This window comes from Lucilia sericata, unplaced genomic scaffold, assembly GCF_015586225.1.
Source record: "Lucilia sericata isolate MDLA Ls3-8-SP2 unplaced genomic scaffold, ASM1558622v1 Contig001444F_arrow, whole genome shotgun sequence".
In the NCBI taxonomy this organism is placed as follows: domain Eukaryota; kingdom Metazoa; phylum Arthropoda; class Insecta; order Diptera; family Calliphoridae; genus Lucilia; species Lucilia sericata.
The window spans coordinates 1-72,089 of record NW_023995376.1 but is presented as its reverse complement, the minus strand read 5'-3'; the positions used below and the strand labels follow the sequence as shown (position 1 = coordinate 72,089).

General features: G+C 34.9%; 7 protein-coding genes and 2 pseudogenes across 8 annotated transcripts; 2 read left to right on the top strand and 7 right to left on the bottom strand.

Annotated features, from left to right (window-relative positions):
• Positions 1-2,285: 2,285 nt before the first annotated feature.
• LOC119611415 lies at positions 2,286-17,787 on the bottom strand. The gene is given in 16 exon segments (XM_037966987.1): positions 2,286-2,572; positions 2,575-2,584; positions 2,646-2,864; positions 4,169-4,350; positions 4,353-5,676; positions 5,678-6,438; positions 6,441-6,735; positions 8,927-9,517; positions 9,597-9,764; positions 10,419-10,901; positions 10,968-11,144; positions 11,214-11,390; positions 11,452-11,604; positions 12,159-14,102; positions 15,280-16,223; positions 17,657-17,787. Coding segments are annotated over 16 exon segments (7,596 nt in total). The 5' UTR covers positions 17,664-17,787; the 3' UTR covers positions 2,286-2,411.
• Positions 17,788-20,852: 3,065 nt separating this feature from the next.
• LOC119611422 (probable serine/threonine-protein kinase MARK-A) lies at positions 20,853-23,149 on the bottom strand. Its single transcript, XM_037966993.1, has one exon. The coding sequence runs from the start codon at positions 23,085-23,087 to the stop codon at positions 20,871-20,873; it is 2,217 nt and encodes a 738-aa protein (XP_037822921.1). The 5' UTR covers positions 23,088-23,149; the 3' UTR covers positions 20,853-20,870.
• Positions 23,150-24,092: 943 nt separating this feature from the next.
• LOC119611424 lies at positions 24,093-24,845 on the bottom strand. Of its 2 annotated transcripts, none has more exons than XM_037966995.1 (2): positions 24,805-24,845; positions 24,093-24,748 (listed from the first exon to the last, which is right to left on the bottom strand). In XM_037966995.1, the coding sequence occupies exons 1-2, from the start codon at positions 24,809-24,811 to the stop codon at positions 24,108-24,110; spliced, it is 648 nt and encodes a 215-aa protein (XP_037822923.1). In that variant the 5' UTR covers positions 24,812-24,845; the 3' UTR covers positions 24,093-24,107. The 2 variants fall into 2 exon arrangements, with proteins under 2 accessions (XP_037822923.1, XP_037822922.1); XM_037966994.1 differs by having other exon boundaries at positions 24,093-24,763; positions 24,805-24,832.
• Positions 24,846-31,031: 6,186 nt separating this feature from the next.
• Positions 31,032-33,374, top strand: LOC119611418 (cell wall protein IFF6-like). Its single transcript, XM_037966991.1, has 5 exons — positions 31,032-31,226; positions 31,280-31,559; positions 31,604-31,781; positions 31,824-32,114; positions 32,247-33,374. The coding sequence occupies exons 1-5, from the start codon at positions 31,032-31,034 to the stop codon at positions 32,995-32,997; spliced, it is 1,695 nt and encodes a 564-aa protein (XP_037822919.1). The 3' UTR covers positions 32,998-33,374.
• A 1,746-nt stretch (positions 33,375-35,120) lies between these two features.
• On the top strand, positions 35,121-36,064 carry LOC119611421 (annotated as a pseudogene).
• Positions 36,065-39,310: 3,246 nt separating this feature from the next.
• On the bottom strand, positions 39,311-39,934 carry LOC119611417 (the record flags this gene model as incomplete). The annotated part of the gene is made up of 1 exon (XM_037966990.1): positions 39,311-39,934. A coding segment is annotated over one exon (279 nt), but the record flags the coding sequence as incomplete, so codon positions are not given.
• A 3,521-nt stretch (positions 39,935-43,455) lies between these two features.
• Positions 43,456-51,117, bottom strand: LOC119611416 (annotated as a pseudogene).
• Positions 51,118-56,032: 4,915 nt separating this feature from the next.
• Positions 56,033-66,559, bottom strand: LOC119611425. The gene is given in 7 exon segments (XM_037966996.1): positions 56,033-57,184; positions 57,252-57,439; positions 57,527-58,358; positions 60,440-62,687; positions 64,729-65,289; positions 65,291-66,364; positions 66,367-66,559. Coding segments are annotated over 7 exon segments (6,063 nt in total). The 5' UTR covers positions 66,526-66,559; the 3' UTR covers positions 56,033-56,183.
• Positions 56,046-58,522, bottom strand: LOC119611420 (putative uncharacterized protein DDB_G0290521). Its single transcript, XM_037966992.1, has one exon. It carries the CDS (start codon positions 58,381-58,383, stop codon positions 57,523-57,525), a length of 861 nt encoding a protein of 286 aa, XP_037822920.1. The 5' UTR covers positions 58,384-58,522; the 3' UTR covers positions 56,046-57,522.
• Positions 66,560-72,089: the final 5,530 nt, after the last annotated feature.

The following is a 72,089-nucleotide window of genomic DNA, read 5'->3' as shown; positions in this document are numbered from 1 at the left end:
ATTTTATATAATACTCTGTGGGAAAAACCAAAACATAAATGTCGATTAAATAAGTAGTTATTTTGAGACGAGTGTTTCTGGGGTTTTAAATAGATATAATTCAAAAAGTTTACAAACATAAAGTATTTTAATTTCAGGTATATAATCTAAACCCCCTAATAAATAGTGATTACTTTCTTAAGCACGTGCCTTAAATCTTTCGCATAATGACCTAAATAGTTACTTAAAATAAAATTAATTAAATTCTTGATTACAATACATTTCTGCTAATTAGGATTTTAACAATTGATTGTCTTTATAATCTCAAATGTAATTTCTAAACGTCTGCTTCAACTGAAGTCGATAAAATAAATTGATTTATTAGCTGCTTGTTAGTTAGTTTAACATTGAATATATATGAAAGTATTTATGTATAATTGATATTCAATCAAATACCTATTTTATAATAACCAACTTCGAATCTCTTTGTGTTTTTGTCCATTTTGTAGGGGCCTTTGTCGACGTCATAAAAAGCCAAGTGCTAGCAGTATATAGAAATACAAAGTAATTGTTGCTTCTTTGCTTTAAAGAGTGATTGCTATAACGAGACTATAGACTAGACTATAGACTAGACTATAGACTATAGACTAGCTATAGACTAGACTATAGACTAGACTATAGACTAGACTATAGACTAGACTATAGACTAGACTATAGACTAGACTATAGACTAGACTATAGACTAGACTAGACTAGACTATAGACTAGACTATAGACTAGACTATAGACTAGACTATAGACTAGACTATAGACTAGACTATAGACTAGACTATAGACTAGACTATAGACTAGACTATAGACTAGACTATAGACTAGACTATAGACTAGACTATAGACTAGACTATAGACTAGACTATAGACTAGACTATAGACTAGACTATAGACTAGACTATAGACTAGACTATAGACTAGACTATAGACTAGACTATAGACTAGACTATAGACTAGACTATAGACTAGACTATAGAAGACTATAGACTAGACTATAGACTAGACTATAGACTAGACTATAGACTAGACTATAGACTAGACTATAGACTAGACTATAGACTAGACTATAGACTAGACTATAGACTAGACTATAGACTAGACTATAGACTAGACTATAGACTAGACTATAGACTAGACTATAGACTAGACTATAGACTAGACTATAGACTAGACTATAGACGACTATAGACTAGACTATAGACTAGACTATAGACTAGACTATAGACTAGACTATAGACTAGACTATAGACTAGACTATAGACTAGACTATAGACTAGACTATAGACTAGACTATAGACTAGACTATAGACTAGACTATAGACTAGACTATAGACTAGACTATAGACTAGACTATAGACTAGACTATAGACTAGACTATAGACTAGACTATAGACTAGACTATAGACTAGACTATAGACTAGACTATAGACTAAACTATAGACTAGATAAGACTAGACTATAGACTAAACTATAGACTAGACTATAGACTAGACTATAGACTAGACTTTAGACTAGACTATAGACTAGACTATAGACTAGACTATAGACTAGACTATAGACTAGACTATAGACTAGACTATAGACTAGACTATAGACTAGACTATAGACTAGACTATAGACTAGACTATAGACTAGACTATAGACTAGACTATAGACTAGACTATAGACTAGACTATAGACTAGACTATAGACTAGACTATAGACTAGACTATAGACTAGACTATAGACTAGACTATAGACTAGACTATAGACTAGACTATAGACTAGACTATAGACACTATAGACTAGACTATAGACTAGACTATAGACTAGACTATAGACTAGACTATAGACTAGACTATAGACTAGACTATAGACTAGACTATAGACTAGACTATAGACTAGACTATAGACTAGACTATAGACTAGACTATAGACTAGACTATAGACTAGACTATAGACTAGACTATAGACTAGACTATAGACTAGACTATAGACTAGACTATAGACTAGACTATAGACTAGACTATAGACTAGACTATAGACTAGGCTATAGACTAGACTAAAGACTAGACTGTAGACTAGACTATAGACTAGACTATAGACTAGACTATAGACTTGACTGTAGACTAGACTGTAGACTAGACTGTAGACTAGACTATAGACTAGACTATAGGCAGACTATAGTACAAGCCAGACTATATTCTAGTCTGGTACTTTGAACTTTATAATTATGAAGAACTTTAATACTATGATAAATTATAGGGCAGAATAGATGTTTTTTCATTTCAATTCCCTGCTCCATTTATTTCTGTTAATTTTATTTTTAAATTTAATGCTCATAAATCGATTGTGTTCCGTTAAATTTTTCTTTTTTTTTCGATTCTTCCTTATTAAACGCCTCATTTGCATTTCGTATTATTTTCAGCAGTACAAGTAAGCAATTCCTTATTAAATATCATACCTAAAGGACACAATTCATGACTTATGTCGCCATTGTTATGACAAATATAAAAAGAACGGCACTCATTGTCCACATTAGCGTAGGGATACTCTAATTTTTATTAGAGCATAACTGTGACGGAAAGGAATGAGAAAATTATATAATTTAGTTAAAATGGTGAAGGAGTTGTTACCTTGCTAAAGGTTTGTGTCACCGCTGGAGATCTCTGCAAATTGTTTGTGGGCATAATACATTCGGTTTTATTTTTAACACATTTAATGCTTAAAGGATCGAAGAATAGATCATCAGCACATTTATGTATTTTGGCTACTCCTTGGATACATTGGAAATAGGAACGGCAGTTGTCTTGGACATATGGATAAAGAACCGATTCACTTAAACCTGTACAAGACTACAAAGGAGAGGGTTTTAGTTGGACTAGACTATAAACTAGACTATAGACTAGATTATAGACTAGACTATAGACTAGACTATAGACTAGACTATAGACTAGACTATAGACTAGACTATAGATAGACTATAGACTAGACTATAGACTAGAATATAGACTAGACTATAGACTAGACTATAGACTAGACTATAGACTAGACTATATACTAGACTATAGACTAGACTATAGACTAGACTATAGACTAGACTATAGACTAGACTGTAGACTAGACTATAGACTAGACTATAGACTATACTATAGACTAGACTATAGGCTAGACTATAGACTAGACTATAGACTAGACTATAGACTAGACTATAGACTAGACTATAGACTAGACTATAGACTAGACTATAGACTAGACTATAGACTAGACTATAGACTAGACTATAGACTAGACTATAGACTAGACTAAGACTAGACTATAGACTAGACTAGACTAGACTATAGACTAGACTATAGACTAGACTATAGACTAGACTATAGACTAGACTATAGACTAGACTATAGACTAGACTATAGACTAGACTATAGACTAGACTATAGACTAGACTATAGACTAGACTATAGACTAGACTATAGACTAGACTATAGACTAGACTATAGACTAGACTATAGACTAGACTATAGACTAGACTATAGACTAGACTATAGACTAGACTATAGACTAGACTATAGACTAGACTATAGACTAGACTATAGACTAGACTATAGACTAGACTATAGACTAGACTATAGACTAGACTATAGACTAGACTATAGACTAGACTATAGACTAGACTATAGACTAGACTATAGACTAGACTATAGACTAGACTATAGACTAGACTATAGACTAGACTATAGACTAGACTATAGACTAGACTATAGACTAGACTATAGACTAGACTATAGACTAGACTATAGACTAGACTATAGACTAGACTATATAGACTAGACTATAGACTAGACTATAGACTAGACGATAGACTAGACTATAGACTAGACGATAGACTAGACTATAGACTAGACTATAGACTAGACTATAGACTAGACTATAGACTAGACTATAGACTAGACTATAGACTAGACTATAGACTAGACTATAGACTAGACTATAGACTAGACTATAGACTAGACTATAGACTAGACTATAGACTAGACTATAGACTAGACTATAGACTAGACTATAGACTAGACTATAGACTAGACTATAGACTAGATTATAGAGTAGACTATAGACTAGAATAAATAGACTAAAGTTGTTCATATTTGCGTTAACCAACCTGTTTCTGAGGTTCCTCGGGTGTTTGAGGTTGGATTGCATATTTTTGGGTGTCCTTCATGCACATATTTAAGGATTTATTAAAGTATTCATCTGCTTGACAAGTTTGAGCTATTTTTTGACCATTTATACAAACAAAGTAACTGCGACAATTATTTTGATCCCGGGCCAATTGACCATGTTACCACTGCATTCTCCTACCCGTTGGCCATTCTCAAGCAAGCAAGTGCCATCATTTTGTCGGCAGAAACCTAAGAGAGAATCAAAACTTTCACCATTGCGGCAACGTTGCGAAACTGGTTCCTCTTCGGGTTCTTGACAGGTTATATAACGCCGGCAATCGCCCTGTTCAGCCAAGGCGGTACCTTGTCCCAATTCCGTGCACAGCTTCTGAATGGAAGTGGTCTCGTCTAGACATTGAGGGTTTTGGGTTCTGCTAGCTGTTAGCTTTAAATCCAGCGCGGTAATGTTGTTGTTTGTGGAGGTTTCTGTTGAGGATTTGGGCTGACATTGTAGAATGGAGGTATTGAAGAATTGCTGATCATAGCATCTTTCATGTTTCAATTTATTGTGTACACAGGCATAAAAATTGTTGCAATTGAAAGGATCTGCCATTAGATAACCATGTTTACCCTCACACATTAAAGGATCCGGAGCTACGGGATTCTGCTGGCCATTGTCATCCGTAACAAAAGGACAAGAACCATCATCGGGCACACATAACAAAAGTTCACTATTGAAATAACTGGCGTTGCCACATTTCTTAGGTAAAGCTTCACCCTGAGAACAGATATAGTAACGAGTACAATCCTTAAGATCGGCTAAATAAGAACCATCTGTTTGATTAGCACATGTATAGGTGATATTACCCTCTACTAATTGGCCATCTTGACAGGTATGTTCCAAATCGGGCATACATTTGCCGAGTAGTGCATTAAATTGATAATTATCGGGACACTCTACGGGTATGGCTAAACCCTTGACACAGGCATAGTAGATATTACAATATTTTTCATGGGCTAAACGAGTGCCATGGGCAAAGCCTGAGCATTTTTTCTCGGGCTTTATAACCTTACGACACTCACCCTGATCTAGGCGACACTCATGCGTTTGATTGTGAAAATATTGATCGTCGGGACAAAACAGCAATTCGGTGCCATTTATAGAGGAACATTTATAATAAGACTGACAATCTGTAGGATGGGCTACCAAGGATTCATCTGTGGCATTGGCACATACCCCGGTCAAAGGCAGACGACATGAACCATCATTGGGCCGACAATAACCTAAAGTGGGCTCAAAGTAACTACCCTTAGAGCATTGCATTTCATGGGATGTAGTCTGTTGTATACAAATATAATAGCGTGTACAGTCCTGGGAATGAGCCACAGAAGTGCCATCTGGTTTATCAAAACATAAACCACTTTCCGATTTTAAATTTCCAAAACTAGCTACCTCCAAAGGTTGACACTGATCCTCTAATGTATGGGCCACGCATAGACGTTTTTTCCGGGCTAAACATAAAACCCTTAGCACAATTGCCCAGATACCAGCTATCACCCGAACAATAGTAAAACATGGAACAATTTCCCTTAAAGGGCATAGTTTCCTCTAAACTACAGGCTCTTTTAAAACCATGTTTAGAACAGATTCCTTGATTCTTAATACAGCGCTGTGTCAGTTCATCGTATATTTCCTCTGCAGGACAATTAAGTTTCAGCCATTTGCCTTCGGAGGAACACTGCTCGTAAGCTGAACAATTACGCGGCACAGATCTCTTTTCGTTGGCTAAACAATCTTTATGTAAATCCTGGCAAACACCTTCGTTATCCGTGGAACATTTGGCATTGCCGGCATCATAAAATTCTCGCTGAGCGCAATGTTGCATTTGCCACTTGCCATTAACGCACACAAAGTAACGATTACAGGCCATAGCCGAGGGTCTAAGCAAACCGTCCTGTTGACACTTATCCCTGGAATACTCCTCTGCTATAGGTAAAACATTAGTTTTGACCACATCCTTACACTGTTGCTTTACATCTGGCACACAATAGTTTAAAGTACGATTGTAAAACATGCCCTCGGGACAGTATTGATACCACCAATCATTGTCCAGACACAGCAAAAACATGGCACAATTTTTGGCATAATAACGTTGACTCAAATGTTGGCAAGAGTTGGTTAAATTTTCCTCCCTCGCTAAAGTTTGATTCAAACACTGAAATCCCGGTTCCTCGGGCAACGGCAAACAGGTGGCTTTTTTAACATCAAATACTGCTGACGTCCACAGTTTTTTAAACGCCATTTGCCCTCTTGACAGCGATAGTACTGGTGGCAAGTTTTGGCCTGATATAACTGCAGTTCCCTGCTGGCATTGCAAGAGGGTAGCGAAGTTACTTTGGCATAGGAACAAACAAAATCATCGCGTGGCTCTAGACATTTCTTTTGTTCGGGATTGTAGTAGCGATAATTGCTGCAGGTCTTACGTTGCCAGTTCTGTTGCAGGCAGATTTCATATTGTGAACAATTGGAGGGCACCGAACGTCTGTCGTTTTCCAAGCAACCGAACTAGAGAGTGTTTTAGGAAGAGGAATGAAAAAATTTATTAGAATTTTGAAAGCCAATAAGATTCTTGCTAAAGAATAGTCTCCGATTTTAACTAAATTGAAACTATAAAGACAAGCATCATGGGACTATGCATAGAGCTAAAAATTTCGTCAAATTTAGACCACAAAGAACTACAGCTGGAACTATACATGGTATTTGAAAAGAATTATAGACAAGTTTTGGATTTTTCGTCTTTAAAGCATGATCTTATGATCCCATAATTGGGCGATCGATGCTTTGATCAATGGGCGGATAAAAATACGATCAGCATAGAGGAGATATAGATCCACTGAGCGATCATTGAACTGAAATATGATTAGAATATATAAGATATGAAAACACTGATGGATTAGCAATAAATATGGTGGATTTATTGATCGATGAATATGAATCCACTAAACGATGTTCGAATTGTAATAAAATCAAGTACGATCAAAATATACAAGGTGATCGATAAACGAATCAAAGTGTAATCAGTATATGGAAGACATACATACATAGATCTATTGTTCTATTGAAGTTATGGACTCACTGATCGTTGATCGAATTAAAGTGTGATTAGAATATGAAAGATATAAATATATAACAGATGTGATTACACAAATCGATGGTCAAATCGAAGTATGATCAGAATATCTAAGTTTTGAATCCACTGATCATGGGATGGCTTGAAATACGTTCAGAATAGGAACGATATATTTCTGTTGATCGATGAGCAGAAATATCGTCAGAATAAAGAAGATATGAATCTACCAATCGACGGACAAAACGAAGAGTGAACAAGTATTAAAAGAATATCGAAGTTATGGATACTCTTATCGTTGGACGGATCGAAATATGTTTTAGAATAGGGAAGATTATAGAAAATAGGAATCCATTGATCGATGGGCGGATCGAAGATGATCAGAATATAGTTTAAATAAGTTCACTAATAGATGCTCGGATTTCAGTATGATCAGAACATGGAAGATATACCGTATTGATCGATTAACATAGGTATGATTATAATAGAAAAGAAAAGATGAATACTCCAATCGATGGTCGAATCGAAGTATGATCAACTATTATTAGAATATAGAAGGTATGGATCCAATGATCGATGTATGGATTAAGTTATGATTAGAATATGGAAGCTATGTATCTATTGATCGATGAGGGCAATCTAATCAAAATATAATTAATTGCTATAAAAATATCGATGGTATGGATCGAGTATAATCAGAATATGAAAGATATAGATTTATTGGTCGATGAGCATAAGTATGATCAGAATATAAAAGATATGAATCCACCAAACGATGGTCAAATCGAGTTATGATCAGAATATGGTATATATAGATTATTGATCGATGGCAACAAAATGTTGCGGATAAAAAAATATGTATATGAATCCACCAATCCAGGGGAGAATCGAAGTATGATCAAAGTATAGATGATATAGATCAATTGATCGATGAGTATGATCAAAATATAGATGTTATGAATACATTGATTGATGGTAGTAGCGAAGTATGATCATATATGATTACAATATTGAAAACAAGAATCCAGAATCCAAAATTCTCGATTTTTTTTTTGCTTATTTCGAAGAGAAAATTTCTCGTTCATTTTGAGTTGAGAATAGAAGTGAAAACGTAGCAGATGGGGGGGGGGGGGTTTAATACTGAAGATCTTTTTAAACACAGAAAAATTTAGCAAAATCTAAAATTTAGCAAAATCTAAATTGTTTTTTGTTTATAAAAACAAAATTTTGAAGAAAAATTTTTAGTTTTTAATAAATTTAAATTTTAAAAAATTTCTTAATTTCTTTACAACGTCTGTGTTTTTATACCCCAGAATACGCGTTATAAAATAAAAATGCCAAATTAAATAGAAAAAATTTTATAATTTTTTTTTTTTTCAAAATTTTGTTTTTATTATTATATTGATATAATATTATATATTTTTTTGTTTTTCTTTTTTTTTTTTTGTTAAATGCATATTATAAAGTTAAATTAAATTTAAACGATTTAAATACAAGCGGAGATTAGAAAATTTGCTTTAAATCGTTAAAGGGGATGAAAAAAGAAGAAAAACAAAAATGCGTTTTTTTTTTCAACTTAAATTAAAGAAATTTGGTGAAAAAATTTGTAATTTTCTTAAAAGTTCTTACTTCATGTTCATTGCCAAAGTCGAGCGAACGTTTTTGCGGTAAACCCACAGAAGGTAAGTCAGGCAGTTTGCCCCTAACGCACTGTTTCTGAGTGACACTGAAAATGCGATGTGCAGGACATTTGTGTTCATGTAGCATACCGTCCTTACAAACATAATACATATGTTTATTTATGGGATGTGGCAAATGTTCATTCTCATAATAGACACCCAAGCAAGTACAATCGGATTTCTTTTCACAAATACCCTCGGTATCTAAGCAACAATATCCTCGAGCATCATCAAAGTATTCTCCAGCGGCACAAGTTTTATGTTGCCATTTGCCGTCAAGACATATGTTGTATTCATTGCAGGTTTTTTCAACTGGTTTCTTTTGTCCTTCTTCGCTATCATCACAATATAGAATACCATCGCTCAGTTGACTTACACACATACCCTTGGCATGATTGTAGAATTTACCATTGGGACAGGGTATTAACATAGCATTCGTGGGACTTGAACAATAGCAGAACTCTATATTACTCTGATTAGAGGGCAATGTAATAGGTTGTTCCATTGTTGCCGCGGCACACTGGCTAATATCACAGACGTCCTAGTGCGAATAGAAAGGGGAATAGTTTTAATGCTCTTTTTTCTGCTTGGAATATTATTTTTTCCATTTTGTAACCTACCTTTGCTGTCTTTATACATGTTTTTACTCTGTCATCATAAATACCTTCCAAGCATTCCTGAAATACAGGTTTATCATCTGGTTTTGTACACAAACAAAAACCAGTTATAGTATCTAGTGCTGGACTTGGTCCTAGATTAGCGCCACATACATCAGTACCGCATAGTTCCTGGTAAAAATGAATATAAAATCAAAATATAAGAAGCTGAAAATAATGGACAATAGACAGGACTATAGTCCGTACTATAGTCCGAAATATAGACAGGACTATAGTTCAAACTATCGACAGGACTAAAGTTCAGACTATAGAAAGAATTATAGTCCAAACTATAGGCAAAACTATTGTCCAGACTATAGACAGGACTATAGTCCAGACTATAGAAAAAACTATTATCCAGACAGGACTATATAATATAAATAGGACTATAGTCCAGACTATAGGCAGGACTATAGTGCAGACTATAATCCAGACTATAGACAGGACTATAGTCCAGAGTATAGACAGAATTATAGTCTATAGTTCAGACTATATGCAATTCCATAGACAAGTCTATAGTCCAGACTATAGATAAGTCTATAGTTCTGACTATATGCAAGTCTCTAGTCCAGACTATAGACAAGTCTATATTTCAGACTATAGGCAAGTCTCTATTCCAAACTATAGACACGTCTATAGTCCAGACTATAGACACGTCTATAGTCCAAACTATAGACTATAGAAAGGTCTATAGTCCATATTATATGGACAAGATCTTTTGGTGATCTTTGACAGTTGACATGAAATTTTCGAAGAAATATCAAAATTTCTTTACAAAAAACATACCGCACTATTTGCCACACACATTTGTTTGGTTTCATCGAATAAATAACTTGTAGGATTACATATCTCATAACTGGCTTTCTGCGTTGTATGGCATATACAGAAACTATGATCATTAACGGTAGATGGTATGAGGTATTGATCTGGTTTGCCACTACATAATAGATCGATACATGGCGGCTTGCAAAGATCGAATTTACCGAATTTTTCACTCTCTGGACAAGGTTCATAGCTGCCAGTAGTACAGTTGCAAAAACCATCGGTGGTATTTGAGGCTGGTATACGTTGTTCTGGGGTTTTACATTCTGTTAAATCACAAATTGGTGCCTCGCATTTTTCGGTGATTACATTAAATTCACCATTCTGTGGACAATTATAATAGGTGGCAATACCCTTAACACATTCACAATAACCGTTGTATGTGGTCAATGCTGGTATTTTGGTTTTATCTGGTAAATCGCGACATTGATAAGAATTGCAATTAATCTGGAATAAATATTTTTTTGTTAACAAGAAAATCTTTAATAAAACATTATATTAAAACCTAATTACCTCTGCTAATTGACATATAGATAAATCGGTGTTTAGGGTACTACCATAATTACATGGTTCATATGTGGCAATTTGTTGCCTACAAACACACACACCATTATTTTTTTTAGTATCGATGGGATTAAACGTCTTCAGATCATTTTTGGGATCAACGCACGTGGATTGTAAGCATTTGGGCTTTAATGTTAAAAATGGCATTATAGTAATATATATGGAATATTTTTCTAAATAATACAATTAATTTACCGAACTCTCATATTCCGAACATTTTTTGATATATGGATTAAATGTACCATTATTGGGACAATTGACAATAACTGGTTTTTCATCAATACACATACAGAAACTCTTGGTATCATTGCGATTTTCTGCCACCTCAAAGTCTTTGTTATTCAAGCAGAAAGTGGGATCACAAGGAGCATTCTATATGAGTGATAATTCTAATTAAGTTAAAAGAAAAATTATAATAATTGTTTTTACTTACCGAATAACATATTCCTACTTCTGAGTTATAGGGAGAGTCCTTGGGACATTCGATTTTCGTACTTATACCATCGACGCATACGCAAAATTCATAATCGTTACCTTCATCTAAAGTCGGGTAAGTTCCATCCTTCTTACAGATGTCACAGTCGGGCTAATAAAAGAAGGGATTTTTGTTAGTAACTATGGTCCCGACTATAGACAAGTCTATAGTCCAGACCACAGACAAGTCCAAATTTTAAACCAAAATATTGTATTATAGTTCAGGCTGCTGACATAACTATTGACCAAAATATAGTTCAGACTATAGTCCATACTATAGACAATACTGTACTATAGACTATAGAGAAGACTGTATTCCAGGATATAGAAAAAACTATAGACAAGTCCAAAGTAAGACTACAGTCCATACTATAGACAAAACTGTAGTCCAGACTATAGATACGATTATGGTTCAGGCTATAGTCGAGACTATAGGCAATATTATAGTCCAGACTAGACTATAGACAAGACTATTATCCAGACTATAACCAAGAGTATGGTCCATACTATAGACAAGTTTCTCGTCTATATCCATAGAAGTGCGACTTGTCTTTAGAACTATAACAAGTCATAGAAATGCTGATTTCACATTTCTTTAAATATATTTCTAAAGACATGGGTGTTTCATCTTTAAACGTTACACTTAAAACTATACTAAATACTTACATCTGAAACTTTAATGCATGCTTTGAAATCATTGTCATATTCCATTTTAGGAGGACAGCTTTTAAGTATTGGTTTTCTATCATTATTACAATAATAGAATTTCGTAGGATCATATGGATCTGGGAATGAGGCAACAATTGAATCTTTACAAGGATTAGGGAAACATTTCTTTGTTTCATCACAAACTCCGGTTTCGATGTCAAAACTACCGACAACACATGTACCAACATGGGTTTTACGGTCATTACAGAAATAATATTGATTACAAATAGGATGAGGCAGAAGTTTAATAGGTCCGGCGTTTTCATTTTCACATGGTTTATAACACTCAGCCTTAAGATCTGCATCACAGACATGTGTCTTAGTATTGAAATATTGACCTTCATAGCAGGTCTGTGGAATGGCTTGTTCATTTTCACACAAGAAGAAAGTATTACATTGTTGGGGATTTGCCACCAAGGCACCATTAGCCTGACCGGCACACAAATTTGGCCAACAGACATGATCAATATCGGGTTCGCATGTTAGGGTATCATTATTAAAGCGATTATTTGTACCGCAATCCTCTAAGACTTGATGACCATCATGACAAATGTAATATTTATTGCATTCCGTAGGATGAGCTGAAAAATCTCCTTCTTCATAGCCGCCGGGACAGGTGCAGGGTGTCTTGGTCCAACATTCATTAAGGATGTCGGGTTCACAGGTTAGGGTTTTTTTATCAAAGTAATTATTCTCACCGCATTCTTGTAGCACTTGTTGGCCATCAACACAAATATAGAATTTATCACAGTCCTTGGGATGGGGCGATAGTTGACCCTCTTCATAGCCACCGGCGCATTGACAAGGCTTCTCAAGATTGCAGATATTTTTAACATCCTTTTCACAGCTTAATTTTTCTTTATCGAAGTAATTACCCTTACCGCATTCGTGTATCACTTGTTCGCCAGCAATGCAGATATAGAATTTATCACAGTCATCAGGATGGGCCGAAATTTGACCTTCTTTATAGCCACCCGGGCAGGTGCATTCCTCATTGGCTACACAGGTCAGTGAGAGTTTATTGAAGTAGCTATTTTCGTCACAACTCTTTAAAAATTGTTGACCATTCACACATTCATAGTATTTTTCCTTATCCATGGGATAAGCGGTCTTTTGGCCATTGACACAGCTAGCGACATCTGGGCAAAGGTGATTGGCATCGAATTCACAGCTCAATGTAATGGGATTGAAGAAATTACCTTTGCCACAGCCATATAAAAGTCGTTGACCACCAACACATTTGTAGTATTGAGTACAATTATCGGCTACTGACTTGACACCTTCAACACAAGTTGGAGCTCTAGCACTGCGACGATTACGTCTGTTGCCGGTACTTGTTCGGGCCTCTTGACAATCGGGACATTTACCTTCGGTATCGCGTAGACAGGCCTTAATCTCATCATCGAAATAGTTGCCAGTATCACAGCTGCTTTCCACCAATTCTCCTTCATAGCAGATATAGAAGAGCATGCAGTTATCAGGATGAGGTACAAAATCACCTTCCGAGTAACCTCCTGGACATAATTTTTTAGTTTCTTCTTCACAATCATCACCGTTGGAGGATGACGCCTTAACACAGAAACCCAGTGTTTCGCTGTAAACATAATCACTTTCGACACAGTCAAAATAGGTGGCTAAACCATCTAAACATCTGCAGAAACCGTTTGTGGTATTGGAAGCAGGGAAGGTGGTATAGTCGGGTTTTTGTAAACATTCGCTCGATGGGCAAACTTTATCTTGAGCCACACAAATCTTTAGGGTTTGATGGTAGATGGCGTCATCGGGACATTCACGATATTGAGGTTTTTGCTTTTGACAAACACAGAAGCCGGCATTGGTGTTAAGGGCGGGATAGACAAAGCCATCTTTGGCGTTTTGACATTTAGCGGTGTCGCAATAGAGCTGTAGGAGGAGATGGGAAATAATATGTGAGTTATATAAGGCTAGAACAGAGCAGAACAGAACTAGAACAGAACTAGAATAGAACTAGAATATAACTAGAATAGAACTAGAACCGAACTAGAACCGAACTAGAACAGAACTAGAACAGAACTAGAACAGAACTAGAAAAGAACTAGAATAGAACTAGAACAGAACTAGAACCGAACTAGAACCGAACTAGAACCGAACTAGAACAGAACTAGAACAGAACTAGAACAGAACTAGAACAGAACTAGAACAGAACTAGAACAGAACTAGAACAGAACTAGAACAGAAACTAGAACAGAACTAGAACAGAACTAGAACAGAACTAGAACAGAACTAGAACAGAACTAGAACAGAACTAGAACAGAACTAGAACAGAAAGAACAGAACTAGAACAGAACTAGAACAGAACTAGAACATAACTAGAACATAACGAACTAGAACAAAAACTAGAACAGAACAGAACTAGAACAGAACTAGAAAGATAGAACATCTAGAACAGAACTAGAACAGAACTAGAACAGAACTAGAACAGAACTAGAACAGAACTAGAACCGAACTAGAACCGAACTAGAACAGACTAGAACAGAACTAGAACAGAACTAGAACAGAACTAGAACAGAACTAGAACAGAACTAGAACAACTAGAACAGAACTAGACTAAGAACAGAACTAGAACAGAACTAGAAACTAGAACAGAACTAGAACAGAACTAGAACAGAACTAGATACAAACAGAACTAGAATAGAACAGAAACTAGAACAGAACTAGAACAGAACTAGAACAGAACTAGAACATAACTAGAACAGAACTAGAACAGAACCGAACAGAGCTAGAACAGAACTAGAACAGAACTAGAACAGAACTAGAACAGAACTAGAACAGAACTAGAACAGAACAGAACTAGAACAGAACTAGAACAGAACTAGAACATAACTAGAACAGAACTAGAACAGAACTAGAACAGAGCTAGAACAGAACTAGAACAGAACTAGAACAGAATAGAACAGAACTAGAACAGAACTAGAACAAACCAGAACAACGAACAGAACTAGAACATAACTAGAACAGAAATAAACGAACCAGAACAGAGCTAGAACAGAACTAGAACAGGAGGTCAGGATCATAGATCTTTAAGCGATTGGATACTAACATTTGAACAATCATCTTCGTTATTGGCTACGGTTGTGGTTTCTTCTTCAGCGCCGCATGTGGTGGTAGTTTCAGCTTCACAGTATGTCGTTGTAGTTTCCGTGGCACAGGTAGTGGTTTCCTCGGGAGCAGCACAAGTTGTGGTAGTTTCAACTTCGCAGGGAGTCGTAGTAGTTTCCGGTGCAGGACATGTTGTGGTAGTTTCAACTTCGCAAAGTGGCGTAGTAGTTTCCGGAGCAGGACAAGTTGTGGTAGTTTCAACTTCGCAGGGTGGTGTTGTAGTTTCCGGAGCACAGGTAGTGGTTTCTTCTGGAGCACAGGTAGTAGTATCAACTTCCTCAGATGGACATTTGCCGGGTTGACAATTCAAACTCTTGTCATTGAAATAGCTACCAGTCGGACAGTTTTGGGCAAAAGCCTTTTCATTGTTACACACATAGAAACTATGACAGTCATTGTCATTTTTCACATACACTCCATTAGCCTTCTTAAGGCACAAATTTTCCCAACATTCAGTTTGTGTATCCGGTACACAAGCCGATAATTCAGTTTTAAAGAAGCTTCCAGCATCACATGTCTGTGGATAGGCTAAGTTATTGTTGCAGATCATATAACTGCGACAACTCTTAGGATCCGCTACAAAAGTACCGGAAACTTCTTTAGCACAAGGATTGTCTACAGCAGCGGCCAATGGTGCTATCAAACTTAGACGGCAGAGATTTTTACCCTTGTTGCCACAACGACCAGTTTTGGGATTGTATTCCTTACCCTCGGGACACGAGAGTTCACGTTTGATATTCTTATTGGTGCAACGATAGAAACAGGAGCAGTCGGTGGGATTGGGCCAGTGTACGGGTAGACCGCGAAGTTTACGCTGCACACATTCTTCATCAACAGCTGCAGTTATAGCAAGAGTAGCTACAAAGGCTACAGCTAAAAGGAAACCTGAAAGGGAGAGAGAGGAAATTTTAATATAATATTTTTATATAATAATCGTATGTTTTATTCGAATAATTATTCGGGTTTAAAACTTATATTCCAATAATTAAGCAAATTTTATTTTTAATTCTTTATTAATTCGAAGAATTATTCAGTTTATTCATTAAAATTTTATATCCGAATAATATTTTTTGGTTAAAAATTTGTAAAAGAAGGCGAATAATTTATTCGAATAATATTTGGGTTAGTTCAAAAATTTTATTCGAAATTTTTTATTCGAATAAAATATTATTTTTTCTTTTTTTAGTTTTTAATATTGAATATTAAAAAATATTTGAAAATGAAACGAATAATTATTCGCTTGTTGTAAAATATTTTATTCTAATAAATTTCTATTTTTTCCAAAATTTTTAAACTTAATTCTTCAACTGATTTGTAAAATTATTCGTAAAGTTATTTAGAGAATATTGAGCTAGAAAATAATCGAATAATTTATTCTAATATATTTTATTTCTTTGTTAAAATTTTGTATTCGAATGTTATGTCTCACTTATTTTTATTGTATTTAAAGTTTTGAAAATTTATTAATTTATTCGAATAATTAATCGAGTATTTTACAAACGCTTGTCGAATATTTAAAAAATTCTGTTTGTTTTTTCTTTAGTTTTTTTAATATTGAATAATTAGTATTAAAATATTTGAAAATGAAATCGAATAATTTATTCGAATAATTATTCGATTGCTGTGAAATTTTTTTTAAAATTTGATTTTTTGTTAAAAATTTGTATTCGAATGTTATTTCTCATTTATTTTTATTGTATTTAAAGTTTTGAAAATTTATTAAGTCTAACGAATAATTTATTCGAATAATTATTCGGTTGCTGTAAAATGTTTTATGCGAATAAAATTTTATTTTTTCTCTAAAATGTTAAAACTTAATTCAAATGAGCTCAAAAATTATCCGCAAAATTATTTTAAAATATTTAGCTAGAAAATAATCGAATAATTTATAGTTAAAGAATATTCAGTTAAGAATTATATTGGAAAATTTGAAAATGAAAACGAATAATTCATTCGAATAATTATTCGGTTGTTGTTAAATGTTTTATTCGAATAAAAAATTTAATTTTATAACTTTTTTGAAATGCAAGAATAAATTATTTGAATAAAATATACTTTTGGTTTAAAATTGATGATGAAAAATGTTAATCGAATAATATTGTCATTTTTAAAAAACTTTTAATTTATTAATAAAATAATATGTTTATTTTATTAAAATTATTTATTGTGTAAATTATTAATTTTTTTTCGGTAACCGAATATGTTATTCGAATAATTATTCGATTTTAATTTTTTTTTTTCATTTTTATTGAAGTATTTTTCTTATCGTATATTTTTATCACTTTAAATTTTAGTTTTTTTCTTTCACTTGCACTCACCTCTCATTTCAAGTATCCTTTAAACTTTTGGTTTTCGACGAAAAGTTTAGTTTCAAAAAAAATTCCACTTTTAATAGTTTTCTTGCCTAAAGTCTCTAGAGCACTTGTAGTTGCTAGAGTCAAATGGTAACTCTCTGATATTTTCAAAATACTTACAGCTTTTATATATTTCTCTAAAGAACTAAATGTTTTGCCATTAAAATATCACAAAACATTAATTTTTAACATTTATTTTATCAAATTTTGATCATTATCTATAAAAATTCAATAATATTTAATTGATTTTTATCTTTATTTTTTTTTCTTTTAGGAGAAAGACAAAAATGATAACTTCCAAGAAAAACAGGTATTTAAGACAAAATATTTCTGCAAGACCGGTAGCAAACTTATAAAAAAATAAATTAATGAACAAAATTACGATAACAATGTTATTTTAGAAAAAAATACTATATTTAAAAAAAAAAAATTAGATAAATAACAAATACACTTTAGGGTGTGTTAACGAAAGAAAAACGAAATTGTTTGGTGTTGTCTGAAGAATTGTATTCAAGTTCAAAAAAAGTGAAATTTATGGGAAATATAAATATAGTTTTTAATGAATGAATGTTGAGATAATTGATAAAACATATGTTTTATTATATTTTTGAACAAAAGTTTTTTTTTTTTTGGCAAATTTTTCATAAAAAGATGTTGAAAAAAGACAAAATTAAAATCAAATTATAATTTGAAACAGTTTAAGGATTTTTTTTTAATAATTAAAAAAAGTTAATCGAATAATTTATTCGAATAATTATTCGGGTTTTAATTAATCGTTTCTATACGAACACTTTTTTATATAAAAATTTACTTGTTAATGAAAATTTTCAAAAAAAAATTATTCGGTTTTTTATTAATAGTTGTTAATGAGAATTTTTTTATTCAAATTTAAAAAACATAATCGATTAATTTATTTGTATAATTATTCGGTTTTTACTCGAATATGTTTTTCTTCTTATATTCAATATTGTTACTGCATTATTTATACTATTAAATTTTTAGGTTTTTTCCTAATATTCATATTTCGTATTATTCGAATAAAATTTATTTTTTTATTCGAATAAATTTATAATTCCAATATTTTTATATTCGTAAAATTTTTTTCAAAATACATTTTCTTCTATGTATTGGAATTAATTTTTATTCGAATAATTTATTTATTCAAATATTTTTATTTATTCAAATACTCGAATAATTATTCGTTTTTTATTCGATTAGTTGTTTTACATTTTTCTGGACTTATTTTAATATTAGTAAGAAATCATTCGACTAATGTTTTATTCGAAATTTTTAAATTCAAAAACTTATCGGGTAATTTATTTGAATAATTTTTTTTATTAAATTTGTATTTATTAAAATTAGTATTCGTTTCAATTAATAATTTTTATGCGAAAATTTTTTTTTTTAAAAAATTCATAATCGAAAATTATTCGAATAAATTTTTGGTTTTCATTAAATTAATATTAATTGAATTTTGAAAAAATTTTTATACGAATAAATTTTCATTTTTTTACTAAAAAACATAAACTAACTCAAATAAATAATTCGTATAATTATTAGGTTTTTATTCGAATAGTTTTATTTTTGGAAATTTTCTCAATTTATTTTTTTAAATTGTTTTAAGAAATTATTCGATTAATTTTTTATTCGAACCAATTATTCGAAATTTTTAAATTAAAAATCTCTTCGAGTAATTTATTCCATTTTTCGTGTTATTTCGCTTTCTAATATTTAAATTTATTCGGTTTTTAATCAAAAATTAATATTCGAATAGTTTTTTTATTCGAATAAATTTTTATTTTTTTACTTAAATTAAAAAAATAAAAATTTTTATTCGAATAAAATAACTCGTGATATTATTTTCTCTTTTACTATTTTTTGAATAAATTATTCGGTTTTTATGCAAATATTTTTTGTAATTAGTCTTCAGTTTTTTTAATTTAAGTAAGAAAATCAAAATTTTATATTCGAATAATGTCTTCATTCGAATAAATTTTTACTTTTTTTTTACAAAAATTAAACATTTTTATTCGAATAATTTTTTTCATTCGACTATTTTTTTTATTAAATTATAAAACTAAAAATACAAATTTTTATTTGAATATTTTTTTAACTCGTAAAACTATTTTTCTCTTTTTTTTACAAAAAATTAAAAAACTCGAATAGATTATTCGGTTTTTATTCGTATATTTTTTTGTAAGTTGTCTTGAATTTTTTTTTATTAAAGTAAGCAATCATCCGACTAATCTTTTATTCGAACCAATACAAAATCAAAATTTTATATTCGAATAATTTTTTCATTCGATTAAATTTAAAGTTTTTTTTATTAAAATTAAAAAACTAAATATAAAAATTTTCTCTTTTTTTACAAGAGTTCAAAAGTACTCGAATAAATTATTCGAATAATTATTCGGTTTTTATTTGAATTTTTTTTAATGTTTTATTCGAACCAATTCAAAATCAAAAATTTGTATTCGAATAGTTTTTTTATTCGAATAAATTTTTATCTTTTCTTGCAAAAATAAAAATACAAATTCGAATATTTTTTTAACTTGTATCATTATTTTTTCTCTGTTTTTAACAAAAATTCCAAAATATTCGAATAATTAAATAGATTAATTATTCGGTTTTTATTCGAATATTTTTTTTTTGTAATTTGTCTTGAATTTTTTTAATCCGACTAATGTTTTATTTTAGAACCAATTCAAAATCAAAAATTCGAATAATATTTTGATTCGATTAAATTTTATTTTTTATGCCAAAAACAAAAAAACTAAAATACAAATTTGTATCTTTTTTTCTCGTTTTTTACAAAAATTCAAAAATACTCGAATGAATTATTCGAATAATTATTCGGTTTTTATTCGAATAATTTTTTACTTGAAATTTTTTTTTCGTTTTTACTAAAATTCAAAAATTCTCGATCGAATTATTCGGTTTTTATACGAATTATTTTTTAACTCGAATAAAACTAGTTTTTACTAAAATTTACTCGAATAAACTATTCGAATTTCAAATTATTCGAAAAATAAAATTTTCACTAAAAATTCGAATTTTTACAAAAAATTAAATTTTTCACTAAAAATCTAGTTTTTCACTTAAAATTATATTAATTTTTCAAAATTCAAAACCAAATTTTTCAATTTTAAATTTTCAAAATTTTTATTTCAAATATTATTTACAATTCACATTCTTTATTCGTATCCACAACACATTGTCCCATTGTTGCCTCAAAACGCCAACCCTCATGACAATTGAGCAGAAAAGCCCAACCGCCAAAACATTGATAGTATTGATAACATTCGCTGGCCTTAAATTGTCGTCGATTATTGGGTCCCACACACTCGATCGATCGAAACGGCAAACGAGGATCTACTGTGGTAACATCAACTAATTGATAGTCATAAGAAGTAGTGGGTGAAGTCAAAGTTACAATTTGTAATGTTGAAGATGATAACTCTTGGTTGTTTTGGGTTTCCAAACCTTTGCTGATATCTGAAGATTCTGTTAAATTTGATGTTAACTTTATGTTATTAACATTTTTCGGAGAACTTTCTGTTGAATTATTTTCTATGAAATCTGTTTTCATCTCTTCAGTGGTGGCCTCGGAAAATTGGCTCAAAATGTTATGTAAATTTTCTATTACTGTCACCTCTGTCATCATGGATTCTGTAACATTTTCAACATTAACAGAATGTTTCAGATTTTCCTTAATAGTTGCTGTTATAACTGTCATAAGTGGATTAGTTCCCATCGTAAATGAATTTAAAGTATTTTCATAATTTTCTGTTGAATTAAAGGAATTAGTAGTAGTTTCACTCTCTTCTGCTGTTAAGTTAACAGTAATGTCTGTTTCCGTATTAATGTTAAGGTATTCTGTAGAACTATCGCTTAAATTAAATGTATTAAGAACATTTTTTGACGATTCTTTTAACATAACCTCTATAGTTGAGGGTACAGTTTCAATTCGCTCTGTTATATTAACAGTTAGGTCTGTTAAAGTATTATTTTCAATTTCGAATTCTGTGAAGGCTTCTGTGAGATAAAAACGACTGTTCGAACTTTCGGTAGTTAAATTTTCATTTGTAACATTGCGTAAAGAAATTTCTGTTAAACTGTAAGGAAATTTTGTAGGTACTGTTATCTCTTCTGTTAAATTAACGGTAAACTCTCTTATAATACTAATGTTAAGCGGTTCTGTCGAATTTTCTGTTAAATCTGAAAAATGTATTGGATTTTTGGTTGTTGAAGTTGTAAGGAAGACTGTTGATGAATCTGACGGATAATTTGCCTCTGTTGTGTTAGCAGTTATAACTGTTAAATTAGCTGAGTCATTATTTTCAGTAGTTAATTCTGTAGAAATTTTTGTTGTTGATTTTTCAGATAAATATCTTGATATCTCCTTTGTAACCGGATATTCAAAAGGATTAACAGTACTGTCGTTATGTTCTTTCACTTTCTCTGTTAAGTTAACAGTGTTCCCAATAACTTCAGTAAAATTTTCTGTTAAGCTGAAGAAGTAAGAAATGTTTTTAGCTGATTCTGTTATCATGCTGTTAACTGCAGTTGAATTCAAAGTGTTAGCAGGATTTTCTGTGTTCACTGTTAAGTTAACATTTGGTTTAACTGTTAGCACAACAGGAAAGTTTTCTGTTGCATAAAAATCAATTGAAATATCACTAATATTAATTGCAATGAAATGTTCAGTTGAATTAAAAGTATTAACAGGATTTTCTGCATTAACTGTTAAATTAACATTTGGTTTAACAACTGTGTTAACAGAAAAGTTATCTGTTAATAAAGAATCTGTCAAAATTTCACTTTTATTAATATTTAGGGGATTTTGTGTTGAATTGAAAGAATTAGCGAGATTTTCTGCTTTAACTGTTAAGTTAACATTTGGTTGAACAGTTATGTTATTATAAAAGTTATCTTTTAAATGGGAATCAGTCAAAATATCACTGTTATTTATGTTGTGGGGATTTTTTGTTGAATTCAAAGTATTAGCAGGATTTTCGACATTAACTGTTAAGTTAACATTTAGTTTAACAGCATTATCAGTATTTACTGTTAAAATAACATCTAATTTATCAGTCACTGTAACATAAATTGTGTCTGTTAAATTATAATCAGTTAAAATGTGACTGTTATTAATTTCTTTAACATTTTCTGTTAGATTAAAAGTATTTGCAGAATTTTCTGCATTAACTGTCAAGTTAACATTTGGTTTAACAGTTGTGTTAACAGAAGTGTTATCCATTAAATAAGAATCAGTTAAAAAGCCACTGTTATTATGTTGTTTAATATTTTCTGTTAAATTAAGAGTATTAACGGAATTTTCTTCATTTACTGTAAAGTTAACATTAGGTTGAGCTGTTAATTTAACAGAAAACATGTCTGTTAGATAAGAATCATTCAAAGTAACAATGTTATTTGGATGTTTTAAATTTCTGTTAAATTGAAAGTGTTTTCCCTATAATCGGTTAAATTTTTTAAAACTGCTGTAAATTTGAATTCTGTTAATGAAATGTTAACAGCAGCAACAGTTTCATCTGTATTTTCTACAATATTTTCTTGCAGTGGAAGTATATTTTCACTTGATTGTGAAGAGTTGGAGAACATTTCTGTTGTTTTGTAAAATGCTGTTAATGTTGTGGTTTTTCTCTCCAAGTCTGTTATGGGATTAGCAGCCATATCTGTTAATATTGAGGGTTTAGTACTGAGGGCCTGATGATGTTCTGTAGTAACAGTATATGTTGTATTTTCTGTTAAAGTTCCATCTTTATTTTCGTTTGCCTTTAATGGACTCTCCAGATTCTCTTTAACTTTTTCATTCTCTTCTTCTGTTATTTTATCAAGCACGCTATCTGTGAATTGAGAAATGTTAACAGAACTTTCTGCTGTTGATTTTAATGGATTCTCTTCAGTTTCAATAACATTTTCATGTTCTCGCTCTGTTGTTTTTTCACGTAATCTCTCTGTAGTCTTAAAAGTTTTAACAGAACTCTCTGTTATTCCAGCTGAATCTTCTGTTAATAATTTTAACTTACTCTTTTTTAAACAGGTACATTTTTAGGACTTTTTAGTTTTTTTAACATTGTCATGTTGTTTTTAGTAGAATTTTCTGTTAAATTAACAGCATATTCAGTTGTCTGCATTACTTCTGTTAACTTAACAGTTTCAATTTCTGTTAAGTTTAGTGGAGTAACGTTATTTACAGACATTTTAGTTACAGCTTTTTGAAAACTTTTTAACAAAGTCTCTGTTGTATTAATAACATGATCAGTAGCTGTTAATTTCTTTAACATGTTGCTGTTAAAGTTGACAGTAGAATTTGTTGTGTTATTAACAGTATTAATAAAATTTTTGGTTGTATTTACTTTATTCACTTTTCCTGTTAGCTTACTTATTAAATTTAATGAATTGTTAATATTTTCTGTAATTTCCGCAGAGTTTTTGAAAAATCTGTTAATGTGGGCTCTGTTGTTTTAACAGCAACTGTTCTCTTTGTTATTATAGTTCTGTTATTGTTTTTATTACATTTAGTTGCTTTAGTCAATCTTTTCTTTAAGATATTTTCCTTTAAATTTATAGAACTGTTGAGATTTTCGTTAATTTCTATAGAGGTTTTGTCAAAATCTGTTATTATTGCCTCTGTTACATTAACAGCAAGAGTTTCCTCTGTTAATACTGTTCTGTTATAGTTATTAATCATGCTTTTAACATAATAAAACTTCGCCGTTAAATTTGGTTTTGATTTGTGTTCAATAAATGACTTTAAATACTCCACTGTAGTCTTATGATCTTCATTCTTAACTTCATGAAATTTACACTTCGTACGATAAGAATAATCACATGATTCGATCTCTTGATGCCACAGTAAATTTGCTGGGCAATAAAACACATAAGCTTTGCCATGGCTACATCTTATAAACTTATGACAGTCTTCGGGATGAGGAAAAAAACCGTTAAAACTTTCCTTACACAGCTGATCGTATAATTGCTGAGAGTCATAGCCATAACAACTCACAATCATTAACAAGATCGTTAGAACAGCTAAGAACAGAGATTCTTTTAATTCAATTAAATTTTTTGTTATAACAACTACTTACCTTTCATGTTGAAAAGTTTTGAATAAACTATTTATGCAAACGCTAAAACTCTAGCATTTTGAAGTTCATTAATGTAATTTTCTATCGTTAGTAAAACAAAATTTTTTATCTTTGGTTAATTAGATTCGATTTTGCATGTTTTATATTTGTTTATTTAGTCGAGTCAATAAACATAATTAGATAATTTAGTCTCTTTTCTAAGTGTTAATAATAACATGTGCCGGGATTTCAATTAGAAAATCAATGTTCTTTAAGAAAGTATTTTAAAGCGAAAGTTTGTTTTTCAAAATAAGTTTCTTTTAAGGGAATGCCTGAAAATGGTTTATTTACAAAATATGTAATATTTCGATTCAGACTGAAAAAGAATTGAAGTGGAACAGAACTAGAACAGAACTTGAAGAAAACTAGAACAGAAGAGAACTAGAACAGAACTAGAACAGAACTAGAACTAGAACAGAACTAGAAAACAAGAACAGAACTAGAACAGAACTAGAACAGAACTAGAACAGAACTAGAACAGAACTAGAACAGAACTAGAACAGAACTAGAACACAACTAGAACACAACTAGAACAAACTAGAACAGAACTAGAACAGAACTAGAACAGAACTGAACAGAACTAAACAGAACTAGAACAGAACTAGAACAGAACTAGAACAGAACTAGAACAGAACTAGAACAGAACTAGAACAGAACTAGAACAGAACTAGAACACTAGAACAGAACTAGAACAGAACTAGAACAGAACTAGAACAGAACTAGAACAGAACTAGAACAGAACTAGAACAGAACTAGAACAGAACTAGAACAGAACTAGAACAGAACTAGAACAAACTAGAACAGAACTATAACAGAACTAGAACAGAACTAGACAGAACTAGAACAGAACTAGAACAGAACTAGAACAGAACTAGAACAGAACTAGAACAGAACTAGAACAGAAACTAGAACAGAACTAGAACAGAACTAGAACAGAACTAGAACAGAACTAGAACAGAACTAGAACAGAACTAGAACAGAACTAGAACAGAACTAGAACAGAACTAGAACAGAACTAGAACAGACTAACAGAACTAGAACAGAACTAGAACAGAACTAGAACAGAACTAGAACAGAACTAGAACAGAACTAGAACAGAACTAGAACAGAACTAGAACAGAACTAGAACAGAACTAGAACAGAACTAACAGAACTAGAACAGAACTAGAACAGAACTAGAACAGAACTAGAACAGAACTAGAACAGAACTAGAACAGAACTAGAACAAACTAGCAGAACTAGAACAGAACTAGAACAGAACTAGAACAGAACTAGAACAGAACTAGAACAGAACTAGAACATAACTAGAAGAACAGAACTAGAACAGAACTAGAACAGAACTAGAACAGAACTAGAACAGACTAGAACAAACTGGAACAGAACTAGAAGAGAACTAGAAGAGAACTAGAAGAAAACTAGAAGAGAACTAGAACAGAACTAGAACAGAACTAGAACAAACTAGAACAGAACTAGAACAGAACTAGAACAGAACTAGAACAGAACTAGAACAGAACTAGAACTAGAACAGAACTAGAACAGAACTAGAACAGAACTAGAACAGAACTAGAACAGAACTAGAACAGAACTAGAACAGAACTAGAACAGAACTAGAAAAACTAGAACTGAACTACAACTGAACTAGAACAGAACTAGAACAGAACTGAACAGAACTATAACAGAACTAGAACAGAACTAGAACAGAACTAGAACAGAACTAGAACAGAACTAGAACAGAACTAGAACAGAACTAACAGATAGAACAGAACTAGAACAGAACTAGAACAGAACTAGAACAGAACTAGAACAGAACTAGAACAGAACTAGAACAGAACTAGAACAGAACTAGAACAGAACTAGAACAGAACTAGAACAGAACTAGAACAGAACTAGAACAGAACTAGAACAGAACTAGAACAGAACTAGAACAGAACTAGAACAGAACTAGAACAGAACTAGAACAGAACTAGAACAGAACTAGAACAGAACTAGAACAGAACTAGAACAGAACTAGAACAGAACTAGAACAGAACTAGAACAGAACTAGAACAGAACTAGAACAGAACTAGAACAGAACTAGAACAGAACTAGAACAGAACTAGAACAGAACTAGAACAGAACTAGAACAGAACTAGAACAGAACTAGAACAGAACTAGAACAGAACTAGAACAGAACTAGAACAAACTGGAACAGAACTAGAAGAGAACTAGAAGAGAACTAGAAAAAACTAGAAGAGAACTAGAACAGAACTAGAACAGAACTAGAACACTAGAACTAGAACAGAACTAGAACAGAACTAGAACAGAACTAGAACAGAACTAGAACAGAACTAGAACTAGAACAGAACTAGAACAGAACTAGAACAGAACTAGAACAGAACTAGAACAGAACTAGAACAGAAAGAACAGAACTATAACAGAACTAGAACAGAACTAGAACAGAACTAGAACAGAACAAAACAGAACTAGAACAGAACTAGAACAGAACTAGAACAGAACTAGAACAGAACTAGAACAGAACTAGAACAGAACTAGAACAGAACTAGAACAGAACTAGAACAGAACTAGAACAGAACTAGAACAGAACTAGAACAGAACTAGAACAGAACTAGAACAGAACTAGAACAGAACTAGAACAGAACTAGAACAGAACTATAACAGAACTAGACAGAACTAGAACAGAACTAGAACAGAACTAGAACAGAACTAGAACAGAACTAGAACAGAACTAGAACAGAACTAGAACAGAACTAGAACAGAACTAGAACAGAACTAGAACAGAACTAGAACAGAACTAGAACAGAATTAGAACAGAACTAGAACAGAACTAGAATATAATTAGAACAGAACTAGAACAGAACTAGAACAGAACTAGAACAGAACTAGAACAGAACTAGAACAGAACTAGAACAGAACTAGAACAGAACTAGAACAGAACTAGAACAGAACTAGAACAGAACTAGAACAGGACTAGAACAGAACTAGAATAGAACTAGAACAGAACTAGAACAGAACTAGAACAGAACTAGAACAGAACTAGAACAGAACTAGAACAGAACTAGAACAGAACTAGAACAGAACTAGAACAGAATTAGAACAGAACTAGAACAGAACTAGAATATTTAGAACAGAACTAGAACAAACTAGAATATAATTAGAACAGAACTAGAACAGAACTAGAACAGAACTAGAACAGAACTAGAACAGAACTAGAACAGAACTAGAACAGAACTAGAACAGAACTAGAACAGAACTAGAACAGAACTAGAACAGAACTAGAACAGAACTAGAACAGAACTAGAACAGAACTAGAACAGAACTAGAACAGAACTAGAACAGAACTAGAACAGAACTAGAACAGAACTAGAACAGAACTAGAACAGAACTAGAACAGAACTAGAACAGAACTAGAACAGAACTAGAACAGAACTAGAACAGAAAGAACTAGAATAAACTAGAACAGAACTAGAACTAGAACAGAACAAGAGCAGAACTAGAAAAGAACTAGAACTGAACTAGAACAGAACTAGAACAGAACTAGAACAGAACTAGAACAGAACTAGAACAGAACTAGAACAGAACTAGAACAGAACTAGAAACAGAACTAGAACAGAACTAGAACAGAACTAGAACAGAACTAGAACAGAACTAGAACAGAACTAGAACAGAACTAGAACAGAACTAGAACAGAACTAGAACAGAACTAGAACAGAACTAGAACAGAACTAGAACAGAACTAGAACAGAACTAAACAGAACTAGAACAGAACTAGAACAGAACTAGAACAGAACTAGAACAGAACTAGAACAGAACTAGAACAGAACTAGAACAGAACTAGAACAGAACTAGAGAACTAGAACAGAACTAGAACAGAACTAGAACAGAACTAGAACTAGAACAGAACTAGACAGAACTAGAACAGACTTAGAACGAACTAGAACAGACCTAGAACAGAACTAGAACAGAACTAGAACAGAAATAGAACAGAACTAGAACAGAACTAGAACCAGAAATAGAACAGAACTAGAACAGAACTAGAACAGAACTAGAACAGAACTAGAACAGAACTAGAAACAGAACTAGAACAGAACTAGAACAGAACTAGAACAGAACTAGAACAGAACTAGAACAGAACTAGAACAGAACTAGAACAGAACTCGAACAGAACTAGAACGAACTAGACAGAACTAGAACAGAACTAGAACAGAACTAGAACAGAACTAGAAACAGAACTAGAACAGAACTAGCACAGAACTAGAACAGAACTAGAAACAGAACTAGAACAGAACTAGAACAGAACCTAGAACAGACTAGAACAGAACTAGAACAGAACTAGAACAGAACTAGAACAGAACTAGAACAGAACTAGAACAGAACTAGAACAGAACTAGAACAGAACTAGAACAGAACTAGAACAGAACTAGAACAGAACTAGAACAGAACTAGAAACGAACTAGAACAGAACTAGAACAGAAACTAGAACAGAACTAGAACAGCACTAGAACCAGACAACTAGAACAGAACTAGAACAGAACTAAGAACAGAACTAGAACAGAACTAGAACAGAACTAGAACAGAACTAGAACAGAACTAGAACAGAACTAGAAACGAACTAAACTAGAACAGAACTAGAACAGAACTAGAACAGAACTCGAACAGAACTCGAACAGAACTAGAACAGAACTAGAACAGATACTAGAACAGAACTAGAACAGAACTAGAACAGAACTAGAACAGAACTAGAAACAGAACTAGAACAGAACTAGAACAGAACTAGAACAGAACTAGGGAACAGAACTAGAAACAGAACTAGAACAGAACTAGAACAGAACTAGAAAGAACTAGAACAGAACTCGAACAGAACTAGAACAGAACTAGAACAGAACTAGAACAGAACTAGAACAGAACTAGAACAGAACTAGACAGAACTAGAACAGAACTAGAACTGAACTTACAACTGAACTAGAACTGAAGTACAACTGAATAGAGAGGGTCTCAATTACTAAATCGAATAGTATTTAATTATCGAAAAAAAAAAAATACGTTAAAAATATCCGACTTTGTTAGAAAAGCTTTTTTTAGAACTAAAATAAATTTTTTAGATAAAAATTTCTACTTCAGCATTGTCGACTGAAAGCCATTAAGTGTCAAAATAAGTTATATCAAAATCAATTAATTAAAGTCGATAACGAATATATTTTACAAGTTTTTGTTAAAACATTAATTAGAACATATTTTAAGGCTGAAAATATATATTTTAATTGTTTAAACTTATAAATTATTAAAACAAAATTCTGTAGCATTTATCAGACTTTGTCTATTTTAATATTAGTTTTGTAAAGTGAAATTATTTGTTTGGCAAATATGATTATTAATTAAGTATTGTGGGGTATTTGTTAATTATTTGTCACTGTTCAAGAAAATGTATTTCCTGTTATGTCAAATTGTTTAAAAACTATGTTACATCTATTACAAAAGCAACAAATTAGCAAGTATTGCTGTTTAATTCTCTGTAAAATGCAGTTTATTTATTTACCCCGAAAAAAAAAAACTCTTCACTATATAGATAACGGAAAAAACTACTTTTATTGACTAATTTACTTTTTTATTAACAACTTTTCTCTGTTTACTAACGACAAAAATTTAATAAATTTGAACGAAAATCATGTAAAAATATGCAGTTTAGCAAATAACTTTAAACGGTTAAGTTTTCAGCCGCGTAAAACTATCAAGTGTTTTGGAAAAATGTTAAGTAATTTAATAATTTTAAATGGTTATTGGGTTTTTATGGAGCGCCGAAGGATATTCGCTGCATAGAAGTTTATTTAGTGGGGAAATTGTGGAAAATGTGTGCAATCAAGGTGGGCAATACCATGCTGATCCTAACGATTGTCAGTATTTTATACAATGCAGCAATGGCATACCTTATAGACAGAAGTGTGCCATTCCTTTGTATTGGAATCAACAGCGATTGACCTGTCAGTGGTCGGGACTTCATTGTAGTGAACAGATAGGAACAACGACAAAGCCGACAACTACTACAGAGGTTATAACGACCACAGCGTTACAAACTACAACTTCTAGGGAAAAATATTCAACGGATAGAACGACTTACGAAGGAAATTCCAGTGGAAACTACAACCGAAAGTTTCAGATACCACAATAGCCAAAGAAACTTCGACTGAACCTCCATGTCTTACAGAAGCAACAACTACAGAGGAGCAGAAACTACCACCGAGTCTCCTTCAACAGCATCCCCTCCCTCATGTCCCACGGAATCTACAACTACTGAAGAGCCAGAAACTACCACGGAGTCTCCTTCAACAACATCACCGCCTCCATGTCCAACTGAAGTTAACAACTACTGTAGAGCCGAAACAAGCAGTGTAACAACTACAGAGTCTCCATCAACAAACAACCCCACTTCCATGTCCAACAGAAGCAACAACTACTGAAAACCAATCAACAGAAATTTCCACAAACTTCAGAAGCTTCAACTTTAACAGATGTTACAGCATCCGAAGAGCCCTCAACTGAAACTTCTGTCTCCTCAGAAATACCCATTGAAACCACAAAAACAACTAGTTCAGAGGAAACATCATCAACGGAAGCCGCCTCCTCAACTGAGGCCACCACTTCTACCGAAATTTCCTCTTCCTCAGATTCTCCGTCTGAAACGAGCAGTGCAACTGGAACTTCAACGTACTCTACTGAGGAAAGTTCGAAAAATCCTGAAGAAATTACCACAATTCTGCTTCAACAGATATTACTACTTCTCAAGAACGTCCAGCGATATTTCAAGCACTTCAGAAAAAACCAATTTCCTCCGAGGCTCCTAATGAACGACTGATGCAACAGAATCTTCAACTTCCTTCTCAGAGGAAACATCTAAAAATCCCGAAGAAATATCCACAACTTCAGGAGCAGCTCTTCAACAGAAAGTACAACTTCTAAAGACAGCTCCACCGAAATTCGAGCACAAGCTCCGAAGCTTCAACATCTTGGAAAACCACAGTCACAACTGTAATTACCACTTCCAAGGAATTTTCAACTGAGACTTCCTCTACATCAGAAGTTTCTGCACAAACTACTGAATCAGGATCCTCAACTCCTGCTACCGAGGAGACCTCTAAAAATCCTTCTGAGACTAGTACACAATCGACATTGGCATCTACAGCTGTAGGCTGTGAAGAAGGTGATGTTGACAGCTCATCGAATTGTGAATTATATACAGTGTATCAATGGTCAAGAGGTCATTATCAAGTGTCCCGATGGTACTTATTGGAATCAAGAAATTGTAGCCTGTACCATAGGTAGTAGTCATTGTCATTACACAACAGCAGGGACAACAATTTCGAAAGGATCCACAGAAAGTGAAACTACCACCACCAACGATGCTAACCAAGTGGGTCAACAACATGGACGAGTAGTTCTTCTTTCCAGACCACAACTTCCCAGGAATCTACTGGAAGCGATACAACTGAAAATGGTTCTTCTTCAGAAACAACTACTCCTCAGGAATCTACAGAAATAACTACCGATAGAACAACTTCCAATAGTGGTTCTACTAACGAGTCAACAACATCGAATGGAACAACGGAAAGTGAAACAACTTCAAATGAATCCACTGCAAATGGATCGTCCACAGAACCAAATACATCTAAGGGTTCGACGGAAGGTGAAACCACTACAAATGAATCGACTGTTAGTGAGTCGTCATCGGAATCAACTAGATCTAATGAATCGACGGAAAGCGATAATAACTCCTCAACAACTTCCAAAAGTAGTTCTTCTTCTGGGACAACAACTTCTCGAGCATCCACAGAAGGTGAGACAACCGTAAGTGACATTACCTCTGAGTCAACCACACCTAATGAAAACACCGAAACAACCAGCGATAAGTCAACTACCGAACGTGATACTACAGAAACCACAACTTCCGAAAGTGATACTTCCTCGGCGACAACAATTTCCCAAGGATCTTCGGAAAGTACTTCCAAGGATCCTCAGAATCAACTACAAAGGCATCAACTTCCAAAAGTGATTCCACTACAAATAAAGCAACTACCGAGCATGGTTCAACAGCAGGTAATACCACTCCCAATGAAGCTACCGCATCTATTCCAAATTCTTCTCCGCCACAACCTCAACTACTAAGGAAGCTACTGCAACGACCTTTATAAAAACATCTTCTGTAATTGCATCAACTTCTCTAAGGCCCAATGTTTGCCTAAGCAACAGCAGGGAGTATCATGCGGATCCCAGTGATTGTAGCCGTTTCATAGAATGTATAGATGGTCTACCCAACGTTCTCAATGTCCCGACTTACATTATTGGGAGGCACAGTTGGGTTCATGCGTTAAGGGTGATTGTCCTACAGACACAACTTTGCCAGTTTAGAAATTAAATCGTTTAAGGATCGATATTGGGAAAGAAACTAGAGAATATTTAACGGAATTGTTACTTATTTAAAACAATGATTATAAATCGAAAGTTTATTTTTTCAATAAAAAATCCCTTGATATAACTAAACTATATGATATGGTTTTAAATAGAAATTAAATAAAGAACAGAACTAGAACAGAACTAGAATAGAACTAGAATGAACTAGAACAGTAACTAGAACTGAACTAGAACAGAACTAGAACAGAACTAGAACAGAACTAGAACAGAACTAGAACAGAACTAGAAACAGAACTAGAACAGAACTAGAACAGAACTAGAACAGAACCAGAACAGAACTAGAACAGAACTAGAACAGAACTAGAAACTAGAACAGAACTAGAAACAGAACTAGAACAGAACAGAACAGAACTAGAACTGAACTAGAACGAACTAGAACAGAACTAGAACAAGAACTAGAACAGAACTAGAAACAGAACTAGAACAGAACTAGAACAGAAACTAGAACAGAACTAGAACAGAAACTAGAACAGACTAGGACAGAACTAGAACAGAACTTAGAAACAGAACTAGAACAGAACTAGAACAGAACTAGAACAGAACTAGAACAGAACTAGAACAGAACTAGAACAGAACTAGAACAGAACTAGAACAGTACTAGAACAGAACTAGAACAGAACTAGAACAGAACTAGAACAGAACTAGAACTAGAACAGAACTAGAACAGAACTAGAACAGAACTAGAACAGAACTAGTACAGAACTAGAACAGAACTAGAACAGAACTAAAACAGAACTAGAACAGAACTAGAACAGAACTAGAACAGAACTAGAACAGAACTAGATCAGAACTAGAACAAAACTAGAACAAAACTAAAACAGAACTAGAATAGAACTAGAATAGAACTAGAACAGAACTAGAACAGAACTAGAACAGAACTAGAATAGAACTAGAACAGAACTAGAACAGAAGTAGAACAGAACTAGAACAGAACTAGAACAGAACTAGAACAGAACTAGAACAGAACTAGAACAGAACTAGAACGAAACAGAACTAGAACAGAACAGAACTAGAACAGAACTAGAACAGAACTAGAACAGAACTAGAACAGAACTAGAACAGAACTAGTACAAAACTAGAACAGAACTAGAACAGAACTAGAATAGAACTAGAACAGAACTAGAACTGAACTAGAAAGAACACAATTAGAACAGAACTAGAACAGAACTGGAACAGAACTAGAACTGAACTAGAAATAAATTAAAACTGACCTAGAACTGTGGGGTTTTGCCCCCACCATGATGTTAATGTCTCTGTTGTCTTTTGTTTCCTTTATTTGCCATTAATTCCCAGGAATTTGAAAATCATTAATGTAATTTCTTTAGAATCGTTTTCATATCATACACAAACAAATACTTCACATTGTTTTTTAAACTTTTCAGAAAGTGTTCTTTACAATTCGCAGATAATAAGTACTTTTATCAATTTTAAGATTACAGTGCTGACCAAAACATTCCTTATAAGTAAATAAACAATAAAGACAATTCTTTTAACCCTGATTCAGTTGAAGTGGAAAAGAAATGTAAATTTATCTTGGTCAAGTTAACATCTTAGTTCAAGGTAGTTTGAAATGAAATATCAAATAAAGGGATTTTCAATTAAGATATAAAAGGGCTGAATGAGATTAAGAATTTTCAGTTATTTTTCACCACTTCTTGCAACTACTATTGCACGGTTAAAGAAAATGTTTTCTTTTAGGAAAGTTCTACTTAGTTTGATTTTAATCAATGGCAGTTTGGCCCTGGAAAACGGGGTAAGTGTTACCTTTACACTGAGTTCTCCTGAAACTTTAAACTTCAATTTCTAGGCCTCCCCTATTCCACATACGGATTGTCCCCTTATTGATGATGTCAATCACGCTGTAATGTTGCCTTATCCTCAGGATTGCTCGAAATACTACAGCTGTTCCAATGGTAATGCCTATTTGCAGCAATGTCCCAATAACTTATACTGGAGTCCTTTAACTTATCGTTGTGACTATCCTGAGATAGCCAAATGTGAAACGGGAATTTTAAACACTCCTCCAACAGCAGCCACCATAGTTCCGCCTTACTTAACCGCCTCTCCAACAGGCGAGATAATATCAGCTGTTACCCAATGATTGCAGCAAATACTATAAATGTCAGGCTATGGCCTGTCCCACAAACTATCATTGGAATGCTTTAACTCAGGCATGTGATTTTCCTCATAATGCTCACTGTCCCTTCATGGTGGGAGTATCAACAGCTATAGGCTTAACCGTGAACTCAAATCCACAGCAACCCTCCACACCTCCCTTAACAACCAATTCCGCTGAAATGTTTGCTCAAGTCTATCCTAATGACTGCTCTAAATACTATCAATGTCAGGCTATGCTCTGTTCAGCCAATTACCATTGGAATTATCGCTCACAGCAATGTGATTTACCTCAATTGGCCCAGTGTCCCTGGCAGACTCAATTACCGCCCGTAACGCAACCTAATACTATTGCTGTACCGACTGCTTTTACTGCCCCTCCTACCCTACTCCCACCATAGGTCAACCCATAGTTGTAACTGAAAATCCCCTGCTAGACTGCCCAGAATGTCAACATTTGTGTGATGGTTATCTTCATCAATATTTACCACATCCTCATGATTGTCACAAATTTATACAGTGCAATGGTTGGAGTTATATCACACCTGTCCGGATAATCTATTTTGGAATGCTGTCTTAAATACTTGTGATCGTGTTTGTGTTACAAATTAAGATTTCTTTTTGTCAAAATTCTAAAAAGATAAACTCGGCCCATTTTAATATATGTATTTTTTATTAACGGGTCCTTAAATATATCAGTTTTACAAATTTTTGGAAATTATTTGAACAAGAACAGAACTAGAACAGAATTAGATCTGAACTAGAACAGAACTAGTACAGAACTAGAACAGAACTAGAACAGAACTAGAACAGAACTAGAACAGAACTAGAACTGCACTAGAACAGAATAGATCTGAACTAGAACAGAACTAGAACAGAACTAGAACAGAACTAGAACAGAACTAGAACAGAACTAGAACAGAACTAGAACAGAACTAGAACAGAACTAGAACAGAACTAAACAGAACTAAAACAGAACTAGAACAGAACTAGAACAGAACTAGAACAGAACTAGAACAGAACTAGAACAGAACTAGAACAGAACTAGAACAGAACTAGAACAGAACTAGAACAGAACAGAACAGAACTAGAACAGAACTAGAACAGAACTAGAACAGAACTAGAACAGAACTAGAACAGAACTAGAACAGAACTAGAACAGAACTAGAACAGAACTAGAACAGAACTAGAACAGAACTAGAACAGAACTAGAACAGAACTAGAACAGAACTAGAACAGAACTAGAACAGAACTAGAACAGAACTAGAACAGAACTAGAACAGAACTAGAACAGAACTAGAACAGAACTAGAACAGAACTAGAACAGAACTAGAACAGAACTAGAAGAACAGAACTAGAACAGAACTAGAACAGAACTAGAACAGAACTAGAACAGAACTAGAACAGAACTAGAACAGAACTAGAACAGAACTAGAACAGAACTAGAACAGAACTAGAACAGAACTAGAACAGAACTAGAACAGAACTAGAACAGAACTAGAACAGAACTAGAACAGAACTAGAACAGAACTAGAACAGAACTAGAACAGAACTAGAACAGAACTAGAACAGAACTAGAACAGAACTAGAACAGAACTAGAACAGAACTAGAACAGAACTAGAACAGAACTAGAACAGAACTAGAACAGAACTAGAACAGAACTAGAACAGAACTAGAACAGACTAGAACAGACTAGAACAACTAGAACAGAACTGAACAGAACTGAACAGAACTAGAACAGAACTAGAACAGAACTAGAACAGAACTAGAACAGAACTAGAACAGAACTAGAACAGAACTAGAACAGAACTAGAACAGAACTAGAACAGAACTAGAAACGAACTAGAACAGAACTAGAACAGAACTAGAACAGAACTAGAACAGAACTAGAACAACTAGAACAGAACTAGAACAGAACTAGAACAGAACTAGAACAGAACTAGAACAGAACTAGAACAGAACTAGAACAGAACTAGAACAGAACTAGAACAGAACTAGAACAGAACTAGAACAGAACTAGAACAGAACTAGAACAGAACTAGAACAGAACTAGAACAGAACTAGAACAGAACTAGAACAGAACTAGAACAGAACTAGAACAGAACTAGAACAACTAGAACAGAACTAGAACAGAACTAGAACAGAACTAGAACAGAACTAGAACAGAACTAGAACAGAACTAGAACAGAACTAGAACAGAACTAGAACAGAACTAGAACAGAACTAGAACAGAACTAGAACAGAACTAGAACAGAACTAGAACAGAACTAGAACAGAACTAGAACAGAACTAGAACAGAACTAGAACAGAACTAGAACAGAACTAGAACAGAACTAGAACAGAACTAGAACAGAACTAGAACAGAACTAGAACAGAACTAGAACAGAACAGAACTAGAACAGAACTAGAACAGAACTAGAACAGAACTAGAACAGAACTAGAACAGAACTAGAACAGAACTAGAACAGAACTAGAACAGAACTAGAACAGAACTAGAACAGAACTAGAACAGAACTAGAACAGAACTAGAACAGAACTAGAACAGAACTAGAACAGAACTAGAACAGAACTAGAACAGAACTAGAACAGAACTAAACAGAACTAGAACAGAACTAGAAACAGAACTAGAACAGAACTAGAACAGAACTAGAACAGAACTAGAACAGAACTAGAACAGAACTAGAACAGAACTAGAACAGAACTAGAACAGAACTAGAACAGAACTAGAACAGAACTAGAACAGAACTAGAACAGAACTAGAACAGAACTAGAACAGAACTAGAAAGAACTAGAACAGAACTAGAACAGAACTAGAACAGAACTAGAACAGAACTAGAACAGAACTAGAACAGAACTAGAACAGAACTAGAACAGAACTAGAACAGAACTAGAACAGAACTAGAACAGAACTAGAACAGAACTAGAACAGAACTAGAACAGAACTAGAACAGAACTAGAACAGAACTAGAACAGAACTAGAACAGAACTAGAACAGAACTAGAACAGAACTAGAACAGAACTAGAACAGAACTAGAACAGAACTAGAACAGAACTAGAACAGAACTAGAACAGAACTAGAACAGAACTAGAACAGAACTAGAACAGAACTAGAACAGAACTAGAACAGAACTAGAACAGAACTAGAACAGAACTAGAACAGAACTAGAACAGAACTAGAACAGAACTAGAACAGAACGAAACATAACTAGAACAGAACTAGAACAGAACTAGAACAGAACTAGAACAGAACTAGAACAGAACTAGAACAGAACTAGAACAAACTAGAACAGAACTAGAACAGAACTAGAACAGAACTAGAACAGAACTAGAACAGAACTAGAACAGAACTAGAACAGAACTAGAACAGAACTAGAACAGAACTAGAACAGAACTAGAACAGAATAGACAGAACTAGAACAGAACTAGAACAGAACTAGAACAGAACTAGAACAAGAACTAGAACAGCACTAGAACAGAACTAGAACAGAACTAGAACAACTAGAACAGAACTAGAACAGAACTAAACAGAACTAGAAAGAACTAGAACAGGAAGAACTAGAAACAGAACTAGAACAGAACTAGAACAGAACTAGAACAGAACTAGAACAGAACTAGAACAGAACTAGAACAGAACTAGAACAGAACTAGAACGAAAACTAGAACAGAACTAGAACAGAACTAGAACAGAACTAGAACAGAACTAGAACAGAACTACAACAGAACTAGAACAGAAACTAGAACAGAACTTGAACAGAACTAGAACAGAACTAGAACAGAACTAGAACAGAACTAGAACAGAACTTGAACAGAACTAGAACCAGAACTAGAACAGAACTAGAACAGAACTAGAACAGAACTAGAACTGGACGAGAAATAAACTAGAATGAACAATTAAGAAATTACAGCAAATTTCTTTATTTAATCATCATCTACAGACATTATAAGTATCTTTCTACACACACCGCGATCGCTTTCAAATAGTAACCGTTGGCACATTGAACCTCGAACAGAGATTGGTTCAAGCACCAAAATATTTATAACATTTGGAATGAGGCATACGGAAACCATCCTTTTCATTTTTACAATCCGGAACTCTCTTATCATCTTGACAAATACCACTTACACATTGATCTAAGTCTTTATCGAAATGCTTACCGTAGGCGCAAGTTTTTTGTCAGCGTAATCTCCGATTGACATTCATAGTATTCGTAGCAGTTGTCCTTGGGAAATCGTGTATTATCGCGACGATTTTTTACACCATTTCGAACTGGCAGCACAATTGGCTTCATGATAGCTCATACAAGTTTTGTGTTTTTCGGAAAAATGTTGATTTGGTGGACATTTTTGTGCCAGAGGATCAACACTTTTACCCACACACAGGAAATAGGAATCACAATCTTTATCATTAGCCACACGATCCAATAAGGGGGTATCATCATCATTGCAATAATCTTTGGTTTTTTGATCGGGTACATTTGTATTGGCATACAGGTGGTGGAGCAGGGTGGCTTGCGTTCATCAAACAATTATTGGGATCACACTGTTTTTCGACCCCACCCCCTGGTATACATATTATATAACTTTGTTGATTACTGGGATGGGCAATATATTGAAATTCAATTCCTTGACAAAGCTAGCGAAAGGGGAGCAATGAAATGTATTAAAATTTATTCAAACGTTAAACATATATAATTGAAAACTTCGATATACATACCTACCTCTTTCAATTCCACATCTGTTAATAGGTTGGGACTAGGTAATCCCTGTGAGTTACCAAATCTCGCGTTATAACAACAAATTAAAAGAACCAAAAATACTGTAACAAACAAGCCATTAAGATTAATAACCTGAATTGATCATTTGAAGAAATTTTTACCTTTATTCCGCCACATTTTATCTCCACCTTTTAGTTTTAAACTGACTTGATGTCTGCGTAAATCTTTGGCCTTATATACGAAATTTGTTGCCAAAAATATATATCTATTGCGTTTTTTATTTCAAAGTAATATGTGGTGATCAATAAGATGTTTTCTTTCTAATGATAAAAATTAGTTACCAATAATAATATTCTTTATCTTGTTTGTACATTACAAAAACTGTACAATTAAATATAATGATATGATATGTATGATATAGTCATGATTAATACTATATATCTACTTACTATACACAACAAACAAAATCGTTTGATCAGAAAATGGGAATAATCCACGTTACTCCACAAGTGTTATGCCCGAGATTTGTTTCAACGAGTATGTTGAAAGTTCAATTCTACATCAGTTCCAGTTTAATCCTCCTTCCGTTCCGTTCTACTTCAGTTCTAGTTTAGTTCTAGTTCACTTCTAGTTCATTTCTAGTTAAGTTCTAGTTCAGTTCTAGTTCAGTTCTAGTTCAGTTCTAGTTCAGTTCTAGTTCAGTTCTAGTTCAGTTCTAGTTCAGTTCTAGTTCAGTTCTAGTTCAGTTCTAGTTCAGTTCTAGTTCAGTTCTAGTTCAGTTCTAGTTCAGTTCTAGTTCAGTTCTAGTTCAGTTCTAGTTCAGTTCTAGTTCAGTTCTAGTTCAGTTCTAGTTCAGTTCTAGTTCAGTTCTAGTTCAGTTCTAGTTCAGTTCTAGTTCAGTTCTAGTTCAGTTCTAGTTCAGTTCTAGTTCAGTTCTAGTTCATTTCTAGTTCAGTTCTAGTTCAGTTCTAGTTCAGTTCTAGTTCAGTTCTAGTTCAGTTCTAGTTCAGTTCTAGTTCAGTTCTAGTTCAGTTCTAGTTCAGTTCTAGTTCAGTTCTAGTTCAGTTCTAGTTCAGTTCTAGTTCAGTTTTAGTTCAGTTTTAGTTCAGTTCTAGTTCAGTTCTAGTTCAGTTCTAGTTCAGTTTAGTCTAGTTCATTTCTAGTTCAGTTCTAGTTCAGTTCTAGTTCAGTTCTAGTTCAGTTCTAGTTCAGTTCTAGTTCAGTTCTAGTTCAGTTCTAGTTCAGTTCTAGTCAGTTCTAGTTCAGTTCTAGTTCAGTTCTAGTTCAGTTCTAGTTCAGTTCTAGTTCAGTTCTAGTTCAGTAGTTCAGTTCTAGTTTCAGTTCTAGTTCAGTTCTAGTTCAGTTCTAGTTCAGCATTTCTGTTCAGTTCTAGTTCAGTCTGTTCATCTAGTTCGTTCTAGTTCAGTTCTAGTTCAGTTCTAGTTCAGTTCTGTTCAGTCTAGTTCTAGTTCAGTTCTTTCTAGTTCAGTTCTAGTTCAGTTCTAGTTCAGTTCTAGTTCAGTTCTAGTTCAGTTCTAGGTCATTTCAGTTCAGTTCTAGTTCAGTTCTAGTTCAGTTCTAGTTCAGTTCTAGTTCAGTTCTAGTTCAGTTCTAGTAGTTCTAGTTATTCTAGTTTCAGTCTAGTTCAGTTCTAGGTTCAGTTCTAGTTCAGTTCTAGTTCAGTTCTAGTTCAGTTCTAGTTCAGTTCTAGTTCAGTTCTAGTTCAGTTCTAGTTCAGTTCTAGTTCAGTTCTAGTTCAGTTCTAGTTCGTTCTAGTTCAGTTCTAGTTCAGTTCTAGTTCAGTTCTAGTTCAGTTCTAGTTCAGTTCTAGTTCAGTTCTAGTTCAAGTTCTAGTTCAGTTCTAGTTCAGTTTCTAGTTCAGTTCTAGTTCAGTTCTAGTTCAGTTCTAGTTCAGTTCTAGTTCAGTTCTAGTTCAGTTCTAGTTCATTTCTAGTTCAGTTCTAGTTCAGTTCTTGTTCAGTTCTAGTTCAGTTCTAGTTCAGTTCTAGTTCAGTTCTAGTCAGTTCTAGTTCAGTTCTAGTTCAGTTCTAGTTCAGTTCTAGTTCAGTTCTAGTTCAGTTCTAGTTCAGTTCTAGTTCAGTTCTAGTTCAGTTCTAGTTCAGTTCTAGTTCAGTTCTAGTTCAGTTCTACTTCAGTTCTACTTCAGTTCTACTTCAGTTCTAGTTCAGTTCTAGTTCAGTTCTAGTTCAGTTCTAGTTCAGTTCTAGTTCAGTTCTAGTTCAGTTCTAGTTCAGTTCTAGTTCAGTTCTAGTTCAGTTCTAGTTCAGTTCTAGTTCAGTTCTAGTTCAGTTCTAGTTCAGTTCTAGTCAGTTCTAGTTCAGTTCTAGTTCAGTTCTAGTTCAGTTCTAGTTCAGTTCTAGTTCAGTTCTAGTTCAGTTCTAGTTCAGTTCTAGTTCAGTTCTAGTTCAGTTCTAGTTCAGTTCAGTTCTAGTTCAGTTCTAGTTTAGTTCTAGTTCAGTTCTAGTTCAGTTCTAGTTCAGTTCTAGTTCAGTTCTAGTTCAGTTCTAGTTCAGTTCTAGTTCAGTTCTAGTTCAGTTCTAGTTCAGTTCTAGTTCAGTTCTAGTTCAGTTCTAGTTCAGTTCTAGTTCAGTTCTAGTTCAAGTTTAGTTCTAGTTCAGTTCTAGTGCAGTTCTAGTTTAGTTTTAGTTCAGTTCTAGTTCTATTCTATCATCACAGAGAATACAGGGATAAAGAATTGACAGGAATTAATTGAAAGCAATTTCTCATAAATTTTATGACATTTAACTCCTAAGATATCGAAGGTCTTTGAATCATTCAACTTATTTTGTTATTTTTCTGCTAAATTGTTTGAAAACTTTCCCTTGAAATTAGATTTGTACTTCTTTAATTATATTTCTACTGATAACAGTGTTTTTATTTTCAATTTAGATAACGGTAAAAACTGTTGACAGCGGACTTGTCAGAAGTGGTAGAGACAAGTGATTCTTAACACTCTTATTTGGCGAAAATTTATCGTATTTATTTCTAAATTTAAATTAAATTAAAAGTAACAATTTTTAAATTACATTTCATTGATTAAATTACCACCGATGTCAGTGTGCGAATGAAAAGTAAATCAGCCAGATAAACTATACATTATTTACAGTCTGTTCCACGGTATAGTCTATAGTCTAGTTTATACTTTAGCCTATGTTCTAGTGTGTAGTTTAGTTTATAAAATGGATTATGATCCAATTTCTGTTACAGTCTTATTTATAGTCTGGTGTTTAGTCTAATTTGAAGTATAGTTTCTATCTTTGGTCTACAGTATAATTAAGATATAAAACTCCAAAATTTTGCTGTTCAATTAATATTTATTTAATTTCGCTTTAAACTTAAGTTATTTTTCTATTATTATTATTTTTTTTTGCCCGTTCCCTTACCAGGGACATTGGTACTGCTCCTGAGGTACACATTGATTTATTGCCGGATCGAAATACCAATCGAAACTGCAATTCATGATTATGGCCTCCGAACCAAAACAGAAATAATATTTCGTACATTCACCTTCATAGACCATGCTACGCCCAAAGTTGGACTCATCACAATTTGGTTTTGTTATGGCAAATGTCTTAGAGTGTTTACAGCTCAAGGTCTTCTCATCGAATATACTCTCTCGGGACAGGTGTTGACTATTGGCAGGGGATATTGGCATATAACATATTGTGTTTTATCTCCCGGATAAGGTAAATAAGTACCGGCCTTTTGACCGCAACATATATTATCACCTGAGGGTCCTGGTTTAGTGGTGGTAACTTCGGTTGTTGTTGGCTCTGTGGGCGTTGTAGTTAGGGGATTTTTACATTCCGTATCTGAGGCTTCGCTATCACATTCTCCATTATAGGGATTGTAGTAGTTGTTACTTTGACATAAACACAATACTTCCGATTGGTCTAAACACATATAGTAGAGAGAACAATTTTGTTTATTGGCAAAGGTATAGCCATTAGATTCATCACTACAGGGACCTTGGGGAATTTGGGGCGTGGTATTTACCGGGCCCTGACAAGCTGTGGGTGATATATCATTACCACACTCTCCTGTAGCGGGATCATAGTAACTATTAGGCATACAATTGACTAATTTCTCCCGACCATTTAGACACATATAGTACTTAGAGCAATCTTCGGGATAGGGCAATGTGGCTCCATTAGGTTTATTCTCACAGGTCTCTATTGCGGTTGGTGTGGTAGTTTTCTCGGTGGTGGTGGGTGTGGTAGGAGTTGTAGTTTTTATACTACAATCAGCCAATTCAGGTAAAACACATTCTTCGTAATGCGCCGAAAATTCCAAACCCTCCGGGCAATCATATCCCACATTTAAAGGTTCTTGACATATAATATATTTCGTGCAATTATGAGGATAGGGAATTTTTGAACCGTCGGGTTTATTGTAGCAGGGTCCTAGGTAGGATCTTGCGTGGTAGTGGTGGTGGGTTCGGTAGTGGTGGCAGGATGGCAGGAATATTCATTGGCAGATTTTAAACATTTACCGGCCGATAAATCAAAATATTCACCCTCATTACAGAAGGCCCAATGCTCCATATCTTGTTTACAGATTATAAACATGCCGCAATCCGACTCAACGGGTAGAAGAGTAAAATCTGGTTTATTGGTACATTGATTATAAGGTTTAGTAGTGGCTGGCGCGGAAGTAGTACTAATGCTAAGACCACAATCCGACTGCGATGGAATTACACAGCTCTGGGCTTCTGTACTAAATTCTAAACCCGAGTCACAATTGAAACCCACCGGTATGGGCTTGCTACAAACTATATATTTCGTACAATTTTGGGGATAGGCCACTTTAGCCCCCTCATCTTGGCCCGAACAGATACCTTGGGGTTTTGGTTTAGGTGTGGTAGTATTAAAGTCTTGTTTGCAATAGTTGGCCCCCACTAGGGCGCTACATTGTCCTTTTAGAGGATCAAATATTCATTTGATTCACATATCTTTAACATGTAATAACCATCGCCTAGACACTCATAATAGAATTGGCAATTCGAGGGGTAAATTTGCCAATCTCCCTCTTTAAGACCCTGACAAATATCACCGGGAGTAGCAGTGTAGTGGTCTCATTAGAAGGAATCCAGTACAAGTACCTTCAGGATCTGGTACACATTTCTTTGTGTTCATGAAATACCAATTGTTGTTGCTAAAATCCTACCGGTATGGGTCTAACACAACTAATATATTTCTGACAATTATCAGGGTAGGGTATAAGTTCACCATTGGTATAATTGCCGCATATGCCTAAAACCGGGTTTGGGTGTAGATGGGGCGTGGTCGTAGTAATTTCCGTGGTGGTGGCGGGAGTTGTGGTTTGACTTGGTTTACGACATATGTTGACATCATCGCTGGGTCCACAGTCTCCTGATTCCGGATAGTAATAGTTGTTATAGGGACAATTTAAGATCATATAACCACCATCTCCTTTACAGTAATATATTTGGTACAATCTTCCTCATAAGGATAAGTAACACCGGCCGCTTGATTTCTACACTTCTGTGAGGGACTTAATGTAGTGCTAGCAGTAGTGGGAGCTGATGTGGTGGTCACCGCAGCCAAGCAAGCTGTGCTCGAAACATCAGGACCACAATCACCCGTTTGCGGGTCATAGTAATTATTATTGGGACAGGATATGATGTAATAAAGACCATTCTTACGGCAAAAGTAATAGAGGGCACAATTTTCCTTATAGGGGAATGTAGTGCCCTGCGGTTGGCCCACACATGGTTCATAAATTTCTGAAGGAGTGGTGCTAGGCTCCTCAGTTGTTGTTACTGTTGTAGGTCCCGAATAACATACCTCTTCTGAGGCTTCATCACAAAGCATTAATTGCGAGTTGAAAAGCCAGCCATTGGGACATGACTCCAGTTTGACTTCACCCTTCTGACACTGTAAATATTGGCTACAGTCTCCGGCATAAGGATAATAGTATAATCCTCTTTGCCCTGGCACAAGTCTGGATTTACATCAGGCGGTAGGGTAGTGCTTATGGGGGTGGCAGTGGTTTAGGTTGTGGGTAAAGGCAATTCCTCACATTCTACATCTTCATCACAGATTCCCAATAAGGGATTGAAAATTTTACCATTTTCACAATATTCCAGACATGGTTTATCGCCCTGACAAATCACATAGGCCGAGCAGTTGTAGGGATAACTCTGATACTCTTCCGAATATTGACTAGGGCAAATATCATCTTCAACCATTAAGGGAGGTATACATTCGTAAGGTTTATTGGTAGTAGTTAGCTCGGTTGTAGTTTGCACTGGACTAGTGGTAGTTTCCTCTGTTGTTGTAGTTGCCAAAGTCGTTAGAGGTAGTTCTATGCAATGCGCTGTATCTGGTGTATCACAAATCTTGAGAAGATCATTAAAAACCTTATCGGGCTGACAATAATCCATGACCGGACATCCGTGGGTACAATTAATATAAGCATTACAATCATAAGGATAACGCAAGAGAATGCCATTGGAGTATTTTAAACAAATATCGGCTGACATACCGTTAGGTGCTTGACAATTTTGACCCCACTCTCCGGATTCAGTTGTAGTCGTTGAAGCGCAGTAGTAGTGGTTGTTACTTCAGAAGTTGTTGTAGTTACTTCAGGAGTTGTTGTAGTTACTTCAGGAGTTTTTGTAGTTACTTCGGGAGTTGTTGTAGTTACTTCGGTGGTAGTTATCTCTGTGGTTGTGGTGGGCATCGGCAACTCTACGCATTGAGCCGTATCTGGTGTATCGCAAATTTTCAAAAAGTTATTGAAAACCTTGTCTGGTTGGCAATAATTCATGACCGGACATCCCATAGTGCAATTTATATAAGCATTGCAATTATAAGGATAACGCAGTAAAACGCCATTCGAGTATTTTAAACAAATATCATTTGACATGCCGGCCGGTGTTTCACAATCTTGACCCCAAACCCCAGACTCTGTTGAGGTTTCGGCTTCAGTTGTTGGTTTTCTGGTTGTGGTTACCCCATTGCCATCTTCACAATGCACTGCATGTGGAAAATTACAGATTTTAAGGGTATTATCGAACCAAGTTCCTGGCCCACACTGCTTTACCGTTGGGTATTCGCAGTACACACAAGGAATTTTGAACAATCTCCCGGATAGGGTACCAACTCTCCAAAAGGTTGTCCTGCACAAGCCTGTTTGTTTTCCGGTCTTTGTTCGTTTTCACATGTGCCACGTTTTTGATGATTTCGAGGTGCTGCGCTATCGGCTACGCAATCGGATTGTTTATAATCTACACAACCACCGGCTGATTTACTAAAACCCATATCATAGGGACAAGGTATAGTGAAAGGTGTTTGATCTAGACAATAGATATAAACGTGACAATCGGCGGCAACAGGCAGCACCACGCCATTTGGTTGAGAATAGCATGTCAACCAGTCACTGGTGACCTGCGAAAGCGTTAGCGCAAGAACGGCAAAAAGTAAAACACGATTTGCAGGTGTGCCTTAAAAAGAGAGATAAAGAATTTATTAAAAAAGATAAAATAGAACTGGATCAGAATTGAACTAGACATAAACTAGAAGTAAACTAGAATTGAACTAGAAGTGAACTTGAATTGAACTAGAAATGAACTAGAACTGAACTAGAACTGATCTAGAACGGAACTAGAACAGAACTAGAACAGAACTAGAACTGAACTAGAACTGAACTAGAACTGAACTAGAACTGAACTAGAACTGAACTAGAACTCAACTAGAACTGAACTAGAACTGAACTAGAACTGAACTAGAACTGAACTAGAACTGAACTAGAACTGAACTAGAACTGAACTAGAACTGAACTAGAACTGAACTAGAACTGAACTAGAACTGAACTAGAACTGAACTAGAACTGAACTAGACTGAACTAGAACTGAACTAGAACTGAACTAGAACTGAACTAGAACTGAACTAGAACTGAACTAGAACTGAACTAGAACTGAACTAGAACTGAACTAGAACTGAACTAGAACTGAACTAGAACTGAACTAGAACTGAACTAGAACTGAACTAGAACTGAACTAGAACTGAACTAGAACTGAACTAGAACTGAACTAGAACTGAACTAGAACTGAACTAGAACTGAACTAGAACTGAACTAGAACTGAACTAGAACTGAACTAGAACTGAACTAGAACTGAACTAGAACTGAACTAGAACTGAACTAGAACTGAACTAGAACAGAACTAGAACTGAACTAGAACTGAACTAGAACTGAACTAGAACTGAACTAGAACTGAACTAGGACTGAACTAGAACTGAACTAGAACAGAACTAGAACAGAACTAGAACTGAACTAGAACTGAACCAGAACTCAACTAGAACTGAACTAGAACTCAACTAGAACTCAACTAGAACTGAACTAGAACTGAACTAGAACTGAACTAGAACTGAACTAGAACTGAACTAGAACTGAACTAGAACTGAACTAGAACTGAACTAGAACTGAACTAGAACTGAACTAGAACTGAACTAGAACTGAACTAGAACTGAACTAGAACTGAACTAGAACTGAACTAGAACTGAACTAGAACTGATATAGAACGGAACTAGAACAGAACTAGAACTGAACTAGAACTGAACTAGAACTGAACTAGAACTGAACTAGAACTGAACTAGAACTGAACTAGAACAGAACTAGAACTGAACTAGAACTGAACTAGAACTGAACTAGAACTGAACTAGAACTGAACTAGAACTCAACTAGAACTGAACTAGAACTGAACTAGAACTGAACGAACTGAACTAGAACTGAACTAGAACTGAACTAGAACTGAACTAGAACTCAACTAGAACTGAACTAGAACTGAACTAGAATGAACTAGAACTGATATAGAACGGAACTAGAACAGAACTAGAACTGAACTAGAACTGAACTAGAACTGAACTAGAACTGAACTAGAACTGAACTAGAACTGAACTAGAACTGAACTAGAACTGAACTAGAACTGAACTAGAACTGAACTAGAACTGAACTAGAACTGAACTTGAACTGAACTTGAACTGAACTAGAACTGAACTAGAACTGAACTAGAACTGAACTAGAACTGAACTAGAACTGAACTAGAACTGAACTTGAACTGAACTAGAACTGAACTAGAACTGAACTAGAACTGAACTAGAACTGAACTAGAACTGAACTAGAACTGAACTTGAACTGAACTAGAACTGAACTAGAACTGAACTAGAACTGAACTAGAACTGAACTAGAACTGAACTAGAACTGATATAGAACGGAACTAGAACAGAACTAGAACTGAACTAGAACTGAACTAGAACTGAACTAGAACTGAACTAGAACTGAACTAGAACTGAACTAGAACTGAACTAGAACTGAACTAGAACTGAACTAGAACTGAACTAGAACTGAACTGAACTGAACTAGAACTGAACTAGAACTGAACTAGAACTGAACTAGAACTGAACTAGAACTGAACTAGAACTGAACTAGAACTGAACTAGAACTGAACGAACTGAACTAGAACTGAACTAGAACTGAACTAGAACTGAACTAGAACTGAACTAGAACTGAACTAGAACTGAACTAGAACTGAACTAGAACTGAACTAGAACTGAACTAGAACTGAACTAGAACTGAACTTGAACTGAACTAGAACTGAACTAGAACTGAACTAGAACTGAACTTGAACTGAACTAGAACTGAACTAGAACTGAACTAGAACTGAACTAGAACTGAACTAGAACTGAACTAGAACTGAACTAGAACTGAACTAGAACTGAACTTGAACTGAACTAGAACTGAACTAGAACTGAACTAGAACTGAACTAGAACTGATATAGAACGGAACTAGAACAGAACTAGAACTGAACTAGAACTGAACTAGAACTGAACTAGAACTGAACTAGAACTGAACTAGAACTGAACTAGAACTGAACTAGAACTGAACTAGAACTGAACTAGAACTGAACTAGAACTGAACTTGAACTGAACTAGAACTGAACTAGAACTGAACTAGAACTGAACTAGAACTGAACTAGAACTGAACTAGAACTGAGCAAGACTGAACTAGAACTGAACTAGAACGGAACTAGAACGGAATTAGAACTGAACCAGAACTGATATAAAGTGTTGTTTACAAACTCGTCAATAGAATGAAGTATCTATAGTAGACTACAATAAGTCTGTATTCTCCTTATTAGCCCTTATATTTTTTGAAAGTCTTTAAACGTAAATTTCTGTAGCACGTTTTTAAATTATTTACACTTGATGCAATATAGTTCTAAATCAATGTTATTCACAAGTCTCATGACACAGTGGGCAAAATGATAAATGTGTTGAAAACAGAATAGAATAAACTACATATAACAAATGTTTTAATATAAATTTTTTTCATTATAAATTTATATTAGAGATCTTAGTTTCCAATAGATTATTTCACACTCCATCCCACTGTCTAATGGTCTTAAGTAGTCTAAAATAATAAAAAAACTCAAGTTGTTTCTGTTCATTAAATTATAATTTAGTTACTGTATTATTTTGTTGCTAATTATCAATTATTTATTAATAAAATTAAATTCTTTATCTTGATGTTAAACATTTTGACGTTAAAATCGTGGTTATTAGAAATATTGTTTTATTTCATCAGAAGAAAAAAATCTTTTTTCTTTAAAAAAATTATCACAAATTTCAAGAGAAGAATATTTGATCCTTGACTATTGTAATTAAAATTTGATTAAAATTTTAAATTATTTATAATAGAGTTCGTTTACATTTAAATTTTTGTTAAACTTAGCATCGTAATACAAAGTCCAATTTTATTAATCACCTTTTGCAAACATTTTCTTTGAGTTTTATTTGCTTAGTCCTTTCTTAAAACTTCTTCACTTTTCACAGTGAAAATGAAATATTTTCCGAAATTTAAATGTCCTTCGTTTTTTTTAACCGCCCAACTATTTTTCGTTCTTAACTCCTCGAAATTTCGTTATAAACTAATATATCACCGATAAATTATTCAAATTTGATTGAATAAAAGCTGACGGCAAAAGCATTTGAAACTGATAGGAGAGCACATGAAGTTAGATTAAAATATTATCGGTAAAAAAATTGGTCAAAACAAAATATAAATTTGCTTAAATATTAACAAAAATACAATTTATATCGAAAGATAACGAAGACCAAGTGAAGGGTTATTTTAAATTTTACACTAACTAGAAAAGAACTAGAATGGAACTAGAATAGAACAAGAACAGAACTAGAACAGAACTAAAACAGAACTAGAACAGAACTAAAACAGAACTAGAACAGAACTAGAACAGAACTAGAACAGAACTAGAACAGAACTAGAACAGAACTAGAACAGAACTAGAACAGAACTAGAACAGAACTAGAACTGAACTAGAACAGAACTGGAACAGAACTGGAACAGAACTGGAACAGAACTAGAACAGAACTAGAACAGAACTAGAACAGAACTAGAACAGAACTAGAACAGAACTAGAACAGAACTAGAACAGAACTAGAACAGAACTAGAACAGAACTAGAACAGAACTAGAACAGAACTAGAACAGAACTAGAAAAGAACTGGAACAGAACTAGAACAGAAAGAACAGAACTAGAACAGAACTAGAACAGAACTAGAACAGAACTAGAACAGAACTAGAACAGAACTAGAACAGAACTAGAACAGAACTAGAACAGAACTAGAACAGAACTAGAACAGAACTAGAACAGAACTAGAACAGAACTAGAACAGAACTAGAACAGAACTAGAACAGAACTAGAACAGAACTAGAACAGAACTAGAACAGAACAGAACTAGAACAGAACTAGAACAGAACTAGAACAGAACTAGAACAGAACTAGAACAGAACTAGAACAGAACTAGAACAGAACTAGAAACAGAACTAGAACAGAACTAGAACAGAACTAGAACAGAACTAGAACAGAACTAGAACAGAACTAGAACAGAACTAGAACAGAACTAGAACAGAACTAGAACAGAACTAGAACAGAACTGGAACAGAACTGGAACAGAACTGGAACAGAACTAGAACAGAACTAGAACAGAACTAAAACAGAACTAGAACAGAACTAGAACAGAACTAGAACAGAACTAGAACAGAACTAGAACAGAACTAGAACAGAACTAGAACAGAACAGAACTGAACTAGAACAGAACTGGAATAGAACTGGAACAGAACTGGAACAGAACTGGAACAGAACTAGAACAGAACTAGAACAGAACTAGAACAGAACTAGAACAGAACTAGAACAGAACTAGAACAGAACTAGAACAGAACTAGAACAGAACTAGAACAGAACTAGAACAGAACTAGAACAGAACTAGAACAGAACTAGAACAGAACTAGAACAGAACTAGAACAGAACTAGAACAGAACTAGAACAGAACTAGAACAGAACTAGAACAGAACTAGAACAGAACTAGAACAGAACTAGAACAGAACTAGAAAAGAACTGGAACAGAACTAGAACAGAACTAAACAGAACTAGAACAGAACTAGAACAGAACTAGAACAGAACTAGAACAGAACTAGAACAGAACTAGAACAGAACTAGAACAGAACTAGAACAGAACTAGAACAGAACTAGAACAGAACTAGAACAGAACTAGAACAGAACTAGAACAGAACTAGAACAGAACTAGAACAGAACTAGAACAGAACTAGAACAGAACTAGAACAGAACTAGAACAGAACTAGAACAGAACTAGAACAGAACTAGAACAGAACTAGAACAGAACTAGAACAGAACTAGAACAGAACAGAACTAGAACAGAACTAGAACAGAACTAGAACAGAACTAGAACAGAACTAGAACAGAACTAGAAACAGAACTAGAACAGAACTAGAACAGAACTAGAACAGAACTAGAACAGAACTAGAACAGAACTAGAACAGAACTGGAACAGAACTGGAACAGAACTAGAACAGAACTAGAACAGAACTAGAACAGAACTAGAACAGAACTAAAACAGAACTAAAACAGAACTAGAACATAACTAGAACAGAACTAGAACAAACTAGAACAGAACTAGAACAGAACTAGAACAGAACTAGAACAGAACTAGAACAGAACTAGAACAGAACTAGAACAGAACTAGAACAGAACTAGAACAGAACTAGAACAGAACTAGAACAGAACTAGAACAGAACTAGAACAGAACTAGAACAGAACTAGAACAGAACTAGAACAGAACTAGAACAGAACTAGAACAGAACTAGAACAGAACTAGAACAGAACTAGAACAGAACTAGAACAGAACAGAACTAGAACAGAACTAGAACAGAACTAGAACAGAACTAGAACAGAACTAGAACAGAACTAGAACAGAACTAGAACAGAACTAGAACAGAACTAGAACAGAACTAGAACAGAACTAGAACAGAACTAGAACAGAACTAGAACAGAACTAGAACAGAACTAGAACAGAACTAGAACAGAACTAGAACAGAACTAGAACAGAACTAGAACAGAACTAGAACAGAACTAGAACAGAACTAGAACAGAACTAGAACAGAACTAGAACAGAACTAGAACAGAACTAGAAACAGAACTAGAACAGAACTAGAACAGAACTAGAACAGAACTAGAACAGAACTAGAACAGAACTAGAACAGAACTAGAACAGAACTAGAACAGAACTAGAACAGAACTAGAACAGAACTAGAACAGAACTAGAACAGAATTAGAACAGAACTAGAACAGAACTAGAACAGAACTAGAACAGAACTAGAACAGAACTAGAACAGAACTAGAACAGAACTAGAACTAGAACAGAACTAGAACAGAACTAGAACAGAACTAGAACAGAACTAGAACAGAACTAGAACTAGAACAGAACTAGAACAGAACTAGAACAGAACTAGAACAGAACTAGAACAGAACTAGAACAGAACTAGAACAGAACTAGAACAGAACTAGAACTAGAACAGACTCGAACTAGAACAGAACTAGAACAGAACTAGAACAGAACTAGAACAGAACTAGAACAGAACTAGAACAGAACTAGAACAGAACTAGAACAGAACTAGAACAGAACTAGAACAGAACTAGAACAGAACTAGAACAGAACTAGAACAGAACTAGAACAGAACTTGAACAGAATTAGAACAGAACTAGAACAGAACTTGAACAAAACTAGAATAGAACTAGAACAGAACTTGAACAGAACTAGAACAGAACTAGAACAGAACTAGAACAGAACTAGAACAGAACTAGAACAGAACTAGAACAGAACTAGAACAGAACTAGAACAGAACTAAACAGAATAAAGAACTAAAACAGGAACTAAACAGAACTAGAACAGAACTAGAACAGAACTAGAACAGAACTAGAACAGAACTAGAACAGAACTAGAACAGACTAGAACAGAATTAGAATAGAACTAGAACAGAACTTGAACAGAACTAGAACAGAATTAGAACTGAACTAGAACTGAACTAGAACTGAACTAGAACAGAACTAGAACAGAACTAGAGTAGAACTAGAATAGAACTAGAACAGAATTAGAACAGAACTAGAACAGAACTAGAACAGAACTAGAACAGAACTAGAAAAGAACTAGAACAGAACTAGAACAGAACTAGAACAGAACTAGAACAGAACTAAAACAGAACTAGAACAGAACTAAAACAGAACTAAAACAGAACTAGACAGAACTAGAACAGAACTAGAACAGAACTAGAACAGAACTAGAACAGAACTAGACCAGAACTAGAACAGAACTAGAACAGAACTAGAACAGAACTAGAACAGAACTAGAACAGAACTAGAACAGAACTAGAACAGAACTAGAACAGAACTAGACAGAACTAGAACAGAACTAGAACAGAACTAGAACAGAACTAGAACAGAACTAGAACAGAACTAGAACAGAACTAGAACAGAACTAGAACAGAAACTAGAACAGAACTAGAACAGAACTAGAACAGAACAGAACAGAACTAGAACAGAACTAGAACAGAACTAGAACTAGAACAGTAACTAGAACAGAACTAGAAACAGAACTACGAACTAGAAATAGAACTAGAACAGAACTAGAACAGAAATAGAACTAGTGAACTAGAACAGAACTAAAAACGAACCTGGAAAATAAACGTGAGAACTGAATATATTAAAACTAGCTCAGAACCAGAACTAATTCAGAAGAAAACTTAAATGAATTAGAACTTAATTAGCAATAAACTAGTTCAGAGGTATTAATCATATTTAAATTTAGCCAACAATAGAAACTTCTTAATGCTTATCTAAGATAACAAAATTAGCTGGAAAAGGTGCTCCAATTTTCATACAAAACTTAAACAGTTTTTTAAATTAATTTACAGACTATTAGTTATAAAAAAATTAATAATGCTTGTCATTATTTATTACTTTAATTTAAAAAAATTTAAAGCTAAAGCTCGTGGGTGGTTTGTTAGACAAAACTTTAGACCCAATTGGCGGTAAAATTTCAAAAATCAAATTTTTTTATTCAATCAATTTGAAATCATAGTAGTATTTGGAATATTTATAAACAATTGTGTTTAAGTTAAATGATTGATTGTTAAAAAAAAAAACTAAAAAAAATCTGATGTATTAGTTGACAATTAGCGAAGACGCCGGGGCATTAGGAAATTTTAGCCAATATTTCATAAGTTTGGGCATGACTCAGAAAAATACTATATTTATGGGTAAAATGTTATACTTTGGGTAAAATGTTTATGTTATCAAAATTTATTTTAAATGCAAGCGCCCTAAGGTAGGCAATAGGTGGACTACTATAATATATTTAACCCTCTAAAGGGACCAACTATTAAACGGTACAATATTTTACTACCTCAATTTTCTCACAATGATAAAACCTTTACAAAGTTGAAAAATTGTTTCAGAAACGGAATGAAAGATTTTTTCAAATTCTTTTATAAACTTTAAATTAACATTCAATTTATTTATTATTATTATTATTAGTAATTTTTTTTAAATTCATACAGAGTTTCAGATACAAGAGCAATAATTAGATATACTTTAACATCATTCATTTAAATCGCTTTAATCGTTTTGTCGTTTAACAACCGAAAGCTGTGGGCCAATCACAAACGCCCAAGTTGCCGTTGAACATCAAAGGACTGCTGCACGAACGTTCAACTTCACATTCACACTGACAGATCACATAATTGGCACTGCACTTATTTTTGGCATCGGTGAAATAGGTGCCGTCGGGTTTTCCAACACAACGACCGCCATTGGCACAATGGGTACCGGAAGGACCGGCACTGGGGCCACTTGGTGGTGTATAGGGTTTATCGCATTTGGCATTTTCGGGGAAATCACATGAGCCGGTAGCTGAGTTGTAGTGTAGATTATTGGGACATTCGAAAATCACCTGTTGATTGTTTTGGCAAACGATGAACTGTTGGCAGGTATCGCCAGGAAGCTTGGAGCCATTTGGTTTGCCGCAGCAGACACCTTCACACTCGGTGGGTGTAGTTGGTCCGGGTATAGTTGGGGTAACCTTACCGGGGGTTGGAGTGGGTGTAGGAGTTGGTGTAGGAGTGGGTGTTGGAGTGGGTGTTGGAGTGGGTGTTGGAGTGGGTGTTGGTGTGGGTGTTGGTGTGGGTGTTGGAGTGGGTGTAGGAGTAGGAGTGGGTGTTGGAGTAGGAGTGGGTGTAGGAGTTGGAGTGGGTGTTTGTCCACAGGGAGTTGTTGGAGTGGGTGTAGGAGTTGGTGTTGGAGTGGGTGTTTGTTCACAGGGAGTAGTGGTTGGTTTTGGAGTTGTAGTTGGTTTGGGAGTAGTAGTTGGTTCTGGTGTACTTTCACAGGGAGTTGTGGTTAGTTTTGGTGTTGTAGTTGGTTTTGGAGTTGTAGTGGGTTTTGGAGTTGTAGTGGGTTTTGGAGTTGTGGTGGGCTTTGGTGTTGTAGTTGGTTTTGGAGTTGTAGTTGGTTTGGGAGTAGTAGTTGGTTCTGGTGTACTCTCACAGGGAGTTGTAGTGGGCTTTGGTGTGTGGTTGGCTTGGGAGTTGTAGTTGGTTTTGGAGTTGTGGTTGGTTTTGGAGTTGTAGTTGGTTCAGGTGTACTCTCACAGGGAGTTGTTGTAGGTTTTGGAGTTGTAGTGGGCTTTGGTGTTGTGGTTGGCTTGGAGTTGTAGTTGGTTTTGGAGTTGTGGTTGGTTTTGGAGTTGTAGTTGGTTCAGGTGTACTCTCACAGGGAGTTGTTGTAGGTTTTGGAGTTGTAGTGGGCTTTGGTGTTGTGGTTGGCTTGGGAGTTGTAGTTGGTTTTGGAGTTGTGGTTGGTTTTGGAGTTGTAGTTTGGTTCAGGTGTACTCTCACAGGGAGTTGTTGTAGGTAGTTGTAGTTGGTTTGTGGAGTTGGGAGTGGGTTTGGGAGTTGTAGTTGGTTCTGGTGTACTCACAGGGAGTTGTAGTGGGCTTTGGTGTTGTGGTTGGTTTGGGAGTTGTGGTTGGTTTTGGGAGTCAGTGGTTGGTTGGGGCAGTTGTAGTTGGTTTGGGAGTTGTAGTTGGTTTGGGGAGTTGTAGTTGGGTCTGGTGTACTCTCACAGGGCAGTTGTAGTGGGGCTTTGGTGTTGTGGTTGGTTGGGGGTTGTAGTTGGCTTGGGAGTTGTAGTTGGTTCTGGTGTACTCTCACAGGGAGTTGTAGTGGGTTTTGGAGTTGTTGTTGGTTTGGGAGTTGTTGTTTTTTTGGAGTTGTAGTTGGTTTGGGAGTTGTTGTTGGTTTTGGAGTTGTAGTTGGTTCTGGTGTACTTTCACAGGGAGTTGTAGTGGGTTTTGGAGTTGTGGTGGGCTTTGGTGTTGTTGTTGGTTTTGGAGTCGTAGTTGGCTTTGGTGTTGTAGTTGGTTTCGGAGTAGTAGTAGGTTTTGGGGTTGTTGTTGGTGCTGCTGGCGTTTCGCAGGGTGTGCTTACTTCTGGCTCATTTGGTTTGGGAGTCGTTGTATTGGGTTTTGGTGTTGTAACATTGCAACAAGCATCACAATCACACGATTCACATTGAGTTGTAGCAGCAAACACTTCCGCATATCTGCAATTCGATCTCGAAGGTAAATCACACATTTCCAATTCGCGATTGAAGTGTAAACCTTTGGGACATTCTCTTACAATAACGCGACGATTACGAGAACAAACGAGAAATTTCGAACAACTTGTTGGCAACGCAATACGTTGTCCAACATTATCCGCACTGCAAACGCTAGCCGAAGTGTAATCCACCAATGCTAGCACAGCAAAAGCTAATGAAATTAATGATAATTTCATATTTTCTTTTATATTTTTAAACTAGGCGACTTTTCGAAATTTTCTTTTTTTCAGCAAAATAATAATGCTCTTCTTTTTAAATTTTAAAAAAAGACAAGAAAGAAACTTGCCTTTTGCGAAACTAGCTAATTGATAGGTATGAATTGCAAATGTATATTGCCTGGCTTTTTATATTATTGGCCAAAGAGATGCTGCAGGCTTCACTGATAAACGAGAAAAAAATCACTTGTAGCCTAATTCAAAATATGTGTAAGTAAAAGCAAGTGCTGTTTAATTGCTTTTTGTTTATTTTTTATATTCTATATGGAAAAATATATAGAATTTTTACTAAAAATAAAACAAAACAACTTCACCAAAAGTTATCAAATAATTGATCTTATATATTTTATTTTTTATCAAAATGATAACAGTTCGCAACTAAAATGTAGCAAACACAAGTGATAAGTGCAGATTTTTTAACAATTTTGTTAAGAACTGGAACAGAACTAGAACACAACCTGAACATAAATAGTACAGAACTAGAACAGACCTAGAATAGAACTAGAGCAGAACTAGAACCGAATAGAACTGAACTAGAACTGAACTAAAACTGAACTAGAACTGAACTAGAACTGAACTAGAACTGAACTAGAACTGAACTGAACTAGAACTGAAACTAGAACTGAACTAGAACTGAACTAGAAACTGAACTAGAACTGAACTAGAACTGAACTAGAACTGAACTAGAACTGAACTAGAACTGAACTAGAACTGAACTAGAACTGAACTAGAACTGAACTAGAACTGAACTAGAACTGACTAGAACTGAACTAGAACTGAACTAGAACTGAACTAGAACTGAACTAGAACTGAACTAGAACTGAACTAGAACTGAACTAGAACTGAACTAGACTACTGAACTAGAACTGAACTAGAACTGAACTAGAACTGAACTAGAACTGAACTAGAACTGAACTAGAACTGAACTAGAACTGAACTAGAACTGAACTAGAACTGAACTAGAACTGAACTAGAACGAACTAGAAACTAGAACTGAACTAGAACTGACTAGAACTGACTAGAACTGAACTAGAACTGAACTAGAACTGAACCAGAACTGAACTAGAACTGAACTAGAACTGAACTACTAGAACTGAACTAGAACTGAACTAGAACATGAACTAGAACTGAACTAGAACTGAACTAGAACTGACTAGAACTGAACTAGAACTGAACTAGAACTAGAACTGAACTAGAACTGAACTAGAACTGAACTAGAACTGAACTAGAACTGAACTAGAACTGAACTAGAACTGAACTAGAACTGAACTAGAACTGAACTAGAACTGAACTAGAACTGAACTAGAACTGAACTAGAACTGAACTAGAACTGAACTAGAACTGAACTAAGAACTGAAACTAGAACTGAACTAGAAACTGAACTATAACTGAACTAGAACTGAACTAGAACTGAACTAGAACTTGAACTAGAACTGAACTAGAACTGAACTAGAATGAACTGAACTGAACTAGAACTGAACTAGAACTGAACTAGAACTGAACTAGAACTGAACTAGAACTGAACTAGAACTGAACTAGAACTGAACTAGAACTGAACTAGAACTGAACTAGAACTGAACTAGAACTGAACTAGAACTGAACTAGAACTGAACTAGAACTGAACTAGAACTGAACTAGAACTGAACTAGAACTGAACTGAAAACTGAACTAAACTGAACTAGAACTGAACTAGAACTGAACTAGAACTGAACTAGAACTGAACTAGAACTGAACTAGAACTAGAACTGAACTAGAACTGAACTAGAACTGAACTAGAACTGAACTAGAACTGAACTAGAACTGAACTAGAACTGAACTAGAACTGAACTAGAACTGAACTAGAACTGAACTTGAACTGAGCTAGAACTGAACTAGAACTGAACTAGAACTGAACTAACTGAACTAGAACTGAACTAGAACTGAACTAGAACTGAACTAGAACTGAACTATTCGTAATAATTTTTCAAATTAATAACTATGAGTTTTTAACAAAAATAGAATTTATTATTAGCTTATAATTTGCAATTTACATTATGAGGGTAGTTACAGGTCAACGACTGTTGATCCCAGTACAAACCCTTCGAACAATTCATCTCAACCTCACACTCACATTGACATATAACATACTTAGAGCAACTGTTAAGTGAGGGGAACATAGTGCCCTCAGCTTGCCCAACACAACGTCCTCCACTGGGACAGGCAATGCCCGATGGACCGGCAGTGGGACCAGAAGGTGGTTGATATGGCCAAGGACATTTATAGTTTTGGGGATAGTCGCAGTATTCTTTGATAGGATTGTAGACAAGATTATTGGGGCAAAGAATTTCGACGGCACAACCATAGTTGCATTTGTAAAATTTATTGCATTCGCCATCAACGGGGAATAGAGTGCCCTCAGGTTGTTCGTTGCAGATTTTAACATCATTGTTACAAATAACGTTGGAGTTATTTCCATTGCCATTACCACTACCTTCACCACCCTCGTTCACAGGCACACAAATCAGTAATTGGTTATCGAACTGAGAACCGGCAGGACAAGTTTTTTTAGTCTCACACTCACATTCGCAAACGATATAACCATTGCTTTTGGGATCGGCAAAAATTGTGCCATCAGCTTGACCGGCACACTTGCCAGGTTTGGTACAGGTTACACCAGAAGGACAAGATACATCCTCATGGACACAAATCAGTAATTGTTCATCAAACTTAGAACCGGCAGGACAAGATTTTTTAGTCTCACACTCACATTCACAAACTATATAACCATTACTTTTGGGATCAGCAAAAATAGTGCCATCAGCTTGACCGGCACACTTGCCAGGTTTGGTACAGGTTACACCAGAAGGACAAGATACATCCTCATGGACACAAATCAGTAATTGTTCATCAAACTTAGAACCGGCAGGACAAGATTTTTTAGTCTCACACTCACATTCACAAACTATATAACCATTACTTTTGGGATCAGCAAAAATAGTGCCATCAGCTTGACCGGCACACTTGCCAGGTTTGGTACAGGTTACACCAGAAGGGCAAGACACCTGACCACCGTTTCCTCCATTTTCATTGCCACCCTCATGTGCGCAAGTTTGCAGTTTTTCATCAAACTTAGTACCAACGGGACAGGGCATATCAATTTCACACTCGCACTGACACACAGTATAGCCATCGCCCTTTGAACTAGCAAACATAGTGCCATCCGGTTTACCTGCACACTTTCCGCTCTGCACACAAGTAACCCCCGAAGGACCAGTAGTACCACCAGTACCACTCTCATTCACTTGTACACAAGATTGCTGTTCTTCATCAAACTTAGAACCGGCAGGACAGGTTTTTTTAATCTCACACTCACATTCACATACGATATAACCATTGCTCTTGGGATCAGCAAAAATAGTGCCATCAGCTTGACCGGCACACTTTCCAGGTTTGGTACAGGTTACACCAGAAGGACAAGATACATCCTCATGGACACAAATCAGTAATTGTTCATCAAACTTAGAACCAGCAGGACATGATTTTTTGGTCTCACACTCACATTCACAAACTATATAACCATTGCTTTTGGGATCAGCAAAAATAGTGCCATCAGCTTGACCGGCACACTTGCCAGGTTTGGTACAGGTTACACCAGAAGGACAAGATACATCCTCATGGACACAAATCAGTAATTGTTCATCAAACTTAGAACCGGCAGGACAAGATTTTTTAGTCTCACACTCACACTCACAAACTATATAACCATTACTTTTGGGATCAGCAAAAATAGTGCCATCAGCTTGACCGGCACACTTGCCAGGTTTGGTACAGGTTACACTAGAAGGGCAAGACACCTGACCACCGTTTCCTCCATTTTCATTGCCACCCTCATGTGCGCAAGTTTGCAGTTTTTCATCAAACTTAGTACCAACGGGACAGGGCATATCAATTTCACACTCGCACTGACACACAGTATAGCCATTGCCCTTTGAACTAGCAAACATAGTGCCATCCGGTTTACCTGCACACTTTCCGCGCTGAGCACAAGTAACACCTGAAGGACCAGTAGTACCGCCAGTACCACTCTCATTCACATGAACACAAGTTTGCTGTTTTCCATCAAACTTAGTACCAACGGGGACAGGGTCTTTCGATTTCACATTCACATTGGCATACAACAAATCCATTAGTCTTAGTACTAGCAAACATAACACCATCCGATTGCCCGGCACACTTGCCGGATTGAGCACACGCAACACCCGATGGACCAGTGTGCTGAGGAGAAGCTAATTCCAGACCGTTAGCTAAGACTAAGCTTAGGCTAACAGATAGCAGAATAACACTGCCAGCTAGAAAAATATATTTTTCAATAAATTTTGTAAATTATACTTAATTTTGAACTCACTTTTCAACATGTTGACCGTTTAAACTTTCAATGCGAATAACTTATTTTGGCACGTCTATGCAAGGTTTTATACATGTGTATTGAAATATTTCTGGAAGTAACATATCTCTATAAAAGTGATTAGTTTAAGAGATTATAATTTCAATAACGAATCCGATATTGAAATAGAGGGCGATTCAATAAATACTGTTGATTTTGGGGGGCATGAAATGTTTAACAATGAATATTATTAGAAATGAACTAGAATAGAACTAGAACAGAACTAGAACAGAACTAGAACAGAACTAGAACAGAACTAGAACAGAACTAGAACAGAACTAGAACAGAACTAGAACAGAACTAGAACAGAACTAGAACAGAACTAGAACAGAACTAGAACAGAACTAGAACAGAACTAGAACAGAACTAGAACAGAACTAGAACAGAACTAGAACAGAACTAGAACAGAACTAGAACAGAACTAGAACAGAACTAGAACAGAACTAGAACAGAACTAGAACAGAACTAGAACAGAACTAGAACAGAACTAGAACAGAACTAGAACAGAACTAGAACAGAACTAGAACAGAACTAGACAGAACTAGAACAGAACTAGAACAGAACTAGAACAGAACTAGAACTAGAACAGAACTAGAACTAGAACAGAACTAGAACAGAACTAGACAGAACTAGAACGAACTAGAACAGAACTAGAACAGAACTAGAACAGAACTAGAACAGAACTAGAACAGAACTAGAACAGAACTAGAACAGAACTAGAACAGAACTAGAACAGAACTAGAACAGAACTAGAACAGAACTAGAACAGAACTAGAACAGAACTAGAACAGAACTAGAACAGAACTAGAACAGAACTAGAACAGAACTAGAACAGAACTAGAACAGAACTAGAACAGAACTAGAACAGAACTAGAACAGAACTAGAACAGAACTAGAACAGAACTAGAACAGAACTAGAACAGAACTAGAACAGAACTAGAACAGAACTAGAACAGAACTAGAACAGAACTAGAACAGAACTAGAACAGAACTAGAAACAGAACTAGAACAGAACTAGAACAGAACTAGAACAGAACTAGAACAGAACTAGAACAGAACTAGAACAGAACTAGTAACAGAACTAGAACAGAACTAGAACAGAACTAGAACAGAACTAGAACAGAACTAGAACAGAACTAGAACAGAACTAGAACAGAACTAGAACAGAACTAGAACAGAACTAGAACAGAACTAGAACAGAACTAGAACAGAACTAGAACAGAACTAGAACAGAACTAGAACAGAACTAGAACAGAACTAGAACAGAACTAGAACAGGAACCTAGAACAGAACTAGAACAGAACTAGAACAGAACTAGAACAGAACTAGAACAGAACTAGAACAGAACTAGAACAGAACTAGAAAGAACTAGAACAGAACTAGAACAGAACTAGAACAGAACTAGAACTAGAACTAGAACTAGAACAGAACTAGAACAGACTAGAACAGAACTAGAACAGAACTAGAAACAGAACTAGAACCGAACTAGAACAGAACTAGAACAGAACTAGAACAGAACTAGAACAGAACTAGACAGACCCAGAACAGACTAGAACAAACAGAACAGAACTAGAACCAAGAACTAGAACAGAACTAGAACAGAACTAGAACAGAACTAGAACAGAACTAGAAGAGAACTAGAACAGAACTAGAACCGAACTAGAACAGAACTGGAATAGAATTAGAACATAACTAAAACAGAACTAGAAATCAACTAAAACTGAACAACATGATTGAAAAGGAAATGAACTCGATCTCAAAGCTAAAATATAAGTTATCTTGCAAGGTACTCTTTTTACTTTATTTGTAATTACTTTTTACATATTTTTTTTTTAATTAATAAGTTTGAGATTTTTAATAAAATGTAATCTATTATTTGCTTATAATTTGCAATTAACATTTTGAGGATAGTTACATGTCAACAATTGTTGATCCCAGTACAAACCGCCCGAACAATTCATCTCTACTTCACACTCACATTGACATATCACATACTTAGAGCAACTGTTCAGTGAGGGGAACATAGTGCCCTCAGCTTGACCCACACAACGTCCACCATTGGGACAAGCAATACCCGATGGACCGGCAGTGGGACCAGATGGTGGTTGATATGGCCATGGACATTTATAGTTTTGTGGATAGTCACAGTATTCGGTGGCGGGATTATAGACAAGATTATTGGGACAAAGGATTTCGACAGCACAACCATAGTTGCATTTGTAGAATTTATTACAGGCGCCATCGATGGGAAAGAGTGCTCCTTCGGTTTCATTTTTACAGATTTGTACATCATTAGAGCAAGTAACATTTTGTGGGATTTCATTGCCACTACCACTTCCATTTTCGCTGCCATTACCACTACCGCTTCCGTTTTCATTTCCACTGCCACTTCCGTTTCCACTTTCACTGCCGCTTCCATTTCCACTACCACTTCCATTTTCACTGCCGCTTCCATTTCATTGCCGCTTCCATTTTCACTGCCATTTCCACTGCCACTTCCGTTACCACTGCCGCTTCCACTTCACTGCCGCTTCCATTTCCACTTCCGCTTCCATTTTCACTGCCGCTTCCATTTTCACTGCCGTTTCCATTTCCACTTCCATTTTCACTATTGCTTCCATTACCACCACCCTCAGCATGAGCACAAGTCAACAGTTGGTCATCAAATTTAGTACCATTGGGACAAGGTCTCTCTATCTCACACTCACACTGACACACAATATAACCGCTGCCCTTAGAATCAGCAAACATTGTGCCATCTGGTTTACCAGCACATTTACCGGGCTGGGCACATGCTACACCAGATGGACCAGTTGCTGGAGGTATTGACTGCCAGGGACAGTCAACATTTTCGGGATAATCACACTTCTGAGTTGTCAGATTATATTGCAAATTATTAGGACAGGTGATTATATTGGCACAACCACCTACACAAACAATATATTGATTGCACGTGCCGTCGACATATGAAACATTACCATCAGGTTTGTCCAGACAATCGGTTATATTGTTAGAACAATTGTTCTCTGTGGCAGGTGTTTCGGGAGTGGCTGGGGTTTCGGGCGTAGCAGGAGTTTCAGGAGTTGCTGGGGTTTCGGGAGTTGCAGGAGTTTCGGGAGTGGCTGGGGTTTCGGGAGTGGATGGGGGTTTCGGGAGTGGCTGGGCTTTCGGGAGTAGCAGGAGTTTCAGGAGTGGCTGGTGTTTCGGGAGTTGCAGGAGTTTCCGGTGTTTCAGGCGTGGCTGGAGTTTCTGGTGTCTCAGGCGTTGCAGGAGTTTCCGGTGTTGCAGGAGTTTCAGGGGTTTCTGGTGTACCTGGTGTTTCAGGTGTAGCAGGAGTTCCAGGACACTCCGGTGTAGGAGTTCCGGAGTAGCTGGTGTTTCAGGAGTCGCCGGTGTAACTGGACATTCCGGATTTATAACACATCCAAACTGAGCACAACAAGCTGAACAATCTGGATTCTCAATAGCCAAATTTATATACTCCAATATCGCAGTAAGCCCGTTGCCTTAAATCACACTCTCCCTTAAAAACGATTGAAGTGTAATCCTAAGGGACAATTAACTATACGTTCACTAATGCCATTTTCACACACCACAAACTTATTACAATCCGCTGGATGAGCCAAACGTACTCCATTCATTTGATACTCGCAAATATCCACAGCCAACGTAGGGCCCATTACGATGCCTAGGCCCAGCAAACACAAAGCACTTTGTACTAAAAATTTAAATCACGAAATCGGTTAGGTATATCATTACTAAAAAAGTTTTTTCTTTTTTAATTTACCTTTGAACATTTCAACAATTTCCTCCGTTCTTCCAAATATCTTCAAAAGTTTTTATTATTTATTCTTACTAACGCTTCCTCTGTAATATTTCAACAACTACTGTTGAATCGTTTTGTCTTATATTATATACACGGATATTTTTTTCGAATTATCTGAAACATTGACTAATAGATGAATATTTGATAATGTTTATGTTGTCAAATATCAATTAAAAATTTGTAATTACAGTCTGTCCGTCTGGCTGTTTACATGAACAGGGTGTACTGCCAAGAGATTTGAGGTAGAGCTAGCACAGAACTAGAACAGAACAGAACAACTAGAACAGAACTAGCAGAACTAGAACAAACTAGAACAGAACTAGAACAGAACTAGAACAGAACTAGAACAGAACTAGAACAGAACTAGAACAGAACTAGAACAGAACTAGAACAACTAGAACAGAACTAGAACAGAACTAGAACAGAACTAAACAGAACTAGAACAACTAGAACAGAACTAGAACAGAACTAGAACAGAACTAGAACAGAACTAGAACAGAACTAGAACAGAACTAGAACAGAACTAAAAGAACAGAACTAGAACAGACTAGAACAGAACTGAACAGAACTAGAACAGAACAGAACTAGAAAGAACTAGACAGAACTAGAACAGAACTAGAACACAATAGAACAGAACTAGAACAGAACTAGAACAGAACTAGAACAGAACTAGAACAGAACTAGAACAGAACTAGAACAGAACTAGAACAGAACTAGAACAGAACTAGAACAGAACTAGAACAGAACTAGAACAGAACTAGAACAGAACTAGAACAGAACTAGAACAGAACTAGAACAGAACTAGAACAGAACTAGAACAGAACTAGAACAGAACTAGAATAGAACTAGAACAGAACTAGAACGAACTAGAACAGAACTAGAACAGAACTAGAACAGAACTAGAACAGAACTAGAACAGAACTAGAACAGAACTAGAACAGAACTAGAACAGAACTAGAACAGAACTAGAACAGAACTAGAACAGAACTAGAACAGAACTAGAACAGAACTAGAACAAACTAGAACAGAACTAGAACAGAACTAGAACAGAACTAGAACAGAACTAGAACAGAACTAGAACAGAACAGAACTAGACAACTAGAACAGAACTAGAACAGAACTAGAACAGAACTAGAACAGAACTAGAAAGACTAGAACAGAACTAGAACAGAACTAGAACAGAACTAGAACAGAACTAGAACAGCTAGAAAAACTAGAACAGAACTAGAACAGAACTAGAACAGAACTAGAACTAGAACAGAACTAGAACAAACTAGAACTAGACGAGACAGAACTAGAACAGAACTAGAAGAACTCGAACAGAACTAGAAACAGAACTAGAACAGAACTAGAACAGAACTAGAACAGAACTAGAACAGAACTAGAACAGAACTAGAACAGAACTAGAACAGAACTAGAACAGATACTAGAACGACTAGAACAGAACTAGAACAGAACTAGAACAGAACTAGAAACAGAACTAGAACAGAACTAGAACGAACTTAGAACAGAACTAGAACAGAACTAGAACAGAACTAGAACAGAACTTTAAAAGAACAGAACTAGAAAGAACTAGACAGAACAGAACTAGAACTCGCAACAGAACTAGAACAGAACTAGAACAGAACTAGAAACAGAACTAGAACAGAACTAGAACAGACCTAGAACAGAAACTAGAACAGAACTAGAACAGAACTAGAACAGAACTAGAACAGGAACAGAACAGAACTAGAACAGAACTAGAACAGAACTAGAACAGACTCGAACAAACTAGAACAGAAACTAGAACAGAACTAGAACAGAACTAGAACATAACTAGAACAGAACTAGAACTAGAACAGAACTAGAACGAACTAGAACAGAACTAGAAACAGAACTAGAACAGAACTAGAACAGAACTAGAACAGAACTAGAACGAAACTAGAACAGAAACTAGAACAGAACTAGAACAGAACTAGAACAGAACTAGAACAGAACTAGAACAGAACTAGAACAGAACTAGAACAGAAACTAGAACAGAACTAGAACAGAACTAGAAAACAGAAAGACAGAACTAGAACAGAACTAGAAAACAGAACTAGAAACAGAACTAGAACAGAACTAGAACAGAACTAGAACAGAACTAGAACAGAACTAGAACAGAACTAGAACAGAATAGAACAGAACTAGAACAGAACTAGAACAGAACTAGAACAGAAACTAGAACATAACTAGAACAGAACTAGAACATAACTTGAAAACAACTAGAACACAACTCGAAAAATAACACCCCTGTCGCATTACTTCCCTAATTATTATCATTGATTAAATTTTTTTTTGGCATTGTTTTCTTTTTCTTTGCCGGCTGATAATTATTCGTACTAACACAATTTTGTTTTATTTCTTTCAAGCGTCTAGTATTGATTTCAGAGAACAGATTTTTTTAGTTGAGTTAATAATGTTGTCTTATCTTCTATGGAAAGGAAAAACGTAGAACAACAGATACTACTTTTAATTGAACAATATTATTGATTTTTGATTTAAATAAATATAATCGATGTATTTCCGTAACTACATACTACATTTGTATGCTTATGCATTCAAAATTTAGAATATGAGAGGAATTAAAAAAACAAATTTATGAGTATTTTTTGCTTTATAAAGTTAACACGTGTTAAGAAGGTTGTAAACAACTTGAGTGCGTAACGTTGCAAATTATGAGAGCAGAGGAGATTAGATAAAAGCAGTGTAATTCTATTTGAGAAATACTATGATAGTTAAAATTAATAATGGAATAGATATTTATGCTTAAGGAAATAATTAAAGGGGATTCCTAAAATTCTCGAGGTTTACTTAGTCATATGAGTTCTTCTGTCTTTCTATTGAAATAAGTTTTTTTTTTGAATTTGTGATTTCTTTGCTTTTCCAGTATTAAACTTATTGACCTATTAGAGTTCTAATTTTCATTTGTTTCATTTTTATCATGAAAATAAAAGTAAAATATTCGGAATTAAGACAAAAAACTACTTAAATGCTTTATTACTAAAAATAATCCACATTTTTTACATTGGTGTAGGACGATCATGCCCGACTATGCATTCTTACTTGTTTCACATATTTTTAGGTTGTCATCATATATGCCTTCCAAGCATTAATAAATTTAGGTTTATCTCCTTGTTTTGTACACAAACAGAAACCAGTTGATGTATCTTTAGCAGGTTTTGATCCTAGATATGTGCAAGCTCAGTACCACATAATTCCTGGAAGAGAAATATAATAGTTTAAGTAATATACAAAATTGTGTGAAATATAAATGTAATAGAACTGAACTGGAAATGAACAGAACTAAACAAGAAGTGAAATATAAATGAAATAGAACTGAACTAGAACAGAACTAACAGAACTAGAACTGAACTAGAACTGAACTAGAACTGAACTAGAACTGAACTAGAACTGAACTAGAACTGAACTAGAACTGAACTAGAACTGAACTAGAACTGAACTAGAACTGAACTAGAACTGAACTAGAACTAACTAGACTAGAACTAGAACTGAACTAGAACTGAACTAGAACTGAACTAGATCTGAACTAGAACTGAACTAGAACTGAACTGAACTAGAACTGAACTAGAACTGAACTAGAACTGAACTAGAACTGAACTAGAACTGAACTAGAACTGAACTAGAACTGAACTAGAACTGAACTAGAACTGAACTAGAACTGAACTAGAACTGAACTAGAACTGAACTAGAACTGAACTAGAACTGAACTAGAACTGAACTAGAACTGAACTAGAACTGAACTAGAACTGAACTAGAACTGAACTAGAACTGAACTAGAACTGAACTAGAACTGAACTAGAACTGAACTAGAACTGAACTAGAACTGAACTGAACTAGAACTGAACTAGAACTGAACTAGAACTGAACTAGAACTGAACTAGAACTGAACTAGAACTGAACTAGAACTGAACTAGAACTGAACTAGAACTGAACTAGAACTGAACTAGAACTGAACTAGAACTGAACTGAACTAGAACTGAACTAGAACTGAACTAGAACTGAACTGAACTGAACTGAACTAGAACTGAACTGAACTGAACTGAACTAAACTGAACTGAACTGAACTAGAACTGAACTAGAACTGAACTAGAACTGAACTAGAACTGAACTAGAACTGTACTAGAACTGAACTAGAACTGAACTAGAACTGAACTAGAACTGAACTAGAACTGAACTACTGAACTAGAACTGAACTAGAACTGACTAGAACTGAACTAGAACTGAACTAGAACTGAACTAGAACTGAACTAGAACTGAACTAGAACTGAACTAGAACTGAACTAGAACTGAACTAGAACTGAACTAGAACTGAACTAGAACTGAACTAGAACTGAACTAGAACTGAACTAGAACTGAACTAGAACTGAACTAGAACTGAACTAGAACTGAACTAGAACTGAACTAGAACTGAACTAGAACTGAACTAGAACTGAACTAGAACTGAACTAGAACTGAACTAGAACTGAACTAGAACTGAACTAGAACTGAACTAGAACTGAACTAGAACTGAACTAGAACTGAACTAAACTGAACTAGAACTGAACTAGAACTGAACTAGAACTGAACTAGAACTGAACTAGAACTGAACTAGAACTGAACTAGAAACTAGAACTGAACTAGAACTGAACTAGAACTGAACTAGAACTGAACTAGAACTGAACTAGAACTGAACTAGAACTGAACTAGAACTGAACTAGAACTGAACTAGAACTGAACTAGAACTGAACTAGAACTGAACTAGAACTGAACTAGAACTGAACTAGAACTGAACTAGAACTGAACTAGAACTGAACTAGAACTGAACTAGAACTGAACTAGAACTGAACTAGAACTGAACTAGAACTGAACTAGAACTGAACTAGAACTGAACTAGAACTGAACTAGAACTGAACTAGAACTGAACTAGAACTGAACTAGAACTGAACTAGAACTGAACTAGAACTGAACTAGAACTGAACTAGAACTGAACTAGAACTGAACTAGAACTGAACTAGAATTGAACTAGAATGAACTAGAACTGAACTAGAACTGAACTAGAACTGAACTAGAACTGAACTAGAACTGAACTAGAACTGAACTAGAACTGAACTAGAACTGAACTAGAACTGAACTAGATCTGAACTAGAACTGAACTAGAACTGAACTAGAACTGAACTAGAACTGAACTAGAACTGAACTAGAACTGAACTAGAACTGAACTAGAACTGAACTAGAACTGAACTAGAACTGAACTAGAATGAACTAGAACTGAACTAGAACTGAACTAGAACTGAACTAGAACTGAACTAGAACTGAACTAGAACTGAACTAGAACTGAACTAGAACTGAACCAGAACTGAACTAGAACTGAACTAGAACTGAACTAGAACTGAACTA

Coding starts and splice junctions, on each gene's coding strand:
- LOC119611418 (XM_037966991.1), top strand. CDS start 31,032: ATGTCTTACAGAAGCAACAACTACAGAGGAGCAGAAACTACCACCGAG. Junction 31,227..31,279: donor GTAGAGCCGAAACAAGCAGT/GTAACAACTACA, acceptor CATGTCCAACAG/AAGCAACAACTACTGAAAAC. Junction 31,782..31,823: donor GAGCAGCTCTTCAACAGAAA/GTACAACTTCTA, acceptor TTCGAGCACAAG/CTCCGAAGCTTCAACATCTT.
- LOC119611420 (XM_037966992.1), bottom strand. CDS start 58,383: ATGAAATTATCATTAATTTCATTAGCTTTTGCTGTGCTAGCATTGGTG.
- LOC119611422 (XM_037966993.1), bottom strand. CDS start 23,087: ATGTTTTCTGTTAAATTAACAGCTCAACCTAATGTTAACTTTACAGTA.